This window comes from Arachis stenosperma, chromosome 10 (assembly GCF_014773155.1).
Source record: "Arachis stenosperma cultivar V10309 chromosome 10, arast.V10309.gnm1.PFL2, whole genome shotgun sequence".
Lineage (NCBI taxonomy): Eukaryota > Viridiplantae > Streptophyta > Magnoliopsida > Fabales > Fabaceae > Arachis > Arachis stenosperma.
Genome location: NC_080386.1, coordinates 102391264 through 102463352, shown reverse-complemented (window position 1 = coordinate 102463352; position 72089 = coordinate 102391264). Strand labels below are relative to the sequence as shown.

At 39.4% G+C, this 72089-nt stretch overlaps 2 non-coding genes across 2 annotated transcripts; both read left to right on the top strand.

The window, feature by feature from the left end:
- The first annotated feature begins 19726 nt into the window (after positions 1-19726).
- Positions 19727-19830, top strand: LOC130958221 (small nucleolar RNA R71). Its single transcript, XR_009077354.1, has one exon. It is a non-coding gene; the product is annotated as a small nucleolar RNA R71 (small nucleolar RNA).
- A 19960-nt stretch (positions 19831-39790) lies between these two features.
- LOC130958551 (small nucleolar RNA R71) lies at positions 39791-39898 on the top strand. Its single transcript, XR_009077665.1, has one exon. It is a non-coding gene; the product is annotated as a small nucleolar RNA R71 (small nucleolar RNA).
- Positions 39899-72089: the final 32191 nt, after the last annotated feature.

The following is a 72089-nucleotide window of genomic DNA, read 5'->3' as shown; positions in this document are numbered from 1 at the left end:
ACTCTTTTGCTTTGGATCACGACTTTAACCACTCAGTCTCAAGCTTTTCACTTGGACCTTCATGACACAAGCACATGGTTAGGGACAGCTTGATTTAGCCGCTTAGGCCTGGATTTTATTTCCTTGGGCCCTCCTATCCATAGATGCTCAAAGCCTTGGATCCTTTTTACTCTTGGCTAGTGCCCATGGCTTGTGAATATTGTGTTTTTTTTTTTTTTTGAACTGCTTTTTCTTGCTTCAAGAATCAATTTCATGATTTTTCAGATCATCAATGATATTTTTCGTGTTCCTCATCCTTTCAGGAGCCAATATTCATCAAATTCAAAGTACAATTTATGCACTGTTCAAGCATTCATTCAGAGAACAAAAAGTATTGCCACCACATATAATTAATTATAGTCTTTATTACTAAGAACTCATAAATATAGATTACTTCTTTATTCTAAAAAAAATTCTACTACTTTATTCATGCCTGATGATGATGAGAAAAATAAATTATAGCTTTAATTGGAAATAAAATCAAAATAGACAAACTAAATATCTCCTAAGGTAAAATCCTATAATAATACTATCACAGAGTTAAAGCTGGAATTAGAACTTAACAACCTGTATTTTGGAAAGTGGATGTTCCTCTAGTCTGTGGGGTGCCTTCAAGAATTAATTTCTGACGCTTCAGCTCCCTTAAGTTCACATCCTTGCTCTTCCTGTTCTCTTAGGTGCCATGATCTTAATGAGTTTTAGCTCAGTGATCATGGCAAATCACACCAAACTTAGAGGTTTGCTTGTCCTCAAGCAAAAGAAAGGAAAGGAGAGGAGTAGAAGGAAAGGCATTTTCACATAAAGATAAGATGAGTTGAAAAAGATATGAGAAGAAATTAAAAATATTTGAAAAAGAATTGGATTGGAAAAAGATTTGTGTTTATGAATTAAGATACATTTGATATTTTTGAAAAAGGGATTTTAGAAATTAGGATAAAAACTTTTGGATTTGAAAGTGATAATTTGAAATATGTTTATGCAAGAAATCATGAATTGAAACATAAAAATTTTGAAAAATTATGAAGAAAACGAATTGTACCTCCTCCCCACCATCCTGGCGTTAAACGCCCAACTGCTGCATGGTTTGGGCGTTTAACGCCCACATGTTGCTTCTCCTGGGCGTTCAACGCCCAGTTGATGCATCTTTCTGGCGTTTAACGCCCAGAAGATGCTCCTTTCTGGCGTTTAACGCCCAGAAAGCTACCCTTACTGGCGTTGAACGCCCAGTGGGTGCTTCTTTTGGGCGTTCAACGCCCAAAGTGTTTCTTTCTGGCTTTTTCATGCCAGTAAGCTTCCAATTTCTTTTATAACTCTGTGAATCCAACCAATTGCTATTTTACCTTGGAGATACTTGGACATAAACCTGTGAAAAAAGAAAATTTATTTAATTAATAAATAAACTTTGTGAATGGCTGGGTTGCCTCCCAGCAAGCGCTTCTTTATTGTCTTTAGCTGGACTACTACTGAGCTCTAATCAAGTCTCAGTTTTGAGCATTCTTGCTCAAAATTTCCTTCAAGATAGTGTTTGACTCTTTGTCCATTAACAATGAACTTTTTGTTAGAGTCACTATCCTGAAGTTCTATGTATCCATATGGTGATACGCTTGTGATTACATATGGACCTCTCCACCGGGATTTTAATTTCCCAGGGAATAATTTGAGCCTTGAATTAAATAACAGAACTTTCTGTCCTGGCTCAAAGACTCTGGATGACAATTTCTTATCATGCCATCTTTTTGCTTTCTCTTTGTAAATTTTTGCATTTTCGAAAGCATTGAGTCTAAATTCCTCTAGCTCATTTAACTGGAGTAATCGTCTTTCTCCAGCTAACTTGGCATCAAGGTTCAGGAATCTGGTTGCCCAGTAGGCCTTGTGTTCCAGTTCCACTGGCAAGTGACACGCCTTTCCATACACTAGCTGGTATGGAGAGGTCCCTATGGGGGTCTTAAATGCTGTTCTGTATGCCCACAGAGCATCATCCAAGCTTCTTGCCCAATCCTTTCTACGGTTAATTACAGTCCGTTCCAGGATTCTTTTGAGTTCTCTATTTGAGACTTCAGCTTGCCCATTAGTTTGTGGATGATATGGAGTAGCTACCCTGTGGTTGACTCCATAACGTACCAGAGCAGCATAAAGCTGTTTATTGCAGAAATGAGTGCCCCCATCACTGATTAGCACTCTAGGGATACCAAATCTGCTGAAGATATGTTTCTGGAGGAATTTCAACACTGTTTTAGTGTCATTAGTGGGTGTTGCAATAGCCTCCACCCATTTGGATACATAATCCACTGCCACCAGAATATAAGTGTTTGAGTATGATGGTGGGAAAGGTCCCATGAAGTCAATGCCCCATACGTCAAACAACTCAATCTCCAAGATTCCTTGTTGAGGCATGGCATAACTGTGAGGTAGGTTGCCTGATCTTTGGCAACTGTCACAATTAAGCACAAATGCTCGGGAATCTTTATAGAGAGTGGGCCAGTAGAAGCCACTTTGGAGGACCCTTGTGGCTGTTCGCTCACTTCCAAAATGTCCTCCATACTGTGATCCATGGCAATGCCAAAGGATCTTCTGTGCTTCCTCTTTAGGCACACATCTACGGATTACTCCGTCTGCACATCTCTTAAAGAGATATGGTTCATCCCAAAGATAGTACTTTGCATCTGTGATTAATTTCTTTGATTGCACCTTACTGTACTCTTTGGGTATAAATCTTACTGCCTTGTAGTTTGCAATGTCTGCAAACCATGGCACTTCCTGGACGGCCAGCAGTTGCTCATCCGGAAAGGTTTCAGAAATTTCAGTGAGAGGGAGGGACGCCCCTTCCACTGGTTCTATTCGGGACAGGTGATCTGCTACTTGATTTTCTGTCCCTTTTCTGTCTCTTATTTCTATATCAAACTCTTGCAGAAGCAGCACCCATCTGATGAGTCTGGGTTTTGAATCCTGCTTTGTGAGTAGATATTTAAGAGCAGCATGATCAGTGTACACAATCACTTTTGATCCTACTAAATAGGATCTGAATTTGTCAATGGCGTAAACCACTGCAAGTAGCTCTTTTTCTGTGGTTGTGTAATTCTTCTGTGCATCATTTAGAACACGGCTGGCATAGTAAATGACGTGCAGAAGCTTGTCATGCCTTTGTCCCAACACTGCACCAATGGCATGGTCACTGGCATCACACATCAGTTCAAATGGTAATGTCCAGTCTGGTGCAGAGATTATTGGTGCTGAGACCAATTTAGCTTTCAGGGTCTCAAATGCCTGCAAACACTCTTTATCAAAGATAAATGGCGTGTCAGCAGCTAGCAGGTTGCTCAGAGGTTTGGCGATTTTTGAAAAGTCCTTTATAAACCTCCTATAGAATCCTGCATGCCCCAGAAAGCTTCTGATTGCCTTAACATTAGCAGGTGGTGGTAATTTTTCAATTACCTCTACTTTAGCTTGGTCCACCTCTATCCCCTTGTTCGAAATTTTGTGCCCAAGGACAATTCCTTCAGTCACCATAAAGTGACATTTTTCCCAGTTTAAAACCAGGTTAGTCTCTTGGCATCTTTTCAGAACAAGTGCTAAATGGTTAAGGCAGGAGCTGAATGAGTCTCCAAATACTGAAAAGTCATCCATGAAGACTTCCAGGAATTTTTCCACCATGTCAGAGAAAATTGAGAGCATGCACCTCTGAAAAGTTGCAGGTGCATTGCACAGGCCAAATGGCATCCTTCTGTATGCAAATACTCCAGATGGGCATGTGAATGCCGTTTTCTCCTGATCCTGGGGATCTACTGCAATTTGATTATAACCTGAATATCCATCCAGGAAGCAGTAGTATTCATGACCTGCTAGTCTTTCTAGCATCTGGTCTATGAATGGTAAAGGAAAATGATCCTTTCTGGTGGCTGTATTGAGCCTTCTGTAATCAATGCACATACGCCACCCTGTAACTGTCCTTGTAGGAACCAGTTCATTTTTTTCATTATGAACCACTGTCATGCCACCTTTCTTAGGGACAACTTGGACAGGGCTCACCCAGGGGCTGTCAGAGATAGGATAAATAATCCCAGCCTCCAGTAATTTAGTGACCTCTTTCTGCACCACTTCTTTCATAGCTGGATTCAGCCGCCTTTGTGGATGAACCACTGGTTTGGCGTCATCCTCCAACAAGATCTTGTGCATGCATCTGGCTGGGCTAATGCCCTTAAGATCACTGATGGACCACCCAAGAGCTGTCTTGTGTGTCCTTAGCACTTGAATTAGTGCTTCCTCTTCCTGTGGCTCTAAAGTAGAGCTTATAATTACAGGAAAGGTATCACCTTCTCCTAGAAATGCATATTTCAAGGATGGTGGTAATGGTTTGAGTTCGGGTTTTGGAGGTTTCTCCTCTTCTTGAGGGATTTTCAGAGGTTCTATTATCTTCTCTGACTCCTCCAAATCAGGCTGAACATCTTTAAAGATGTCCTCTAGCTCTGATTCCAAACTCTCAGCCATATTGACCTCTCTTACCAGAGAATCAATCATGTCAACACTCATGCAGTCATTTGGGGTGTCTGGATGTTGCATGGCCTTGACCACATTCAACTTAAATTCCTCCTCATTGACTCTCAAGGTTACTTCTCCTTTTTGGACATCAATGAGGGTTCGGCCAGTTGCTAGGAAAGGTCTTCCTAGAATGAGAGTTGCACTCTTGTGCTCCTCCATTTCCAGCACCACAAAGTCAGTAGGAAAGGCAAATGGCCCAACCTTGACAATCATGTCTTCAATTACGCCTGATGGGTATTTAATGGAGCCATCAGCAAGTTGAAGACATATCCTGGTTGGTTTGATTTCTTCAGTTAAACCAAGCTTTCTGATAGTAGATGCAGGTATTAAGTTGATACTTGCCCCAAGATCACATAAAGCTTGCTTGGTGCAATTACCCTCTAATGTGCATGGTATCATAAAGCTCCCAGGATCTTTAAGCTTCTCAGGTAAGCTTTTCAGAATGACTGCACTGCATTCCTCGGTGAGGTAAACTTTTTCAGTTTCCCTCCAATCCTTCTTATGACTTAAGATTTCTTTCATGAACTTAGCATAAGAAGGTATTTGCTCAAGTGCTTCTGCAAACGGAATCTTTATTTCAAGAGTCCTGAGATAGTCTGCAAAGCGGGCAAATTGCTTATCCTGTTCCGCTTGGCGGAGTTTTTGAGGATAAGGCATTTTGGCTTTGTATTCCTCAACCTTAGTTGCTGCAGGTTTATTACCTACAGAAGTGGGTTGGGAAGCCATTTTAGAAAGATCAGCACTTGTATGTGACTGATTCCCCACTGGCATTTGAATGCTAGTGGTGGGAGCTGGAGTGGCGTCAAACGCCACTTCCTTGTTTGTTACTGGCGTTTGAACGCCAGAACCATGTCCCTTTTGGGCGTTCAACGCCAGATTCATGCTTGTTTCTGGCGTTGAACGCCAGGAATTAGCATGGTCTGGGCGTTCAGCGCCAGCTTTATTCCTTTCTGGGCTCTGATTGTCCTCAGAGGGATTTTGAGTATCCTCTTGTTCATTTCTTGGTTTCCTGCTGCTTTGAAGTGAGGTATTTAATGTTTTCCCACTTCTTAATTGAACTGCTCGGCATTCTTCTGCTATTTGTTTTGACAGTTGTTTTTCTGTCTGCTTTAATTGTACTTCCATGTTCCTGTTAGCCATTCTTGTTTCCTGTAATATTTCCTTGAATTCGGCTAGTTGCTGAGTTAGAAAATCTAATTGCTGATTGAATTCATTAGCCTGATCCACTGGACTGAGTTCTGCAGTTACTGTTTTAGCTTCTTCCTTCGTAGAGGATTCACTGCTTAGGTACAGATGCTGATTTCTGGCAACTGTATCAATGAGCTCTTGAGCTTCTTCAATTGTTTTTCTCATGTGTATAGATCCACCAGCTGAGTGGTCTAGAGAAATCTGAGCTTTTTCTGTAAGCCCATAGTAGAAGATGTCTAATTGCACCCATTCTGAAAACATTTCAGAGGGGCATTTTCTTAGCATCTCTCTGTATCTCTCCCAGGCATCATAAAGGGATTCATTATCTCCTTGTTTGAAGCCTTGGATGTTTAGCCTTAGCTGTGTCATCCGTTTGGGAGGGAAATAGTGATTCAGGAATTTTTCTGACAGCTGTTTCCATGTTTTTATGCTGTTCTTAGGCTGGTTATTTAACCACCTCTTAGCTTGATCTTTTACAGCAAATGGAAACAGTAATAATCTGTAGACATCCTGATCCACTTCCTTATCATGTACTGTATCAGCAATTTGCAGAAATTGTGCCAGAAACTCTGTAGGTTCTTCATGTGGAAGACCAGAATACTGGCAATTTTGCTGCACCATGATAATGAGCTGAGGATTCAGCTCAAAGCTACTAACTCCAATGGAGGGTATACAGATACTACTCCCATATGAAGCAGTAGTGGGGTTAGCATATGACCCCAGGGTCCTCTTGTCTTGTCCATTCATACTTACTTTAGAATTGGAATACAAGAGATAATTTATATGTTGATTTAGAAAAATGGAATAAGTAAAAACAAAATATATAGAAAGAAATTAAAAATAAATTTTTTTTTATAAAATAAAAACGAAATAGATAAAAGAAAGTGGAAATATTTTGAAATTGAAAATTGAATTTTTATAGAAGATTTTCGAAAAAAAGAAGTTCAAAATTAGTTAGAAAAGATATATTTTTTTTTTGAATTTGAATTTTATGATGAAAGAGAAAAACACACAAAAGACACAAGACTTAAAATTTTTAGATCTAATGCTCCTTAATTTTCGAAAATTTTTGGAGGGAAAACACCAAGGAACACCAAACTTAAAAATTTTAAGATCAAGACACAAGAAAGACTCAAGAACACCTTGAAGGTTCACAAGAACACCAAGAACAAAAGAAAGAACACCAAACTTAAAATTTTTAGAAAACCAAGACAAATTTTCGAAAATTATATCAAAATTAACAAGAAAACACCAAACTTAGAGTTTGGCACAAGATTAAATCAAGAAAAATTATTTTTGAAAAAGATTTTCAAAAGAAGGTGCCCAATTGCCAAGAACATAAGCCAACGCTATAACCAACTGAATTAAAAATGTAATGTATTTTAAGGATGTATTATTTTTATGGATAAAATAAATTTTTGAAAACTAAGGTTTTGAAAAAGCACAAGAAAAACAAGAAAAGACACAAAACAAGAAAAACTTGAGATCAATGAAGAACAAAGAAGACAAGTTCGAAAATTTAAAGAAAAATATCAAATATGCAATTAACACCAAACTTAGAATAAGACACTAAACTCACGAAAAATTAAGAAAAATAATATTTTTGAAAAGAAACTATCCTATCAAGATTTAATGACTCTATAACAATAAAAATAAAAATAAAAATAAAATATTCCTAATCTAAGAAATAAAATAAGCCTTCAATTGTCCAAACTCAATAATCCCCGGCAACGGCGCCAAAAACTTGGTGGACGAAATTGTGATCACATCAATATAGCATTAATGTATTTATTGTAGAATTGTGGAACTTAGGATTTTTTGGTACGAGTGGGCACAATTCCGTTCAACTAACCAGCAAGTGTACTGGGTCGTCCAAGTAATACCTTACGTGAGTAAGGGTCGAATCCACAGAGATTATTGGTTTGAAGCAATCAATATTTATTTTATTAATCTTAGTCAGGAGCCCAATAGGATTTAAAAAAGTGAAATTACAAGATTTGATTATAAAAATAAAAGGGAATAACAGTGTTACTTGTTGTGCAGTAATGAGAAACATGTTGGAGTTTTGGAGATGCTTTGTCCTTTGAATTTCTACTTTTCCTTGAGATCCTCTTCTCACACGCAAGGTCTATCCATGGCAAGCTCTATGTAGGGTGTCACCGTTGTCAATGGCTACTTCCCATCCTCGCAGTGAAAACTATGCTCACGCACTCTGTCACAGTACGGCTAATCACCGGTTGGTTCCCGCTCCTACTGGAATAGAATCCCTCTTTTGCGTCTGTCACTAACGCCCAGCAGGTTAAAGTTTGAAGCACGTCACAGTCATTCAATCCCGGAATCCTACTCGGAATACCACAGACAAGGTTTAGACTTTCCGGATTCTCATGAATGCCGCCATCAATCCGGCTTATACCACGAAGATTCTGTTGGGGAATCTAAGAGATATTCATTCAATCTGATGTAGAACGGAGGTGGTTGTCAGGCACACGTTCATGGGTTGAGGAAGGTGATGAGTGTCACGGATCATCACCTTCTCCACAGTTAAGCGCGAATAAACATCTTAGATAAGAACAAGCGTGTTTGAATGGAAAACAAAGGAATTGTATTAAATCATCGAGACGCTGCAGAGCTCCTCACCCCCAACAATGGGGTTTAGAGACTCATGCCGTCAAAAGTATATAATTCAGATCTGTAAATGTCATGAGGTACAGAATAATTCTCTAAAAGTTGTTTAAATAGTAAACTAGTAACCTAGGTTTACAGAATATGAGTAAACTAAGATAATTGGTGCAGAAATCCACTTCTGGGGCCCACTTGGTGTGTGCTGGGGCTGAGACTAATGCTTTCCACGTGTGGAGGCCTTTCTTGGCGTCAAACTCCAGGTTTTGACGTGTTTTGGGCGTTCAACTCCGGATCATGACGTTTTTCTGGCGTTTAACTCCAGACAGCAGCGTGTACTTGGCGTTCAACGCCAAGTTACGTCGTCTATCCTTGCGCAAAGTATGGACTATTATATATTGCTGGAAAGCCCTGGATGTCTACTTTCCAACGCCGTTGAGAGCGCGCCAATTGGACTCCTGTAGCTCCAGAAAATCCGTTTCGAGTGTAGGGAGGTCAGGATCCAACAACATCAGCAGTCCTTTTTCAGCCTAAGTCAGATTTTTGCTCAGCTCCCTCAATTTCAGCCAGAAAATACCTGAAATCACAGAAAAACACACAAACTCATAGTAAAGTCCAGAAATATGATTTTTGCCTAAAAACTAATATTATTTTACTAAAAACTAACTGAAACATGTTAAAATCTACATGAAATTACCCCCAAAAAGCGTACAAAATATCCGCTCATCAATGAGCTACACCTAGAAGAAGAACCACAAGAGGAGGAGGAACAGCCGCATTTTGTCCCACATGGCAATATGGATATGACTCAAATGCAAGAAGCAATTGGAAGACTGTCACACCAATACACAAGAATTCAAGAGAGGCAAGAAGAGTACCATTCACAATACTTGAAGCATCAACAAGAACAAAAAGAATGGCAGCTGAAAATGATGAACCAACAAAATGAGTTTGAGTCAAAATTCATTGCAATGCAAAAGGAGCATGCCTTTCAATCTCATGAGGCATTTGGGAAGTTAGCACAAATGCAGGCTGAAACCATGAGGGCTCTCAATGAGTTTACGACCCTCCAAGATGCAAGATATGAAGTCCAAGCCGATTACAACATTAATAGTCAAATCAAACTGAACTATATTGGTGAACATCTGCACAACATGGATCCAGCATTCCCAACATATGAGGAGTTCTTCAAAAATAAAAGTGAAATAGAAGCAAACATAGCCATGATGCTTGAAGATAGAGTAGAGGAGACGATGAACAAAGCTGGGTTTTGGAGGGGTCAACAGACAACAAACATGGACACAGGGAACACCAACAACCAAGTATATGAAAGAAGAAAGAAGAAGCATGACAAATAAAAGGTGGACTTGCTCCTTATTCATCACTACAAAGAAAAAGCATGCATTCTATCTGTTTGAAGTGTCCTTGCATCTTTAAGTTGTCATTTTAATAGTCTTTGCATTATCTTAAAATAAGTAAGCTAGTTTAAGTTGTGCTTGTGTGTTTACTTTCGCTTGACTAAGAGCATGTTCTGTCCCCTGCATCCTTAATTCAATAAAAGAAATGTTTGAATGTGAAGTGAGATAGTTCTCTGTTAGAAAAAAGTAGAATAATAGTAAGTGGTGGTATGTGTGTGATTGTATAAAAGCTCACTATTAGTGAATAAGTGAACTAGAATGTCTCATTCTAAGTATAGAGTGACTTACTGTCTATGAATCTCAATAAGAAAATCCTTGGTTCAAAAGAAAAACAAAAAGAAAGAAAGAAAAGGGATAGCCAAAAGATGGCAGAACCAGAGAAAACAAAAAGAAAACAAAGCTGGACACCAATAGCTTGAACCTTAAAAATATATGCCTGTGGTGTCTGTGTATTAGGATCTGCTTGGACTACTAAGCTCTTTGGAGTGCTTCAACACTCGGTGACTTGGATTAACTAATCCGGGATCATCAGCTGAAAATCCACTATCAAGAGCAACTTAATTACAAGGCATTTAGTAACCCAAAGAGGTGCTGGGCATCAATGTTTAAAAGGAAAGGTGAGCCAAGTGTCCATGGTGAATAATGTGTCAAGTATACAGAAAAGAAAATGAACTTGCTACACATGACACTCAAATAAAGCTTTGAACAAAGTAATAGCCAAGGATAAAGAAATAATGAGAGGTCATAGCAATAGGTTACTTGAAGCTTGAAGGAGACTTTCTAGGCCTAAGAGTCAATAAGAAGTGAGTATTGCATATCCACACAAAACCCCATGAACCACTAATAATACTCTTCTAGCATGAACATCTTTCTCCATTTCATTCTTTCTTCTCAATAATTCTTTTCTTGCTTGGGGACAAGCAAGCTTTAAGTTTGGTGTTGTGATGACAAGTCATCTTAGCCTAGTTTCACTAGTCTTTTTCTTTTGTTTTCACTTGAATTATGCACTTTCTTGAGCTACAAGCAAGCCAATTTAGGTAGATTTTCATGCTTCCTTTGATTGAATCAACCATATGTGAATTAATGCAAATTCATGAGGTTTTATGCTATAATTGTTGCATATTATGATAGATTGAGTATCTTATGATTTTGAGCATAGCTTTGATATGTTTGGTTGATTTATGATAGGTGAAGAAAGCTTGGAAAAAGGTTGAAGCAAGAAGGAATAGCTAGAAGCAAAGAGGGAGCAATGAAACAAGTGAAATTGAACCAAGAAACATAAAGTTGGAGTTGAAGTTAGCCCTCAAACGTTGGCACAAACTTTTGGGTGAAAAGTTAGCCTCAACGTTAGCCCCCTAACTTGGAGGCTAACGTTGGAAGTTGAAAATCCCTCCCAGGGCTAGCCAACGTTTGCGCCAACGTTAGCCCCCTAACTTGGAGGCTAACGTTGGCATGAAAATTCCCTCCCAGGGTGCTTCACGTTTGCGCCAACGTTAGCCCCCTAACTTGGAGGCTAACGTTGGCATGGAAATTCCTCCCAGGGGCTAGCCAACGTTAGCCCCCTAACTTGGAGGCTAACGTTGGCGCCACAAGCACACAAGGCAAGGCCAACGTTAGGGTCAAAGTTAGACCCCTAACGTTGGCACCAACGTGAGTAGCAGCAAAGTGATGCTTGCTGATATGAAAAGTTGGCCTCAAAGTTAGACCCCTAACTTTGAGGCTAACTTTGACTCCAACTTCACAAAAGTCCAATCCGGTTCAATTGGTTCACTTGGGTTCCTCTCCAAACTCCAAGAGCAATCAACCAAGGCCTCTTTCAACCCAATTCCACCAAGAGCAAAGGCCCAACTCAAGGCTTGAAGATCAATTGAAGAAAGTGTATAAATAGGCTAGAATTCAAGTTAGAGGGAGAGTTCCCTTTTTGGAGTTTTCCTTTGAAATTTCCAGAGAGTTTTAGTTACTGGGTGATATTTAGTTTCTTAGTTTGGGGGAAGGAGAATTCGATTCTCTTCCTCTTAGTTTTATTGCTTTCAATTTCAATTACAATTGTCTTGGATCTTGGGTTGGAGAATTGAAGGAATTCTGTTTCAATCTCATCCTTGGATCTCTCCTTTTCTTTACTGCTCAATTGAATTTAGCTTCCTGTCAATTGTTCTTCTTCTATTTTCTTTGCAATTTACAATTCTCTTGCTATTGTTCTTGTTGGATCTAGGAAGGCATTGAGATCTAGACTTGGTTTTCTAGTCTCTGGGTCCTGAGATCTCATTTTACCATTTCAATTTTCTGTTCTTGCTTTATTTGGTTATTTTGCTTGTCTGTTTTGAATCCGAATCAACCCCAATTCCCATTTACTCTTCTGTTTGATGCAATTTAACTTCTCTTTGTTTAATTCCTGCAAATCCAAGTCCCAATCCCCTTTACATTTCAAGCCATTTACATTTCTTGTCATTTAAGACTCTTGCAATTTACATTTCTTGGTCTTTAAGTTTCTGCCATTTAATTTCTTGTTCTTTAAGATTCAGCAATTTATTTCTTGTTCTCTTTACTCTCATTGCAATTTAAATTCTGTGCCAATCAATCAACCAAATCTTGATTCGCTTGACTAAATCAACCACTAAACTAAAATTGCTCAATCCTTCAATCCCTGTGGGATCGACCTCACACCCGTGAGTTTTATTACTTGATGCGACCCGGTGCACTTGCCGGTTAGATTGGTGTTGTTTTGGGGAGAGATTCTTGTCTCCACCAAAATAAAAATCCTCATCAGCCTTCAGATCCCTCAATGACTTTGTCTCTCAATTTATTTATCTTGTCCAAGAGAATGGTTGGACGATATTCATACCTGAAAACATCAACTTGTTCCTACAATTAAAAGAAATTTATTCATATGAACCGAAATAAACTAAGAAATGAACCTAAATGAACTAAGATATGAACCAAAATTATTTAACGAATAAAAATTTTGGTTAATACCTTACAGCAACATGAAGTGAACTTCAGTTAATCCACAAATGAATTGAAATTAGTTCAGATTTGAACAAGCAGTCAAAAAGACTTAATCATCAACAAAAACACATTGAACGTATCCAGTTGACAAAAATCAGAGCTATAACTAACTAAACAAGTACACATGAATAAGTTTAATAAAGTCAAGCTAAACAAAATCAAATTAACCTCAATTAAACTATGTTTATTGATACTTACCTGTTTCTAGTTTTTTCATTTGTATTTTTGCTTTTTAATCTTTTTGGGATTGATTGTTTCCAGCCATTTCATGACGTATATTTCACAATTAAAACTAATAAAGAAATAAGAAAATAAAATATGATTAATAGGACAGATACAAAAAAGCACAGTGAAACATATTAAATAACACTACTATAACAAAGAATAATAAGAAGATTAATATGATGTTTGTTGACTGCTGATCGAAATATATAGTGCTTCAACGACCTCTTTGTTGTCCACCAAAGGTTTTGCCCCAACATAGACCCTCATTTGGGATACTATCAAGCTCTGAAAAGGATAGGATAAAAGCAATGCTCAATCAGGCACACAAAGTGATTGATATGATTTAATTAGAGCAGAAGGACTAGAAATAAGAGATAACTTAGAACAATTTTATTCAAAGCTATTCTTTCAACAGGCACATCTTTTTTTAATGGGGTCAAGCACATGAAAGACCTTCTTCTGAACATCAGCAATCCACAACCACTAGTGGCCTCCATGGCAAATTGGTGCAAACAGTTGAAGTTTGGGAAAATGATAGAATATTTCAGTCTAAATGATACCAAATAACAGAATTATTTAAGAAGTTTTAGAAATCACAACTTACAAATGGTTGGGATGCTAGTTTTTTTTTGTCAAGGTAGGTACTCCTTAAATTCATTGATCTGTAAAGCCTTCTTAGTGTTTGGATCAATGTACTCCTAGTTATGCTTCACCAACATGAAATTCTGTAAAATGAACTGAAATAAAATTCTTGTATCATACCATACATAATCAAATGAACCAAAAATAATGATAAAATTTAATGATAGCTTACCACAATACCTGTTGGGACGTAGTATATTTCTTCATCAAATCTGCAACATTTTTTATTGTTGAGAAGCATACACAGTGCGGAGACCACCTATAGGACCAAAATTGGTTAGATATATGAGAATATAACTTTTTAGGAAAACCATTAATGTTAATATAATATCAGAAGAATTTACCATATTTTTTCTACGTCTTCTCTGGGTCTTAGAGACAAGAACTGACATCTACTCCCCTCTAAATGAGCTTCGTGGTCGAAGAGGAATTTGGTATCTAACTTATTGCTTGACCTTTCTTTATCAATCTTGATCTGCGTCAACCACTGATAATATTTTTTCCTCAGCTCCTCTGTTATTTCCTTTTCTTTTACTGGAATCTTGTACTTTTCAAGGATGCTCAAACTTGGCTCCGGACTTGTTTCCTTCGCATATTGTAATGCATGCTGCTGCCACCCCAGCATCCATTGTCACTGGTGCACGAAATTGTGATCATCAACAATGGCTCCAAAGACTTGGTGCTCTTAAACATGAATCACACTTTGTCACAACTCCGCACAACTAACCAGCAAGTGTACTGGGTCGTCCAAGTAATACCTTATGTGAGTAAGGGTCGATCCCACATAGATTGTTGGTATGAAGCAAGCTATGGTCATCTTGTAAATCCCAGTCAGGCGGATTCAACTATATTAAGAAATTATAGTAAACGAAAATAAATAAAATAGGATAGAGTTACTCATCTAATTCAATGGTGGGGATTTCAGATAAGTGTATGGAGGTGCTGTGTTCCTTCCGAATCTCTGCTTTTCTACTGCTTTTATCCAATTTTTGTCACTCCTTTCTATGGCAAGTTGTATGTAGGGCATCACTGTTGTCAATGGCTACATCCCATCCTCTCAGTGAAAAAGGTCCAAATGCTCTGTCACAGAACGGCTAATCATCTGTCGGTTCTCGATCATGTTGGAATAGAATCCCTTGATTCTTTTGCGTTTGTCATCACGTCCAACAATCGCGAGTTTGAAGCTTGTCACATTCATTCAATCCCTGAATCCTACTCGGAATACCACAGACAAGGTTTAGACTTTCCGGATTCTCATGAATGCCGCCATCAATCTAGCTTATACCACGAAGATTCTGATTAAGAGATCTAAGAGATATGCGCCCGGTCTAAGGTAGAACGGAAGTGGTTGTCAGTCACGCGTTCATAGGTGAGAATGATGATGAGTGTCACGGATCATCATATTTATCATGTTGAAGTGCAACGAATATCTTAGAACAGGAATAGCTGAATTGAATAGAAAATAGTAGTAATTGCATTAAAACTTGAGGTACAGCAGAGCTCCACACCCTTAATCTATGGTGTGTAGAAACTCCACCGTTGAAAATACATAAGTGATGAAGGTCCAGGCATGGCCGAATGGCCAGCCCCCAATGTCTAAGATTGCATAAACTGATCAAAGATATCTAATACAATAGTAAACTATCCTATTTATACTAGACTAGCTACAAGGGTTTACAGAAGTAAGTAATTGATGCATAAATCTACTTCCGGGGCCCACTTGGTGTGTGTTTAGGCTGAGCTTGATCTTTACACGTGCTGAGGCTTATCTTGGAGTTGAACACCAAGTTGTAACGTGTTTTTGGCGTTCAACTCTGGTTCGTGACGTGTTTCTGGCGTTTGACTCCAGAATGCAGAATGGAACTGGCGTTGAGGGCCAGTTTACGTCGTCAAATCTCAAATAAAGTATGAACTATTATAGAGAGGTCATATTCCAACAGCATCAGCAGTCCTTTGTCAGCCTTTTATCAGAGTTCTGCTCAGGTCCCTCAATTTCAGCCAGAAAATACCTGAAATCATAGAAAAACACACAAACTCATCGTAAAGTCCAGAAATGTAAATTTAGCATAAAAACTAATAAAAACATCCCTAAAAGTAACTAGATTATACTAAAAACTACCTAAAAACAATGCCAAAAAGCGTATAAATTATCCGCTCATCACAATACCAAACTTAAATTGTTGCTTGTCCCCAAGCAACTGAAAATCAATTAGGATAAAAAGAAGAGAATATACTGTAAATCTCAAAATATCAATGAATATTAATTCTAATTAGATGAGCGGGACTTGTAGCTTTTTACTTCTGAACAGTTTTGGCATCTCACTTTTTCATTTGAAGTTCAGAATGATTGGCTTCTCTAGGAACTTAGAATTTCGGATAGTGTTATTGATTCTCCTAGTTAAGTATGTTGATTCTTGAACACAGCTACTTTTATGAGTCTTGGCCGTGGCCCTAAGCACTTTGTTTTCCAGTATTACCACCGGATACATAAATGCCACAGACACATGACTGGGTGAACCTTTTCAGATTGTGACTCAGCTTTGCTAGAGTCCCCAGTTAGAGGTGTCCAGAGCTCTTAAGCACACTCTTTTTGCTTTGGATCACGACTTTAACCACTCAGTCTCAAGCTTTTCACTTGGACCTGCATGCCACAAGCACATGGTTAGGGACAGCTTAATTTAGCCGCTTAGGCCTGGATTTTATTTCCTTGGGCCCTCCTATCCATTGATGCTCAAAGCCTTGGATCCTTTTTACCCTTGCCTTTTGGTTTTAAGGGCTATTGGCTTTTTCTACTTGCTTTTTCTTTTTCTTTCTAAATTTTTTTCTCCAATATTTTTTTTCGCAAGCTTTTGTTTTTCACTGCTTTTTCTTGCTTCAAGAATCAATTTCATGATTTTTTAGATCATCAATAACATTTCTCTTTGTTCATCATTCTTTCAAGAGCCAACAACTTTAACATTCATAAACAACAAGATAAAAAATATGCACTGTTCAAGCATTCATTCAGAGAACAAAAAGTATTGTCACCACATCAATATAATTGAACTAAATTCAAGGGTAATTTCGAAACTCATGTACTTCTTGTTCTTTTGAATTAGAAACATTTTTCATTTAATAGAGGTGAAGGATTTATGGAATTATTCATAGCCTTAAGACATAGTTACTCAATACTAATGATCATGAGGTAGAGACACAAAACATAGATAAACATGTAACATAAAAAACCAAAAAATAGAGAGATAAGAACAAGGAAGTTAAGGAATGAGTCCACCTTAGTGAGGCTGGCGCCTTTTGAAGGACCAATGGTGCTTTTTGAGCTCCTTTATGTCTCTTCCTTGCTTCTGTTGCATGATCCCTAGTGATTTTGGTGTTCCTATCCTTAGTTGCTCCCAATAATTATGTGGAGGAACTTGTATCCTCCCTGAGATTTCTTGATGAGGAAATTCCTCATGCTCTCTTGATGTGCAGTCAAATGCTCTATTACTGAGCTATGGACCCTTGAGATGAATATCTCCATTTCCCATGACTTAGAGGTGGAAGCAATTGTCTTCCCTTTTTTATTCTTTTTTTTTGAGGTTTTTCTGGCCTTAGGTGCCATCAATGGTTATGAAAAAGCAAAAAAACTATTCTTTTACCACACCAAAATTAGAATGCTGCTCGCCCTCGAGCAAAAGAAGAAAGAATAGAAGAAGGAGAAGAAGATATGGGGGAGAGGGAGAGATGTTTGTGCTTCGGCCATGTGGGTGGGTTTTGGTGTTAAGGATGGATGTGAGTGGTGAAGAAGAGAGAAGGTGAGTTGAGGTAGGTGGGGATCTTGTGGGGTTCACAAATCCTGAGATGATCCTGTGGGGTCCACAGATCCTAAGGTATTAAGGATTTACATCCCTACACAAATCCCTCTGCATGCAATCCTGGCATTTAACGCTAGATTGGTGCTTGTTTCTGGCGTTAAATGCCAGCTCTAAGCTTGTTCTAGGCGTTCAACGCCCATCTGCAGCATGTTTTTGGCGTTGAACGCCAGCTTTCCTCAGTGTGCAATCCTGGCGTTTAAACGCCAGGATGTTGCTTGTTTCTGGCGTTCAACGCCAGATCCATGCTCTGTTCTGGCGTTGAACGCCAGCCAGATGCTCCTTACTGGCGTTGAACGTTAGTAGGTCCTTCCTCTAGGGTGTGATTTTTCTTCTGTTGTTTTTGATTCTGTTTTTAATTTTAATATTTTTTTCGTGACTCCACATGATCATTAACCTAATAAAACATAAAAGAACAATGAAAATAAAATAAAATTAGATAAATAAAAATTAGGTTGCCTCCCAATAAGCGCTTCTTTAATGTCAATAGCTTGACAGTGGCTCTCATGGAGCCACACAGGTGATCAGGTCAATGTTGTATAGTCCCAACACCAAACTTAGAGTTTGGTTGTGGGGATTCAACACCAAATTTAGAGTTTGGCTGTGGCCTCTCAACACCAAACTTAGAGTTTGATTGTGGGGGCTTTGTTTGACTCTGTACTGAGAGAAGCTTTTCATGCTTCCTCTCCATTGTTAAAGAAGATTCTTGAGCCTTAAACACAAGGTAGTCCCCATTCAATTGAAGGACTAACTCTCCTCTGTTAACATCTATCACAGCTCCTGCTGTGGCTAGGAAAGGTCTTCCCAGGATGATGCATTCATCCTCCTCCTTCCTAGTGTCAGATTATGAAATCAGCAGGAATGTAAAGGCCTTCAACCTTTACCAACACATCCTCTACCAATCCATAAGCTTGTCTTACTGACTTGTCTGCCATTTGTAATGATAATAAGGCAGGCTGTACCTCGATGATCCCTAGCTTTTTCATTACAGAGAGTGGCATAAGATTTATGCTTGACCCCAGGTCACACAGAGCCTTTTCAAAGGTCATGGTGCCTATGGTATAGGGTATTAAGAATTTGCCAGGATCTTGTTTCTTTTGAGGTAACGTTTGCTGAACCCATGTATCTAGTTCACCAATGAGTAAGGGGGGTTCAACTTCCCAAGTCTCATTACCAAAAAATTTGGCATTCAGCTTCATGATAGCTCCTAGATATTGAGCAATTTGCTCTCCAGTTACATCTTCATCCTCTTCAGAGGAAGAATAGTCTTTAGAGCTCATGAATGGCAGAAGGAGGTTTAATGGAATCTCTATGGTCTCTATATGAGCCTCAGATTCCTTTGGGTCCTCAATAGGGAACTCTTTCTTGGTTGGGAGACGTCCCATGAGGTCTTCCTCATTGGGACTCACGTCCTTCCTTTCCTCCTTGCATTCGGCCATATTGACTATATCAATGGCCTTGCACTCTCTCTTTGGATTCTCTTCTGTATTGCTTGGGAGAGTACTAGGAGGAGTTTCAGTGATTTTCTTACTCAGCTGGCCCACTTGTGCCTCCAAATTTCTAATGGAGGATCTTGTTTCACTCATGAAACTTAAAGTGGCCTTAGACAGATCAGAGACTAAGTTTGCTAAGTTAGAGGTGCTCTGTTCAGAATTATCTGTCTGTTGCTGAGAAGATGATGGATAAGGCTTGATATTGCTAAGCCTATTTCTGCCACCATTATTAAAGCCTTGTTGGGGCCTTTGTTGATCATTCCATGAAAAATTTGGATGATTTCTCCATGATGAATTATAGGTGTTTCCATAAGGTTCACCCATATAATTTACCTTTGCTATTGCAGGGTTCTCAGGATCATAGGCTTTTTCTTCAGAAGATGCCTCTTTAGTACTGTTGGATGCATTTTGCCATCCATTCAGATTTTGAGAAATCATGTTGACTTGCTAACTCAACATTTTGTTCTGAGTTAATATGGCATTCAGAGCATCAATTTCAAGAACTCTCTTCCTCTGAGGCGTCCCATTATTCACAAAATTCCTCTCAGAAGTGTACATGAACTGGTTATTTGCAACCATGTCAATAAGTTCTTGAGCCTCTGCAGGCGTTTAGTTTAGGTGAATGGATCCACCTGCAGAATGGTTCAGTGACATCTTAGAGAACTCAGATAGACCATAATAGAATATATCTATCATGGTCCATTTTGAAAACATGTCAGAAGGACATCTTTTGGTCATCTGCTTGTATCTTTCCCAAGCTTCATAGAGGGATTCACCATCTTTTTGTTTGAAGGTCTGAACATCCACTCTAAGCTTACTCAGCTTTTGAGGAGGAAAGAACTTAGCCAAGAAGGCCGTGACCAGCTTATCCCAGGAGTCCAGGCTATCTTTAGGTTGAAAGTCCAACCATACTCTAGCTCTGTCTCTTACAGCAAAAGGAAAAAGCATGAGCCTGTAGACTTCAGGATCTACTCCATTCGTCTTTACAGTCTCACAGATCTGTAAGAACTCAGTTAAAAACTGATAGGGATCTTCTGATGGAAGTCCATGAAACTTGCAGTTTTGTTGCATTAGAGCAACTAGTTGAGGTTTCAGCTCAAAATTGTTTGCCCCAATAGTAGAGATTGAGATGCTTCTTCCATCAAACTTGGAAGTAGGTGTAGTGTAATCATCAAGCATCCTCCTTGCATTATTGTTGTTAGGTTCGGCTGCCATCTCCTTCTCTTGTTCAAAAATTTCAGTAAGGTTGTCTCTGGATTGTTGTAATTTAGCTTCTCTTAGTTTTCTCTTCAAAGTCCTTTCAGGTTCTGGATCAGCTTCAACAAGAATGCCTTTTTCCTTGTTCCTGCTCATATGAAAGAGAAGAGAACAGAAAAAGAAGAAGAATCCTCTATGTCACAGTAAAGAGGTTCCTTATTATTAGTAGAAGAAGAAAGGGAATAAGAAGAATGGAGAATCCAAACACAAGGGTAAGGATAGAGGTAGTGATTTGAGATGAAGAGAAGTGTTAGTGAATAAATAAATAAATAGAGGAAGATGAGAGAGAGAGAATTCAAAAATTAATTTTGAAAAGCAGTTAATGATTTTCGAAAATTAAATGTGATGTAGAATTAAAATTAAAATTTAAAACAATTAGTTAATTTTAAAAAGAATTTTGAAAAAGGGATGAGATATTTTCGAAAATTAGAGAGGGAAAATAGTTAGGTGGTTTTGAAAAAGATAAGAAACAAACAAAAAGTCAAATAGTTAGTTGAAAAAGATTTGAAAATCAAATTTGAAAAGATAAGAAGATAAGAAGATAAGAAGTTAGAAAAGATATTTTAAAATCAAATTTTTGAAAAAGATATAATTTTAAAAAGATATGATAAAAAGATATGATTAAAAAGATATGGTTGGAGAAGATTTAATTTTTAAAATTAAAATTAATTACTTGACTAACAAGAAACTAAAAGATATGATTCTAGAATTTAAAGATTGAACCTTTCTTAACAAGAAAGTAACAAACTTCAAATTTTTGAACCAATCACATTACTTGTTAGAATAATTTTCAAAAATTTTGAAATAAAATTAAGAAAATATTTTGAAAATAATTTTTGAAATTTTTGAAAATCATGAAAGAAAAATGAAAAAAGATTTGAATTTTGAAAAAGTTTTAAAAAGATAAGATTTTTAAAATTTGAAAATTTGACTTGACTCATAAGAAACAACTTATTTTAAAAATTTTTTTGACTAAGTCATCCCAAATTTTCGAAATTTATGAGAAAAAAGGAAAAGATATTTTTTTATTTTTGAATTTTTAATGATGAGAGAGAAAAACACAAATATGACCCAAAACATGAAAATTTTGGATCAAAACCAATGATGCATGCAAGAACACTATGAATGTCAAGATGAACACCAAGAACACCTTGAAGATCATGATGAACATCAAGAATATATTTTTGAAAAATTTTTGATGCAAAGAAAATATGCAAGGCACCAAACTTAGAAATCTTTAATGCTTGGACTCTAACAAACGAAAAATGCATATGATAAACAACAAAAAATACAAAACAAGAAAACATCAAGATCAAACAAGAAGACTTACCAAGAACAACTTGAAGATCATGAAGAATACCATGAATGCATGAATTTTTCGAAAAAAATGCAAGAACAATATGAGTATGCAATTGACACCAAACTTAAAAATTGACTCAAGACTCAAACAAGAAACACAATATATTTTTTTTATGATTTTATGATTTTTTTTTGTATTTTCTTTTATATTTTTTCGAAAAACATATAGAAAAAAAAGAAAATAAAAAATTCAAAATTTTTAGTAAGAATTCCAAGAATCTTTCAATATTAGCCTAAAGCTCCAATCCAAGGGTTGGGTATGGCTTAATAGCCAGCCAGCTTTAGAAGATATAAATCAGGCATGTAACAATTGATATTCCAATTAACTTGCCTCTATGCTGATGGTTTTGAAGTCTCAATCCAATTGAGTTAGACATGGCTTTACAGCCAGCCAAGCTTCAACATATTTTATGAAATACTAGAATTCATTCTTAAAAATTTTGAATAATTTTTTGAAAACAAAGAAAAAAATTTTGAAAAATATTTTTGAAAATTTTTTTGAAAAGAAAATAAAAAGAAAATTACCTAATCTGAGCAACAAGATGGACCGTCAGTTGTCCAAACTCGAACAATCCCCGGCAACGGCAACAAAAACATGGTGCACGAAATTGTGATCATCAACAATGGCTCCAAAGACTTGGTGCTCTTAAACATGAATCACACTTTGTCACAACTCCACACAACTAACCAGCAAGTGTACTGGGTCGTCCAAGTAATACCTTACGTGAGTAAGGGTCGATCCCACAGAGATTGTTGGTATGAAGCAAGCTATGGTCATCTTGTAAATCCCAGTCAGGCGGATTCAACTGTATTAAGAAATTATAGTAAACGAAAATAAATAAAATAGGATAGAGTTACTCATGTAATTCAATGGAGGGGATTTCAGATAAGTGTATGGAGGTGCTGTGTTCCTTCCGAATCTCTGCTTTCCTACTGCTTTTATCCAATCTTTGTTACTCCTTTCTATGGCAAGCTGTATGTAGGGCATCACCGTTGCCAATGGCTACATCCCATCCTTTCAGTGAAAAAGGTCCAAATGCTCTATCACCGCACGGCTAATCATCTGTCGGTTCTCGATCATGTTGGAATAGAATCCCTTGATTCTTTTGCGTTTGTCATCACGCCCAACAATCGCGAGTTTGAAGCTCGTCACAGTCATTCAATCCCTGAATCCTACTCGGTATACCACAGACAAGGTTTAGACTTTTCGGATTCTCATGAATGCCGCCATCAATCTAGCTTATACCACGAAGATTCTGATTAAGAGATGTAAGAGATATGCGCCCGGTCTAAGGTAGAACGGAAGTGGTTGTCAGTCACGCATTCATAGGTGAGAATGATGATGAGTGTCACGGATCATCACATTCATCATGTTGAAGTGCAACGAATATCTTAGAACAGGAATAGCTGAATTGAATAGAAAATAGTAGTAATTGCATTAAAACTTGAGGTACAGCAGAGCTCCACACCCTTAATCTATGGTGTGTAGAAACTCCACCGTTGAAAATACGTAAGTGATGAAGGTCCAGGCATGGCCGAATGGCCAGCCCCCAATGTCTAAGATCGCATAAACTAATCAAAGATATCTAATACAATAGTAAACTATCCTATTTATACTAGACTAGCTACTAGGATTTACAGAAGTAAGTAATTGATGCATAAATCCACTTCCGGGGCCCACTTGGTGTGTGTTTGGGCTAAGCTTGATCTTTACACGAGCTGAGTCTTATCTTGGAGTTGAACGCCAAGTTGTAACGTGTTTTTGGCGTTCAACTCTGGTTCGTGACGTGTTTCTGGCGTTTGACTCCAGAATGCAGCATGGAACTGGCGTTGAGCGCCAGTTTACGTCATCAAATCTCGAATAAAGTATGAACTATTATATATTGCTAGAAAGCTCTGGATGTCTAATTTCCAACGCCGTTTAGAGCGCGCCATTTGGAGTTCTGTAGCTCTAGAAAATTCATTTCGAGTGCAGAGAGGTCAGATTCCAACAGCATCAGCAGTCTTTTGTCAGCCTTTTATCAGAGTTTTGCTCAGGTCCCTCGATTTTAGCCAGAAAATATCTAAAATCACAGAAAAATATACAAACTCATAGTAAAGTCCAGAAATGTGAATTTAGCATAAAAACTAATGAAAATATCCCTAAAAGTAACTAGATCATACTAAAAACTACCTAAAAATAATGCCAAAAAGCGTATAAATTATCCGCTCATCAATCACCTCTACCAAAGTTTCAATTTGTGTTATTGTTGGTGCAGAGTTCAGTGGACTTATGCTAAGGCTGGATGATGGTGCACCAAAGTATCTTCCCAATGTTGAGGATGGGGAGGAGTTTCTTTCTCTGATTCCCTTGCCAAAATTTCTATGGGAAATTGCTGTTCAGGTTCTGGAGGGCAGCAGGATTACACAGTAAAGTATGTCAAAATGAATCGAAATTATTATAATATAGAATCTAAACTAATAAAAAGAATTTTAAGTAGAACTTACTCGTTAACAGGAGCTTCATGCTCTGATTCCCTTACCGAAATTTCTGCGGGGACTTGCTATTGAGGTTCTGGAGGGAAGCTGAATTACATAGGAAAGTGTTTCAAAATAAACCGAAATTATTGTAATATAGCATCAAAACTAATAACAAAGATTTTAAGTAGAACTTACTCATTAACAAAAGCTTCTTGCTCTCTTGTCGAAGTTTCTGTGAGAGCTTGCTATTCAGGTTCTAGAGGGCAGCTAGATTACACAGAAAAGTGTTTCAAAATGAACCAAAATTATTATGATATAGCATCAAAACTAATAAAAAGTATTTTAAGTAGAACTTACTTATTAACAGAAGCTTCTTCTGTTTAAGTTAGTGAAGGGACAAAGGTAAATGTTTTTGCTTATTTTAGCTCTTCCTCAAGAGAACTTAGAAGAGCAATTGCAATAGAAACTCTAATGAAGGTAAACAAGAAAAGAGCTAACATGCAGTAAAGTAAATTGGAAATCTGCACCAAATGAAATCTACACATTGATTAGAATAGAAAAGTAAATTGGAAAACTCAGATATCCAGAGGTTGAGACTAACTTTCTTGTTGAACTACAAGGATTTGTTCTTCACAATCAGCTGTTGGGATACTCATAGTAAATAAAATCCTGTGTCAATAATTAGAAAAAAATGTATTATTACCTAAATTTAACAGAGCAATGTAAGTATTTCAACTTACATAGCTGTAGGTTGTAAACTTTGTTTTTTCTTTTTTTTCATGCCATTTTTTTCTTGTAAAAAATCTAACTAGAAATTTAGGGGTATTTTTTCTAATAAAAAAGACATGAAATTAAAATCATCAACCAAGATATTCTAATTAAAAGTATAAGTAAATAAATGTTAAGAGAAATTACGTGATATTGCTCGGTGCATTTATAGACCCCTGCAAGCTTGTCTGTGTTTGAAACACAGGTTTATTTTTACTACCCAAATTTACAGTTGGTAGTCAAAGTAAAAAAATAAATATTATTAAGTAAAACCAAAGAAATTGGATCATGCTTTAGGAAAAATTATTAGAGAAAGAAAAGAACTTTGTATAAAACATTGTATCTTACGTCTGTGATGAATCATATTGCGTGTCCGTCAAGTCACGGACATTTCTCTGTATTTCAGCCTGAGCAACTTTTGTTTTTGCAGGATTCTCATTTTTTCTCTTCATTGTTTTTTCTATTTATTTTCTTTTTTTACTTATCTCCTGTATTTCTTTGCTTCTGACAATTCATACAAAAAGTTTTGATTTAAAATTAAGATGAACCTTAATTCAAAATGAAATGAACTGAAATGAAACCAAATGAACCTAAATTAAAATAGAAAATGAACTGAAATTTTTTAAAGAATAAAAAATTTGGTCAATATCTAACAGTAGCATCAAGTGAACCTCAGTTAATTCAAAAATGAATCGAAATTAGTTCAGATTTGAACAAAAACTAACTAAACAACCACACATGAACAAGTTTAGCAAATTCAAGCAAGACGAAACTAAATGAACCTAAATTAAACTAAGAAATTAACCAAAATTTCTTAAGAAATATATATTTATAATGATATAATAATTTCTTTGTGGTTGTTTTCGTTTCTTTGGTGGTGTTTTCTACATTTCTTCTTCTTCTCTGCAATACATACAAAAAATTTGTTAAAATAACAATATATAAATTTAAATAAATAGATAGTTTCTGATAAGTTATGGTGAGAAGTATACTCATATTCAGAATCAATTTCTTCTTTCGAAGACGAATGCAGGATAACAGATTTCTTTTTTTTCTTTCTTTTTTTTCTCCTTCATTTTTCCCTTCTTTTTTTCTTTCTCTTCCCCATCAGCCCTCTATTTTTATGAGGCCTTAAAATAAAAACTTATTTAGTTTAGCACAATAATTAAGTAGCAAATGAATCGAAATTTCAAGAAAAATGATTTTTTTTAGTTACCATTTCATTCTTTGCCTTAAAGACAATCCTATCGACCAGCTTCCTCTAAGTCCAGTACACCACCCATGGTGGTCCAGGAGCATCATCTGTTGCTGCATCAGTGAACATTGATTTATGAAAATAGATTATCATTAATACAAAGACACAGCCATCAACTAAAAGTTTCTCTCCTACTTTTTGGGGTTTGATCCCTTTGAGTAGGAAGTTGAATACATGAGACGCCCAATTCCATTCTTGGACTGTCTCCACACGAAGGGCAGGTGTCTTATGGATTGGGGAGACTATGCTTATTGTTGTTGCAATAAAAAGCATTTCTGGATGAAGTCAACGAACGTCCTCTTGAATTTCAAAAGTTTTTCCTCCCCTTCAACACTCATCTCGATCACAGATTTTGTCAAAGATGCCAAAGTAGCACCTTTGAAGCTGTCAATAATTTTCTTATGTTGCTCATTCAGTTTGTTGTAATCAATTTTTCAGGAAAATTAGCCCCTACAATAGCACCAACACCGAAATAGTTTAATATAAACAACTTAATATATAAATAACAAAAAGATAAAAAAATGTAAAAACTAAAAAGTATAATACCGCTTGAATTTAGGCCCAGTGCATGTCTTTTTTTGGTAGGAGTTATGTAGATTTTCTCATGGTGCATCTCCAAGAATCCTTTATAGAGATCAAAGGAAAGTATCAATTCCCTCAAGAGCTTGTGCAAAACATTCAATCATGGGATATGTCTCAAAGCACCAAATCCCATTTCTTTGATGATAGCTTTCTTTCGTTCACTCATGTTGGCAAATACGTTAGCTATCGACCTCATTGAACATCTCAAATCATGAGTTTTCTGTAAATATTTGAAGCATTATGTTATATGGTATATTTATAATATAAAAATAGAGTTGATTTAATGTGTATATGTTTACATCATAATGTTGGCTGTAAAGAGTAAAAAACTTGGTCAATAATTAACAGCAGTATCAGGTGAGCCTCGGTTAATTCACAAATGAACCAAAATTAGTTTAGATTTGAACAAAAACTAACTAATCAACCACACATGAATAAGTTCAGCAAATTCAAGCGAAACGAACCTAAATGAACCTAAATTAAACTAATAAATGAACCAACATTTCTTAAGGGATAAAAAAATTGGTCAATACTTAACAGTAGTATTAAGTGAACTTCAATTAATTCACAAATGAACCAAAATTTGTTCAGATTTGAACAAAAACTAACTAAACAACCACACATGAATAGTTCAATAAATTCAAGCAAAACGAAACCAACTGAATCTAAATTAAATTAAGAAATAAACCAAAATTTCTTAAAGAATAAAAAATTTGGTCAATACTTAATAGCAGCATCAAGTGAACCTCAGTTAATTTACAAATAAACCGAAATTATTTCAGATTTGAACAAGAAGTCATAGACTCAATCATCAACAAAAATACATTTAATTCATTTTTTGGATCCAAATGAACCTTAATTAAATTAAAAAATGAACTGAATTTATCTGAAACAATAAACTAACAACACAGTTTCATTCAATGCCCTTGTTATAGAGAAAAACAAGAAAAAGTGAATTAGAAAAACTTGATCTACTAAATGAACGAACTCGATCCACTAAACCCTAAACCGAACTAGTAGAAATGCAAGAATTGTGAAAAATGTGAAGGAAAAAACTAAACATAATAACAAGTAGTTTTTTTAGTACCTTGAGGAATCTTTGTTGCTCTTTTTCTGTATTTTTTGTTAATGATCTCAAACATAGCACCGGCAGTTCAAAATTTTGAGAGATTTTGACAGAGATTTCAAATTCCTTTGTTGCAGTTTTGATATGAACGGTTTTTCATATTAGAGTGCGAAGAGACAGATAACATTTTTGAGGTTTCCGGCGCGTGTACACGCTCTCTTTTTTTTTTTTGGTCGACGGATTGGACAACCCCCAATCCTAGGTTACATACTCACACACACCACACCCACACACACATGAAATCCTCTTTTTGATCAAATTTACACTACATGATGCTTGAACCCAAGACCTCTTGATAAAAAAGAGGAGCATATGCCACTTAAGTTAAGGCTCATTGGCATACACGCTCTCTTTAATGAGAATAGTTTTTGTTGATATTAAGCCTACTGGGTTGGACTTGGATGCAATAAGACTTGGATGTGTAGTTGATTTGTAAAATTTAACCCAATCTTTCCATTGAACAAGTTTATCAATTTAAATCTTTCCATCTTTGTTTGTTGGACTCTGATCTCTCTTACCACTTTATCCCACAGGATAGAATCTATGTCAATTCGGTAGGCACCTACGTAACTTTTTGGATGATATGATGAAGTGCCGTCAAAACCTATTACAAAGAAAATTCCTTAGTTAGTGGAGTAAACCAAGATACCGACGTTCAAGTCAGTGAGTCACTACTTTCAAATTTTAATCAATAAATTATATATATGCCCTGTTTTATTGATCAATCATTCTAGTAAGTTCCTTTCACAAGAAAACACAACAATGTCTGAAAGTCTCTAAGTCTCAGATATCCTATCCTATAACATCCTATAACATACATTGAAAAGAAGGTTATTCTCATAGTGGAATTCTTACGTGTCATTTACCAGGTTTATTCTCAATTTCTATTATATGTATATTCATCCACCAAAATTTCAATGCCTTCAATCATCATGACTCTTATGTTACAGTCCTACATCAAACCAATTTCGTTACACCACACTTTTGATGACTGTATCTGATTTTTTTATCCCTTTTTCTCGGCTTGCTTTACAATTTACATGTACACACCCCCTAAAATTTCAAATTTTAATTTGGAATACAAAATTAAAATTAAAAAAGGATTCTCTCCATTCTCTGTTTCCATTCTTATCTTTTCCTCCTCTTTTTCGGTTCTTCAACTTCTTCATCTTTAGTTCCTCTTCTTTTTTTTCTCCTCCATTTACTGATTCTGTTTTTGTATAATCTTCTTCTTCTTCAGTAGTTCTTAGTTGTCTTCGTCTTCTAATTCTTATGTTCCTAATTTAAGTTGAAGGTGGAGATTATAGAGTTAGTGTACGCACCAAGGTAGAGAATGTCACTGTACCTGATGGCTCTAACCTTTAAAGGAGTCATCACAGTGGAGGCAACGCTGTCGCTAGTGGTAGGGTTGCAGCGGTGGATGAGATGGCGACTGCTACGGTGGTGGACCATGCTATGGCGGTGGGGTCGCAGTGGGTGCGGTGGAGTTCGTGGTGATCTTCAATGCTTTAGTGATGGATACGGAGGAGGAAGCGGAGGAAAAGAGCAGATCACTGGAAAGTACTTAGTTGCCGCCATAGAGAGCACATGCAATGAGATTATGAAAGCAGAGAGCACAACAACGATATAATAATTTTATATTTGTCTTTATCTTTCTGTCCGTATGGACTAGATTTGCATCCAGACAAGGATTCATCTTTATTTTCAAGATATTCCTGATGTCCGTCCTTTTAATTTCGAATAAATCTATATGTAATTTGAAATTGAAATTTGAATTTTAAATATGAACAACCTTATCAAGCATTCAAACCATCTCTCAAATAATCAAATTTCAATTTCCTTCTTACCATAACCCTCTTTCTTTCTCTATCTTCTCTCATGTCTTTCTTCTCCTAGATCTATATATCTCTCTGCATCACTTTTTTTTCTTTTATTGTTGTTATCTCTATCTTCTCTTTGTCAAGCAGAGATTTCTTGGTGACATGTATTATGGTACGGTGTTTGTTGCGGGAAAGCAGAGGGAAGAAGTAGAGACACGACAGGGAGGAGCGAGAGATGCAGACTGGCATCGACAACAATGGGCATGCAGTTTGGTAAGGCTACAAAGATTCAGATGGCAATAGACAAAATGGAAGAGAAGTCACAATTGCAGTACCAGAAGCGGCTAGCAACGGTCTTGGGGCAATGATTTTGTATTCTCTGCTTATGTAAATAGTCATCTCCTTCAAATGAACGTATACGATTTCTAATTTTGATATCCCTACTCATACTCCTTTTTGTTCAGTCACAGATTTATAATAGTCTGCGATGATGAGCTATGTGTGTTCCTTATTATTTGATCTGATGTATATGTTCTAATTTTGATAAGAATTGAAATGATGATGCTGTGGTTGTGAGAAGCGTCTTTGCCTGGTGTGGAGCTTTTGATGCAGAAAATCCATAACCTCATTATTGTTGTCGGGATTCTATTTGCAATTCGCCAAAAGGTCTTAATCTCTTTCCCTCTAATCTTCAATTTGTATCCAATGCACAAACCAAAATTATATTTTTAAGTAATGCAGCATGAACTATTCATTTTTCCTTTGGTTTTTGATGTCCTGGCTTTTGTATTTTCAGAGTATATATTCATTTTCATCATCCTCGCAGATCATGTTTTTCAATTTTTTTCTTCTCATCACTCTAATAACAGAGCAGCAGTACGCAACGGAAAAATCAAATCGGCTACTGGAAATTTGTGGGCACCCTAGCAAGAAATTCAGCTCTCGGAGTCCAAGATCCGGCAGCTCTACCTGATTTTCAGAGACATTTTCTTGCAATAACCAAATTTATGGGATCTTTAATCTCCCATTTAGATTTGTGGTACTCTAAGTTCTTGCAATCCTTGATTCTACTGCTTTCTTAATAACAAGGGAATGTGTACACTTTTATGCATCCCTTACTCTACTGCTTTCTTTCTTACAATCTCTTTTGTTTCAGTCTTCTTCCTTTCTTTTTGAAGTCAGCATTTGATTGATTTATTATTGCGCTTATTTTTTATTTTAGTTTTTTCTAATAGTGATTTTATATTCTTTTAATTTGAGAGTGACATTACTATTATTTTTTTAATATGTTTTTCAACCATATTTTAAAATCTTGATTTTCATTTCATATCACTTTTCTAGAATTGTATTTTTCGAATACATTATTGACTAAGATTTGGTAACTTTTACTGTTTATGATACACGGTTCGTTATCTCCTTTCTGAGTTTTGATAATGAAATTTGGTAATGTCTTGATTTTAACTGTTTATGTGATCTCTTCAAATTTTTATCATTATCATAACCTCAAAAAAAAAAATAATATCACCACAGAAGCAAGGAGGTGAAGAAACCATGATGGCAATTCTGAGTGTAATAATTGAAAGAGAAGGGAGGAATTGGAGAAAAAAGGTGGTGGTTCAGGTTCACATTCCTCCTTGCAAAGCCTTCTCTGGCATGGTGGTTCAGCTTATGGTGCTTGGTTCAGTTGTGTCTCAAATAAGGTATATGTGATGGATAAAAATGAATCTACAAATTGAGACAATTTTATTTCATAAATAACAAAGTAACTAACTTAGATTAATCTTTGTTTTTGTAGGTAACACAGGTCCCATTAACACTACCATATCCATTCTCACATTAGTTTATTTTTTATTTTGTAGTTATTAGTTTAGTGCCTTCATTGCCATACTCTATTGTTGCATATCTTTTGGGGTGCATTAAAACATGCGAATGGAATTGAAGGCATATCAACAATTGTTGTTAGAGTAATAGCATGCTTTCAACCCTTGCACAATTGTCAGGTAAGTAGCATATGACTTATATAGACATGATTTTCAAACTTGATGTGAGATAAAAAAAACTTATGTCTATTATGTGTTATCCTCTGTTATTAATTATTGGATTGTTTTATGAGCTCATGGGAGATGAATGCTATCTTCAAGTTTTTTGTCATTTGCTGAAACCTGTCATGAAGATACATAAACTTTTTCTCATCTAGCTGAAGCTTGAAGTTTGTAGTTTCTTTTATTATTATTTGTCTATAAAAGAAATCAAGTTATTGAAAATTCCATATCAAAGCATTGTAACACCGTAGCACCTACTGATAAATATTTTTATGTTATGCATTTTCACTGAAAAGGGTCTATTTGTCATCTTTGTCATTGATTGACTGACTATTGTTCTTTATGTTATTTTTTTCGTTGGATAGTTAAGGTTCATAAGAGCTATATGTTATAAGGATTTGTATTTTATTTTTATCCTTTTTGAAATTATATGGTTTGCTTTGTGTATTATGGTATGTTTGAAAGACATCGCAGCAGAGGAGGGTATTAGATCAAAGTTTTTATGATAAAAAATGTGAAAAATAACAAATATTGATAATCATGTTGAATATTACCTTTACTCTCTGTTCATACCCTGGCCCAACGATAAGGCCCAGGTCCCAACAAAAGGCCCAACCCAAAAAGGTGGAGCTTTGCCTTGTACCGACCTCCTCCCTACGAAGTCGGTTCCTATCACGACTAACCCTAAAGAAGTCGGGGACGAAGATTAGCTGGCAGATAATCTCTCATTCAAATGAGTAACTTCCCCTAAAATCTCTTTACCCACTTTCAGGAGCCATATCTCAACCTCCTTAAGATAAAGGAACGGTTATCCACCTTAAAAGGCGGAACTACTTCAGCGGTGGTTATTGGTTCATGGTGGACGAAATTGTGATAAACAATTTTAGCTCTTTGGTATGTGCACAAAAACATTAACTCAGCACTTTCTTTTCACAACTCCGTTCAACTAACCAGCAAATGTACTGGGTCGTCCAAGTAATAAACCTTACGCGAGTAAGGGTCGATCCCACAGAGATTGTTGGTATGAAGCAAGCTATGGTCACCTTGTAACTCTCAGTTAGGCAGATTAAATTGGTTTATGGATTTTCGAATAATTAATAATAAATAGAAAATAAAAAAGGGATAGAAATACTTATGTAAATCAATAGTGGGAATTTCAGATAGGCGTATGGAGATGCTGTGCTCCTCTCGAATCTCTACTTTCTTATTGCTTTCATCCAATCCTTCTTACTCCTTTCCATGGCAAGCTGTATGTAGGGCATCACCGTTGTCAATGGCTACATCCCATCCTCTCAGTGAAAATGGTCCTATGCTCTGTCACAGCACGGCTAATCATCTGTCGGTTCTCAATCAGGTTGGAATAGAATCCCTTGATTCTTTTGTGTTTGTCATCACGCCCAGCCTTCAGGAGTTTGAAGCTCGTCACAGTCATTCAATCCCAGAATCCTACTCGGAATACCATAGACAAGGTTTAGACTTTCCGGATCCTCATGAATGCCGCCATCTATCTAACTTATACCACGAAGATTCTGTTGGGGAATCAAAGAGATATGCGCCCGGCCTAAGGTAGAACGGAAGTGGTTGTCAATCACGCACGTTCATAGGTGAGAATGATGATGAGTGTCACGGATCATCACATTCATCAAAGTGTTGTGCAACGTATATCTCGGAATAAGAATAAAAGAGAATTGAATAGAAAGTAATAATAATTGTATTGAAACTTGAGGTACAGCAGAGCTCCACACCCTTAATCTATGGTGTGCAGAAACTCCACCGTTGAAAATACATAAGTGAAAGGTTCAGGCATGGCCGAATGGCCAGCCCCCAAAACGTGATCACAGGTGGTGGGCGAAATTGTGATCACTACAACTTCGCACAACTAACCAGCAAGTGCACTGGGTCGTCCAAGTAATAAACCTTACGCGAGTAAGGGTCGATCCCACGGAGATTGTTGGTATGAAGCAAGCTATGGTCACCTTGTAAATCTTAGTCAGGTAGACTCAAATGGGTATGGGTGATGAATAAAACATAAAGATAAAGATAGAGATACTTATGTAATTCATTGGTGAGAACTTCAGATAAGCGAATGGAGATGCTTTGTCCCTTCCGTCTCTCTGCTTTCCTACTGTCTTCATCCAATCCTTCTTACTCCTTTCCATGGCAAGCTTATGCAAGGGTTTCACCGGTGTCAGTGGCTACCTCCCATCCTCTCAGTGGAAATGTTCAACGCACCATGTCACGGCACGGCTATCCATCTGTCGGTTCTCAATCAGGCCAGAATAGAATCCAGTGATTCTTTTGCGTCTGTCACTAACGCCCCGCCCTCAGGAGTTTGAAGCACGTCACAGTCATTCAGTCATTGAACCCTACTCAGAATACCACAGACAAGGTTAGACCTTCCGGATTCTCTTGAATGCCGCCATCAGTTCTTGCCTATACCACGAAGACTCTGATCTCACGGAATGGCTGGCTCGTTTGTCAGGCGAGCGCTCGGTTGTCAGGCGATCAACCATGCATCGTGTATCAGGAATCCAAGAGATATTTACCCAATCTAAGGTAGAACGGAGGTGGTTGTCAGTCACACGTTCATAGGTGAGAATGATGATGAGTGTCACGGATCATCACATTCATCAAGTTGAAGAACAAGTGATATCTTGGAACAAGAACAAGCGGAATTGAATAGAAGAACAATAGTAATTGCATTGATACTCGAGGTACAGCAGAGCTCCACACCTTAATCTATGGTGTGTATAAACTCCACCGTTGAAAATACATAAGAACAAGGTCTAGGCATGGCCGTGAGGCCAGCCTCCCAAAGTGATCTAAGAACTAGATGTCCAAAGATGATCTAGAGATCTAAAGTGATCAAAAGATTTAAAATACAATAGTAAAAGGTCCTATTTATAGGGAACTAGTAGCTTAAGAATTACAAAGATGAGTAAAAGACATAAAAATCCACTTCCGGGCCCACTTGGTGTGTGCTTGGGCTGAGCATTGAAGCATTTTCGAGTAGAGACTTCTCTTGGAGTTAAACGCCAGCTTTTGTGCCAGTTTGGGCGTTTAACTCCCACTTTGGTGCCAGTTCCGGCGTTTAACGCTGGGAATTCTGAAGGTGACTTTGAACGCCGGTTTGGGCCATCAAATCTTGGGCAAAGTATGGACTATCATATATTGCTGGAAAGCCCAGGATGTCTACTTTCCAACGCCGTTGAGAGCGCGCGAATTGGGCTTCTGTAGCTCCAGAAAATCCACTTCGAGTGCAGGGAAGTCAGAATCTAACAGCATCTGCAGTCCTTTTCAGTCTCTGAATCAGATTTTTGCTCAGGTCCCTCAATTTCAGCCAGAAAATACCTGAAATCACAGAAAAATACACAAACTCATAGTAAAGTCCAGAAAAGTGAATTTTAACTAAAAAATAATAAAAATATACTAAAAACTAACTAAATCCTACTAGAAACATACTAAAAACAATGCCAAAAAGAGTATAAATTATCCGCTCATCACAACACCAAACTTAAATTGTTGCTTGTCCCCAAGCAACTGAAAATCAAATAAGATAAAAAGAAGAGAATATACTATAGACTCCAAATTATCAATGAAACTTAGCTCCAAATTAGATGAGCGGGACTAGTAGCTTTTTGCCTCCGAACAGTTTTGGCATCTCACTTTATCCTTTGAAATTCCGAATGATTGGCTTCTTTAGGAACTCAGAATCCAGATAGTGTTATTGATTCTCCTAGTTAAGTATGATGATTCTTGAACACAGCTACTTATTGAGTCTTGGCCGTGGCCCAAAGCACTCTGTTTTTCAGTATTACCACCGGATACATACATGCCACAGACACATAATTGGGTGAACCTTTTCAGATTGTGACTCAGCTTTGCTAGAGTCCCCAATTAGAGGTGTCCAGGGTTCTTAAGCACACTCTTTTTGCCTTGGATCACAACTTTATTTCTTTCTTTTTCTTTCTTTTTCTCTTTCTTTTCTTTTTTTGTCTCTTTTTTTTTCGCTTCTTCTCCCCCTTTTTTTTTGTATTCACTGCTTTTTCTTCCTTCAAGAATCATTTTTATGATTTTTCAGATCCTCAGTAACATGTCTTCTTTTTCATCATTCTTTCAAGAGCCAACAATTTTAACATTCATGAACAACAAATTCAAAAGACATATGCACTGTTTAAGCATACATTCAGAAAACAAAAAGTATTATCACCACATCAAACTAATTAAGCTAGTTTTAAAGATGAATTCAAAATCTTGTACTTCTTGTTCTTTTGTGATAAAAACAGTTTTCATTTAAGAAAGGTGATGGATTCATAGGACATTCATAACTTTAAGGCATAGACACTAAGACACTAATGATCATAAGACACAAACATAGATAAACATCAGCATAAAAATTCAAAAAACAAGAAAATAAAGAACAAGGAGATTAAAGAACGGGTCCACCTCAGTGATGGCGGCTTGTTCTTCCTCTTAAAGGTCTTATGGAGTGCTTGAGCTCCTCAATGTCTCTTCCTTGTCTTTGTTGCTCCTCTCTCATGATTCTTTGATCTTCTCTAATTTCATGGAGGAGGGTGGAATGTTCTTGGTGTTCCACCCTTAGTTGTCCCATGTTGGAACTCAATTCTCCTAGGGAGGTGTTAATTTGCTCCCAATAGTCTTGTGGAGGAAAATGCATCCCTTGAGGCATCTCAGGGATCTCATGATGAGAGGGGTCTCTTATTTGCTCCATCCTTTTCTGAGTGATGAGCTTGTCCTCATCAATGAGGATGTCTCCCTCTATGTCACCTCCAACTGAATAACAGAGGTGACAAATGAGATGAGGAAAGGCTAACCTTGCTAAGATAGAGGACTTGTCCGCCACCTTATAGAGTTCTTGGGCTATAATCTCATGAACTTCTACTTCTTCTCCAATCATGATGCTATGGATCATGATGGCCCGGTCTAGAGTAACTTCAGACCGGTTGCTAGTGGGAATGATTGAGCGTTGGATAAACTCCAACCATCCTCTAACCACGGGCTTGAGGTCATGCCTTCTTAATTGAACCGGCTTCCCTCTTGAATCTCTCTTCCATTGGGCGCCCTCTTCACAAATGTCAGTGAGGACTTGGTCCAACCTTTGATCAAAGTTGACCCTTCTAGTGTAAGGATGTTCATCTCCTTGCATCATAGGCAAGTTGAATGCCAACCTTACATTTTCCGGACTAAAATCCAAGTATTTCCCCCGAACCATAGTGAGCCAATTCTTTGGATCCGGGTTCACACTTTGATCATGGTTCTTGGTGATCCATGCATTGGCATAGAACTCTTGAACCATTAAGATTCCGACTTGTTGAATGGGGTTGGTAAGAACTTCCCAACCTCTTCTTCGGATCTCATGTCGGTTCTCCGGATATTCACTCTTTTTGAGTGAAAAAGGGACCTCGGGGATCACCTTCTTCAAGGCCACAACTTCATAGAAGTGGTCTTGATGCACCCTTGAGATGAATCTCTCCATCTCCCATGACTCGGAGGTGGAAGCTTTTGCCTTCCCTTTCCTCTTTCTAGAGGTTTCTCCGGCCTTGGATGCCATAAATGGTTATGGAAAAACAAAAAGCAATGCTTTTACCACACTAAACTTAAAAGGTTTGCTCGTCCTCGAGCAAAAGAAGAAAGAAGAGAGTAGAAGAAGAAGAAATGAGGAAGAAGGGAATGGCTTTGTGTTCGGCCAAAGAGGGGGAGAAGTGGTGTTTAGGTTGTGTGAAAATGAAGGAGTGAAGAAGGGTTTATATAGGAGAGGGGGGCTCATGGTTCGGTCATGTATGGGTGGGTTTGGGAGGAAAAGTGGTTTGAATTTGAAGGGTGAGGTCGGTGGGGTTTTATGAAGGATGGATGTGAGTGGTGAAGAGAAAGATGAGATTTGATAGGTGAAGGATTTTTGGGGAAGAGGTGTTGAGGTGATTGGTGAATGGGTGAAGCAGAAAGAGGGTGGTGGGGTTGGTGGAGATCCTGTGGAGTCCACAGATCCTGAGGTGTCAAGGAAAAGTCATCCCTGCACCAAATGGCATGCAAAATTGCGTTTTTAGCCAAGTCTGGCGTTAAACGCCGGGCTGGTGCCCATTTCTGGCGTTTAACGCCAAGTGATTGCCCTTTTCTGGCGTTTAACGCCAGTCTGGTGCCCCTTTCTGGCGTTAAACGCCCAGAATGGTGCCAGACTGGGCGTTAAACGCCCAACTGCTAGCCTTACTGGCGTTTAAACGCCAGCAACATCTTCCTCCAGGGTGTGCTATTTTTCTTTCTGTTTTTCATTCTGTTTTTGCTTTTTCAATTGTTTTTGTGACTTCTCATGATCATCAACCTACAAAAAAAATAAAATAACAAAGGGAAATAGATAAAATATAGTAAGATTGGGTTGCCTCCCAACAAGTGCTTCTTTAATGTCAGTAGCTTGACAGTGGGCTCTCATGGAGCCTCACAGATGCTCAAAGCAATGTTGGAACCTCCCAACACCAAACTTAGAGTTTGGTTATGGCCTCCCAACACCAAACTTAGAGTTTGACTGTGGGGGCTCTGTTTGACTCTGTCTTGAGAGAAGCTCTTCATGCTTCCTCTCCATGGTGATAGAGGGATATCCTTGAGCCTTAAACACAAAGGATTCCTCATTCACTTGAATGATCAGTTCTCCTCTGTCAACATCAATCACAGCCTTTGCTGTGGCTAGGAAGGGTCTGCCAAGGATGATGGATTCATCCATGCATTTCCCAGTCTCTAGGACTATGAAATCAGCAGGGATGTAATGGTCTTCAATTTTCACCAGAACATCCTCTACAAGTCCATGAGCTTGTTTTCTTGAGTTGTCTGCCATCTCTAGTGAGATTCTTGCAGCTTGCACCTCAAAGATCCCTAACTTCTCCATTACAGAGAGAGGCATGAGGTTTACACTTGACCCTAAGTCACACAGAGCCTTCTTGAAGGTCATGGTGCCTATGGTACAAGGTATTGAAAACTTCCCAGGATCTTGTCTCTTTTGAGGTAATTTCTGCCTAGACAAGTCATCCAGTTCTTTGGTGAGCAAAGGAGGTTCATTCTCCCAAGTCTCATTACCAAATAACTTGTCATTTAGCTTCATGATTGCTCCAAGGTATTTAGCAACTTGCTCTTCAGTGACATACTCATCCTCTTCAGAGGAAGAATACTCATCAGAGCTCATGAATGGCAGCAGTAAGTCCAATGGAATCTCTATGGTCTCATTTTGAGCCTCAGATTCCCATGGTTCCTCATTGGGGAACTCAGTGGAGGCCAGTGGACGTCCATTGAGGTCTTCCTCAGTGGCGTTCACTTCCTCTCCTTCCTCTCCAAATTCGGCCATGTTGATGGCCTTGCACTCTCCTTTTGGATTTTCTTCTGTATTGCTTGGAAGAGTACTAGGAGGGAGTTCAGTAATTTTCTTGCTCAGCTGTCCCACTTGTGCCTCCAAGTTTCTAATGGAGGACCTTGTTTCAGTCATGAAACTTTGAGTGGTTTTGATTAGATCAGAGACCATGGTTGCTAAGTCAGAGTGGTTCTACTTAGAATTCTCTGTCTGTTACTGAGAAGATGATGGAAAAGGCTTGCCATTGCTAAACCTGTTTCTTCCACCATTATTGTTGTTGAAACCATGTTGAGGTCTCTGTTGATCCTTCCATGAGAAATTTGGATGATTTCTCCATGAAGAATTATAGGTGTTTCCATAGGGTTCTCCCAGGTAATTCACCTCTTCCATTGAAGGGTTCTCAGGATCATAAGCTTCTTCTTCAGATGAAGCATCCTTAGTACTGCCAGGTGCATTTTGCATTTCAGACAGACTTTGAGAAATCAAATTGACTTGCTGAGTCAATATCTTGTTTTGAGCCAATATGGCATTTAGAGTATCAATCTCAAGAACTCCTTTCTTCTGATTTGTCCCATTGTTCACAGGATTCCTTTCAGAAGTGTACATGAATTGGTTATTTGCAACCATTTCAATTAGTTCTTGAGCTTCTGTAGGCGTCTTCTTCAGATGAAGAGATCCTCCAGCAGAGCTATCCAAAGACATCTTGGATAGTTCAGAGAGACCATCATAGAAAATACCTATGATGCTCCATTCAGAAAGCATGTCAGAAGGACATTTTCTGATTAATTGTTTGTATCTTTCCCAAGCTTCATAGAGGGATTCTCCTTCCTTCTGTCTGAAGGTTTGGACTTCCACTCTAAGCTTACTCAATTTTTGAGGTGGAAAGAACTTTGCCAAGAAGGCATTGACTAGCTTTTCCCAAGAGTTCAGGCTTTCTTTAGGTTGTGAGTTCAACCATGTCCTAGCTCTGTCTCTTACAGCAAAAGGGAATAGCATTAGTTTGTAGACCTCAGGGTCAACCCCATTAGTCTTGACAGTGTCACAGATTTGCAAGAATTCAGCTAAGAACTGATGAGGATCTTCCAATGGAAGTCCATGGAACTTGCAATTCTGTTGCATTAGAGAAACTAATTGAGGCTTAAGCTCAAAGTTGTTTGCTCCAATGGCAGGGATAGAGATGCTTCTCCCATAGAAGTTGGGAGTAGGTGCAGTAAAGTCACCAAGCACCTTCCTTGCATTGTTGGTGTTCCGAGGGTTACCTGAAACGTGCAGCTCGGTCTTCCGGCAAGGCCCGAGGTCGTGGGTCTGAGACCCGAGCTGGTTGTGCTGGACGGCGGGGGGTTGTACCTGCAATGACACTCCGATGCTTAAGTTAGCATGGGTCCAAGCAGATATCAAGTAGAATTAGAGTATGAGTTATACCTGGGTGCTCCAGTGTATTTATAGTAGTTGGCTGTGATCATCCCTGGATAAGATATTCTTATCTTATCTTATCTTTTGGGAGATTCATCTCTATCTTTGCGGAACCGCCTTTCCCAGGCCCTTTCGGCCTTTAGGTTTTGGGCTTAGTTCCTTCTGATGGGCCTTTCTTTGGCCTGTTTGTCCGAGGTCCGACCTCGAACGTGGGCCTTGGGTCGAGGTCGGGCCTTCTATCGGCTTTACCGAGTTTGGAGAGCTCGGTCAGGGTATGAACAGTGCCCCTGCCCGAGTTCGTCTTTTTTCGGAAGGTCGAGCTCGGGCATAGTAGTTTTTCAAAATTTGAAAAAGGTCGAGCTCTGTGGAGGCTTTATTTATTTGCCCCTTTCTTCATTTTTCTTTGTTTATTCATCACTTCTTTTCGAGCATCTTCTCTTCTTTCTCTCTGTTCTTCGTCTTCCATTTTTTGTGCGTTTTTTCAGAGTTCTTTTCTGCGCCGCCGTTTTTCCTTTCGTCGGAGCTCGTCGCTTTCTTCTTTTCCAGGTTTGCTTTTTTCGCTTTTATTCTTCGTACGCTTCTTTTTTCTGATATCTTCTATGCCCGGGTTGCCCCGAAAAGAGGCGCCGCTATTGCTTTGTATGTGTGTGTGGGGGGACTCTTTTCTCCGATCCATTTTTGTTATTCGAGTTGCTGCCTTCTTGTTTGTAAAAGAACTTTGCTTTCTTTTGTTTTGTTGAATTTGGTTTTCTGCCTTTGTGTGATTTTTGTCTTGCTGTTGTATTCTTTCTTTGTAGGCAAGATTTTTTTATGTCTCGAAAGGTGTTTCAAGCAATGTCGACCAAGATTCCGAGTGGTCTAGGTTGGGTAGATCCTGCTCCTTTAAGGGTCCCGTCTGTTGTAGATTCTGAGTATCTGATTAGGTTCCGTAGGGAGTGTAGTATTTGTGAGAACAGGGAGTCTGAGCGGGATTACGAGTTAGCAGCCCCGGAGTCCGAGGAGAGGGTGTGTTTTCCGCCGTTAGAGAGTTCCGAGAAACTTTTCTTCTATGCTTATGATTGTTTCTTCTCCAAGCTAGGTGTCCGTCTTCCTTTCACCGACCTGGAATCCGAGGTCCTTTGGTCTTGTAACCTTGCCCCTACACAACTCCATCCGAACTCTTGGGCGTTTTTAAAGCTTTTCCAACTTTTGTGTCAGATTTTAGGCGTCTCCCCTTCTGTTTCTCTTTTTTCTTATCTGTTTGTACTGACGAAGCCGGGGTCGGGTGCTGGGAAGGTGTCCTGGGTTTCGTTTAGGGCTAACCAGGGTAGGAATTTTGCACTTTGTATGATGAGTCGTTTCACGATTTCAAAAACTATTACTTCAAAGTCCGGGCTGTTGGAGATGTCCGACCTTTTTTCTTAGATGAGAGTGGGGAGCCTTCGTTTCCTCTTTGTTGGCAAGAGAGTGTGGTGTCGGTTAAGTACACTTTCGAGAGTCTAGATGAGGTGGAACAGGCTTTCGTTGGTGTGTTGAGCAGTCTATGGGGTCGGGCACCTCACTTGGATACGAAGAAAATGTTGGGAGATCCAAGCCTTCTCCGTTCCGAGTTAGGTAGTTCCCGACCTCTTTTTGAGATTTCATTTTCATATTTTGACTTTGTTTTGATCTTTCTGTTTGATAACCTCTTTGTTTCGTTTCTGCAGAGATGTCTTCTCAGGCTGATTCTATGAAGTTTCTCCGTCGAGCGAAGAAATCTGCGGCATCTCGGAATATCGAGGCTGAAGCTTCTCCCCGACCTTCTCCGCAGAAGACCACAATTGGTGTTCAGACTCGGTCGAAGACCATTCCGGTCCCTCAGTTCCGAGCTATAACTCAGGATCCTCCGACCTCCGGACCCGGTCAGCTTTCCCCGACCTTGACCTCTGGTCCTCCCCCCAAGAAACAGAAGACTTCCCGAGAGCCTGCTGGTTTCAATGACAAGGATTTCGATGCTCTCGGTTGGGTTGAGCACATTCTTCCCAGACTTTTATTTCTACTGATGATGCGTCCATGGAGCATCACTTTCAGTATATGGCGCGGAGTTGTGTTCGGATGGCTAGCCTTCATGCCGCCATTGCTCGGGAGTTTAAGAAAGCTCCCCTTGGGGCGACCAGCTCCCGACTTGAGAAGGCCCGGTCCGAGCTTGATAAGGTTAGTCAGCTGAAGGATGCTAGGATTGCCGAGCTGGAGGAGTCTTTGGAGGAAGAGAAGACTAGGGCTACCGCGGCTGTGGCGGTGGCGAAGACGTCTGAGGAGATGGCGAGGGTGGCGACGGAGAACTATACCAAGCTGTATGCTGAGCTTGTGGAGACGAAGGAGAAGCTGCAATCTGCTCGGGATGACTTTTATGAGCTGGAAGATAATGTGGCCAAGGGTATGGATGCTATGTTTGTGAATTTGAGGGATCAGGTCCGGGTTCTTGCTCCCGAATTGGATCTCAGTTTGTTCAGTACGGATAACATGGTTGTGGGAAGATTGTTCCTGCCCCTGTTGAGGATGAGGTTCCGATGTCCGACCCCAAGGCTCCGGTGTCCGACCCCGAGGCTCCGGTCGTGAACCCGACTTCACCTTTGGCCGAGGATAGAGTTGGTATGGAGGTTCCAAGCGATGGTGCTGTTCCTGCAGTCCCGATATCCATGTTTCAGCCAGGTGTTGATGCGGAGTCTGGAAAGGGCCTTGATCCTCTGTAATTTTTTGTACTTTTTGTGCTTTTGCCCGACCTGTGGGCTTTTTGTTTTTTGGATGTTTTCTGCAAACATTTTGGACACCTGTTCTGCTATTTTAGCTACTCTTGTAGCTTTATTATGCCATGCTTTGTGTTTCGATTGTCTCGTTCCGCTTTTATGCTTTTTAGTTGTTCTCGGGTAACAACTTTTTAGCTAGCGTTTTGACTTCCCCGCTTTTTGCTTTTTAGTTGTTTTTGGGTAACAACCTTTTTTTGCTTTTTAGTTGTTTTTGGGTAACAACCTTTTAGCTAGCGCCTTGACTTTCTCGCTTTTTGCTTTTTAGTTGTTTTTGGGTAACAACTTTTTAGCTAGCGCCTTGACTTTCTCGCTTTTTGCTTTTTAGTTGTTTTTTGGGTAACAACTTTTTAGCTAGCGCCTTGACTTTCTCGCTTTTTGCTTTTTAGTTGTTTTTGGGTAACAACTTTTTAGCTAGCGCCTTGACTTTCTCGCTTTTTGCTTTTTAGTTGTTTTTTTGGGTAACAACTTTTTAGCTAGCGCCTGACTTTCTCGCTTTTTGCTTTTTAGTTGTTTTTGGGTAACAACTTTTTAGCTAGCGCCTTGACTTTCTCGCTTTTGCTTTTTAGTTGTTTTTGGGTAACAACTTTTAGCTAGCGCCTTGACTTTCTCGCTTTTTGCTTTTTGTTTTTTGGGTAACAACTTTTAGCTAGCGCCTTGACTTTCTCGCTTTTTGCTTTTTAGTTTTTTGGGTAACAACTTTTTAGCTAGCGCCTTGACTTTCTCGCTTTTTGCTTTTTAGTTGTTTTTGGGTAACAACTTTTTAGCTAGCGTTTCTCGAAGTCCTGGTTCTTTGCCAGCTTCTTTCTTGGGTCCGAGTTTACTCTCGGACATCGGGATCCTTGAGTACCCCTTTGGTCAGGTCCGACTTCGTTGTTTGGTCGGCCTTTTTAAGTTATTTTTGTAACTTCTTTCTATTTGGCTTTTTGAGCCATTTCAGAGTTACTTATAACTTCTCACATTAATTTGAACCTCGTCGCTTCATCTTTGCCGACCTCGTATGGCCTTTGGCAAATGATTTTTTGCGTTTGCGAGCATAAATTAATGCGCCTTGGTGGGGTACTTTTTAGGATATGCTTTATAACGAGAAAGAGAAAATAAAGAAATTTGATTAGTATTAAAAAGAAGAATATGCACAAAGTGTTTACCCTTTTGACTAGGTCGGGTGTCCTACTTAACCGGGTGTCTCATTAAAAACCCTCGTCTGGCAGCTCATTGCCTTCTAGGTCGGATATCTTGTAGTAGCCTGTCCCTAAGACTTCTGTTACTTGTAGGGCCCCTTCCATTTGCGGCTAGCTTTCCTTCTCCCGATTTTTGTGTTCCGATGTCGTTTCGGATTAAAATCAGGTCGTGAGTGGAGAAGCTTCGTTTTATCACCTTTCGGTTATATCTGAGGGCCGTTCGTCGTTTTAAGACTTCTTCTCTGATTCGGGCTCTTTCTCGGACCTCGGGTAGGAGGTCGAGTTCTTCCCTTTGTGCCTGAGGGTTGCCTCCTTCGTTGTAGAAGATGGTTCTGGGTGATCCTTCGTCTATTTCGACGGGAATCATTGCCTCCATTCCGTAGGCTAGTCGAAATGGGGATTCTCCTGTTGTAGAGTGCGGGGTTGTCCGATATGCCCATAATACCTGGGGGAGTTCATCGGCCCATGCCCCTTTGGCCTCTTGGAGTCTTCGTTTTAACCCGGCAAGATGACTTTATTTGCGGCCTCTGCTTGTCCATTGGCTTGCGGGTGTTCGACCGATGTGAACTGCTGTTTGATTTTTAGCTCGGCACCAAGTTCTGAAAACTTGTGTCTGTGAACTGTGTTCCATTGTCTGTTGTGATGGAGTAGGGGACTCCGAACCTCGTGACAATGTTTTTGTCTCGTGACAATGTTTTTGTATAGGAATTTACGGCTTTTCTGAGCCGTATAGTGGCTAGGGTTCAGCCTCGATCCACTTTGTGAAGTAGTCGACCCCTACTATGAGATACTTGACTTGCCCCGGTCCTTGTGGGAAGGGCCGAGTAGGTCGAGTCCCCACTTTGCGAAGGGCCATGGTGCGGTGATGCTTATGAGGTCTTCGGGCGGTGCTTTGTGAAAATTGGCGTGTTTTTGGCAGGGGGGGCATATTTTCACAAACTCTGCCGCGTCTCTTTGCAAGGTCGGCCAGTAGAACCCGGCTCTGACTATTTTCTTGGACAGGGCCCGGGCTCCGAGATGGTTCCCACACATGCCTTTGTGGACTTCTTCGAGGACGCTCTTTGTTTCTGTGGTCGGGACGCACCTCAGGAGGGGGTTTGAGAATCCTCTTGTATATACGTCGTGGATTAACGTGTATTCTGGGCGTCTTTTGTAAGCCTTTTAGCTTCTTTCTTTCGGCGGGGAGAGTTCCCGATTTCAGATAGTTGAGTATGGGGGTTTATCCTTGTTGTTGCCCGGATATATTTAGTATTTCTCCCTTAACACGGAGGGGGATTGTAGAGTTTTGGAGGAGACTCTGTTGTTCTCTCCGGGCTTGGTGCTAGCAAGTTTGAGAGGGCGTCTGCCCGGGCATTTGCTCCCGGGGTATGTGGATTTGGTATTTCCGGGAAGTGTCGTAATTGCGCCTGTGTTTGGTCCAGGATTTTTTCATAGTAGGGTCTTTGGCTGGTAGCTTCCATTTACTTGTGATGTGACGACCTGGGAGTCGCTGAAGATCGTGATCCTCTTTGCTCTGACCTCTTCGGCTAGTTTTAGTCCCGCTAGTAGGCTTCGTATTCGGCTTGGTTATTTGAGGCCTGGAACTCGAATTTTAGGGATAGCTCAATCCGTGTTCCTTGATCGCTTTCGAGTATAACGCCGGCCCCGCTTCCTGTTTTGTTTGAGGATCCGTCGATACAGATTCCATGAGAGTGGGGTTCCCGGGGTCTCAGTGTATTCTGCGACGAAGTCGGCTAGGTATTGAGATTTTATGGCAGTCCGGGGCTTATAGTGGAGGGCGAACTCGGACAATTCCACCGCCCATTGTAGATTCGTCCTGCCATGTCTGTCTTTGTAGGATGTGTCTCATGGGTTGGTTTGTCCGGACTTTGATGGTGTGGGCTTGAAAGTAGGGGCGGAGTCTCCGAGCTGTGAACACTAGTGCATAGGCGAATTTCTCTATTTTCTGATAGTTTAATTCGGCCCTTGTAGTGCTTTGCTTACGAAGTATGGGGTGTTGCCCTCCTCATTCTCGTATTAGTGCCGAGGCGACTGCCCGATGTCCGACCGACAGGTATCCTGCCAAGAATCTTGATAGGGCGCTAGCCTCCCATTCAGTTGTTGCACTTCTTTGACACACGTCGGGCTCTTCATTTTGAGTATTGCTTGGCATTTGTCCGGGTTTGCTTCGATGCCTCTCTGAGTCGCATGAAGCCTAAGACTTCCCGGCTTCTGCGGCGAAGGTGCACTTTGTCGGGTTAGTCTCATGTTGTGTTTCCGGAGGGTGTCGAAGATACTGCTGAGGTCGGTGACCAAGTTTCTGTCTTCTTGTGTCTTTACTAGCATGTCGTCGACGTACACCTCTAGCTGTAGCCCGATGTGTTCTGAGAACACTTTGTTCATTAGCCTCTGGTAGGTTGCCCCTGCGTTCTTCAGCCCGAAGGGCATTACTACGTAGCAGTAGTTTTGCCCTTGGGGTATGAACGAGGTCTTTTCTTGGTCGGGTCCATACATCGGATTTGATTGTATCCCGAGTATGCATCCATGAAGGAGAGGTATCTGTAGCCCGAAGCGGCATCGACTAAGGCGTCGATGTTCGGTAGTGGATATGGATCTTTGGGGCAGGCTTTGTTGAGATCCGTGTAGTCGACGCACATCCTCCATTTTCCATTGGGCTTCTTCACTAGGACCACGTTTTGAGAATCATAGGACGGTACTTTACTTCCCTAATGAACCCTGCATCTAGTAGTGCTTGCACTTGTTCTTCTTGCTTGCATGCGTTGGGCCCGAGCTTCCTGCGTCTTTGTTGGACAGTCGGGATCCCGGGTATACTGATAGCTTATGGCACATCAGGTCGGGGCTTATGCCTGGTATATCGAGGCTTTCCAGGCGAAGAGTCGGAATTCTCCCTTAAGAGGGTGTGAGTTCCTCCTTTAGGCCTGCCTCGAGGTTTGCCCCTATGTTTGTTACTTTCTCGGGTGTGTCCCGATCTGGATCTTTTCGGTTTCTCCTTCTGGTTGTGGCCGAAGATCTTCTCGGGCTTGGACTCGCCCGAGTTCTATTGTGTTGACCTCTTTCCCTTTAGGCTCAGACTTTCGTTGTAGCATCGTCGTGCTAGTTTTGGTCGCCTTTTAGGGTAGCGATTCCCTTTGCGGTAGGGAACTTCATACAGAGGTGTGGGGTCGAGACTATAGCCGCTAGTCTGTTTAGGGTTGGTCGTCCGATGAGGGCATTGTGTGCTGAAGTGACGTCGACTACAATGTAGTCGATGCTTAGTGTTTTGGTTTGCTCGCCTTTTCCAAAGGTAGTGTGTAATGAGATGTATCCCAAGGGGCGGATCGGGGTATCTCCTAGTCCAAACAGGTCGGTGGATAGGCTTTAGCTCTTTTCTTCGAGTCCGAGCTTGTCGAAGGCTGCTTTGAACAGGATATCTGCTGAGCTTCCTTGGTCGATCAGGGTTCGATGTAAGTTGGCGTTGGCTAGGATGATGGTGATCACCATAGGGTCGTCGTGTCCGGGTATATTCCAAGAGCATCTTCTCGGGTAAATGAGATAGTAGGTAACTCGGGTAAGGGGCTGTCTTCTCGGACATGGTAGACTTCTTTGAGGTGTCTCTTCCGTGAGGATTTGGATGTCCCTCCCCCTGCGAAACCTCCGTTTATCATGTGTATGTGCCTTTCAGGAGTTCGCGGGGTTCGTGTTTGCTCGGTCCGATCTTCGTTATCTCCCCGTCTTCTCTTTCTGGTTTCTTCTCCTTTCTCAGCTATGTATCTGTCGAGTTTTCCCTCTCTGGCTAGCTTTTCTATAACATTTTTTAAATCGTGGCAGTCGTTAGTAGAGTGGCCGTAGAGTCTGTGATATTCGCAGTACTCGGACCGATCTCTTCCTGCTCTCTTGTGCTTCAGAGGTTTGGGTGGTGGGATCTTCTCGGTGTGGCATACTTCTCTGTAGACGTCTACCAGGGAGACTCGGAGGGGAGTGTAGCTGTGGTATTTTCGTGGCTTGTCCGAGTTGGATTCTTCTTTCTTTTTCTGTTCCCGAGCTTGATCTCGGGGCGGGTAGGTTGGCTCCTTCCTGGAAGAGTCTCTCAGCTGGGAGGTTTCTTCCATGTTGATATACTTTCCTGCCGTTCTTGTACTTCATATAAGGAGGTCGGGTATCTTTTGGATAGGGATTGGCTAAACGGTCCTTCTTTTAGGCCGTTTGCTAGTCCCATGATGGCTGCTTCCGTGGGCAAGTGTTGTATGTCCAGGCAGGCCTTGTTGAATCGCTCCATGTACTCTCTGAGAGTTTCTTGGTTGCCTTGTTTGATCCCGAGTAGGCTGGGGGCATGTTTTGCCTTGTCCTTTTGAATAGAGAACCTTGTTAAGAATTTTTTGGTCAGGTCTTCAAAGCTGGAGATTGATCCTGGTGGCAGGTTGTCGAACCACTTCATGGCTGACTTAGTGAGAGTGGTGGGGAAGGCTTTGCATCGAATCGCGTCGGAGGCGTCGACTAAGTACATTCTGCTTCTGAAATTGCTGAGGTGATGACTTGGATCGGTGGTGCCGTCGTAGAGGTCCATATCTGGTGGTTTGAAGTTTCGCGGTACCTTCTCTTTCATGATCTCTGTGTGAAGGGATCATGGTTGCTTTCGGGAGTGGTGCCGTGTTCCGTCCGATCTTTCAGGTTGGCCTCTATCTTCCGCAGTTTTTCTTCCAATTCTCTGCGTTTGCAAGCTTCCCTTCTCAGATCCTGTTCAGTTTCCTTCTGCTTCTTTACGTCCTCTTCGAGTTGTCTCAGCCGGCTTTGTTGTGCCCGAACTGTTTCCAGAATCTCCGAACTTTTTTCTCTTTCGGGATTTTGTGGATCTTTGTCTGGGGGTGATGTCTTGGGCGATTCTGTTTGTTTCCTCTGGAGTGCGTGGTGATAGAGGGCTGTCCGGCCGTTCTCCGGTGTCAACTTCCTCTTCTTGTTCTGATGTAGCGTGGTTATTGTTGGGAGGGTCGTCCGCCATGGTAAAGGGATGACTTCCAGGTCCCCGGCAGCGGCGCCAATGTTCCGAGGGTTACCTGAAACGTGCAGCTCGGTCTTCCGGCAAGGCCCGAGGTCGTGGGTCTGAGACCCGAGCTGGTTGTGCTGGACGGCGGGGGGTTGTACCTGCAATGACACTCCGATGCTTAAGTTAGCATGGGTCCAAGCAGATATCAAGTAGAATTAGAGTATGAGTTATACCTGGGTGCTCCAGTGTATTTATAGTAGTTGGCTGTGATCATCCCTGGATAAGATATTCTTATCTTATCTTATCTTTTGGGAGATTCATCTCTATCTTTGCGGAACCGCCTTTTCCAGGCCCTTTCGGCCTTTAGGTTTTGGGCTTAGTTCCTTCTGATGGGCCTTTCTTTGGCCTGTTTGTCCGAGGTCCGACCTCGAACGTGGGCCTTGGGTCGAGGTCGGGCCTTCTATCGGCTTTACCGAGTTTGGAGAGCTCGGTCAGGGTATGAACAGTTGGCATTGTTGTTATTTTCGGCTGCCATGGGTTCTTCTTCTTTGAAGATTTCTGTTAGGTCCTCTACAGAGAGTTGTGCCTTAGCTTCTCTTAGCTTTCGCTTCAAGGTCCTTTCAGGTTCAGGGTCAGCTTCAACAAGAATGCCTTTGTCTTTGTTCCTGCTCATATGAAAGAGAAGAGAACAAGAAAATATGGAATCCTCTATGTCACAGTATAGAGATTCCTTGAGGTGTCAGAGAAAAAGAAAATTAGAAGGAAGAGGTAGAAGAATTCGAACTTAGTGAGATAGAGTTCGAATTGTGCATGTAGGGGGATTGGTACTTCATAAATAGAAGGATGTGAGAAGAGGGGAAGAAATTTTCGAAAATTAGGTAAAAGATTTTAAAAACATTTTGAAAAACTTGAATTGATTTTCGAAAACTAAGAATGGAGAAGAAATCAAGTATTTTTAGAAAAAGATTTGAAATTAGAATTTAAAAGATATGATTGAAAACTATTTTGAAAAAGATGTGATTAAAAAGATATGATTGAAAAGTTATGCTTTTAAAAAGATATGATTGAAAAAATATGATTTGAAAACAATTTTAAAAAGATTTGATTTTAAAAATTAATGACTTGGCTAACAAGAAAAGATATGATTCAAACATTAAACCTTTCTTAACAGAAAAGGCAACATACTTAAAATGTTCAATCAAATCATTAATTGTTAGCAAGTATCCTTGAAAAAGGAAAGAAATTGATTTTGAAAAAGGTTTGATTGAAAAGATATGATTTGAAAAAGATTTGATTTTGAAAAACTTTGAAAACTTGAAGAAAAATTGATTTGAAAACAAAATCTTCCCTCTTGTGCCATCCTGGCGTTAAACGCCCAGAATAGTGCACATTCTGGCGTTTAACGCCCAATGCACTACCTTTTTGGGCGTTAAACGCCCAACCAGGCACCCTGGCTGGCGTTTAAACGCCAGTTTGCCTTCCTCACTGGGCGTTTTGAACGCCCAGCTTTTTCTGTATAATTCCTCTGCAGTATGTTCTGAATCTTCAATTCTCTGTATTATTGACTTGAAAAGACACAAATTAAAAATATTTTTGGATTTTTAATAATCAAAAATGCAACTAAAATCAAATAACAATGCATGCAAGACACCAAACTTAGTAGTTTGTATACTATTGACACTAACAAAATGAGAATGCATATGAGAAACAACAAAACACTCAAGTCAAGAGAATTCAAAGATCAGAGCAAGGAAGTCATCAAGAACATCTTGAAGATTAATGAAGACACATGCATAAATTCGAAAAATGCAAGAAGGACAGAAACATGCAATTGACACCAAACTTAAAATGAGACACTAGACTTAAACAAGAAATATTTTTGGTTTTTATGATTTTGTAGATTTTTTGGATTTTTCGAAAATTAAGTGGAAAAGAAAATAAAGGTATCAAAATTCTTAATGAAAATTCCAGGAATCATGCAATGTTAGTCTAAAGCTTCAGTCTAAAGAAATTAGACATGGCTAGCCAAGCTTCAGCAGGACATTGCATTCAAGAGCTAAATTGATGAGAATCAATCAGCTTTGGTGATGATAAGAACATCACCTTGAAACACTAGAATTCATTCTTAAGAACTCTGAAGAAAGATACCTAATCTAAGCAACAAGATGAACCGTCAGTTGTCCATACTCGAAACAATCCCCGGCAACGGCGCCAAAAACTTGGTGGGCGAAATTGTGATCACTACAACTTCGCACAACTAACCAGCAAGTGCACTGGGTCGTCCAAGTAATAAACCTTACGCGAGTAAAGGTCGATCCCACGGAGATTGTTGGTATGAAGCAAGCTATGGTCACCTTGTAAATCTTAGTCAGGTAGACTCAAATGGGTATGGGTGATGAATAAAACATAAAGATAAAGATAGAGATACTTATGTAATTCATTGGTGAGAACTTCAGATAAGCGAATGGAGATGCTTTGTCCCTTCCGTCTCTCTGCTTTCCTACTGTCTTCATCCAATCCTTCTTACTCCTTTCCATGGCAAGCTTATGCAAGGGTTTCACCGTTGTCAGTGGCTACCTCCCATCCTCTCAGTGGAAATGTTCAACCACCCTGTCACGGCACGGCTATCCATCTGTCGGTTCTCAATCAGGCCGGAATAGAATCCAGTGATTCTTTTGCGTCTGTCACTAACGCCCCGCCCTCAGGAGTTTGAAGCACGTCACAGTCATTCAGTCATTGAACCCTACTCAGAATACCACAGACAAGGTTAGACCTTCCGGATTCTCTTGAATGCCGCCATCAGTCTTGCCTATACCACGAAGACTCTGATCTCACGGAATGGCTGGCTCGTTTGTCAGCGAGCGCTCGGTTGTCAGGCGATCAACCATGCATCGTGTATCAGGAATCCAAGAGATATTCACCCAATCTAAGGTAGAACGGAGGTGGTTGTCAGTCACACGTTCATAGGTGAGAATGATGATGAGTGTCACGGATCATCACATTCATCAAGTTGAAGAACAAGTGATATCTTGGAACAAGAACAAGCGGAATTGAATAGAAGAACAATAGTAATTGCATTGATACTCGAGGTACAGCAGAGCTCCACACCTTAATCTATGGTGTGTAGAAACTCCACCGTTGAAAATACATAAGAACAAGGTCTAGGCATGGCCGTGAGGCCAGCCTCCCAAAATGATCTAAGAACTAGATGTCCAAAGATGATCTAGAGATCTAAAGTGATCAAAAGATTTAAAATACAATAGTAAAAGGTCCTATTTATAGGGAACTAGTAGCTTAAGAATTACAAAGATGAGTAAAAGACATAAAAATCCACTTCCGGGCCCACTTGGTGTGTGCTTGGGCTGAGCATTGAAGCATTTTCGAGTAGAGACTTCTCTTGGAGTTAAACGCCAGCTTTTGTGCCAGTTTGGGCGTTTAACTCCCACTTTGGTGCCAGTTTCGGCGTTTAACGCTGGGAATTCTGAAGGTGACTTTGAACGCCGGTTTGGGCCATCAAATCTTGGGCAAAGTATGGACTATCATATATTGCTGGAAAGCTCAGGATGTCTACTTTCCAACGCCGTTGAGAGCGCGCCAATTGGGCTTCTGTAGCTCCAGAAAATTTACTTCGAGTGCAGGGAGGTCAGAATCCAACAGCATCTGCAGTCCTTTTCAGTCTCTGAATCAGATTTTTGCTCAGGTCCCTCAATTTCAGCCAGAAAATACCTGAAATCACAGAAAAATACACAAACTCATAGTAAAGTCCAGAAAAGTGAATTTTAACTAAAAACTAATAAAAATATACTAAAAACTAACTAAATCCAACTAGAAACATACTAAAAACAATGCCAAAAAGCGTATAAATTATCCGCTCATCAACAGGATTCCAAATACAATCCAGGATCCAGAATGATAATATGATAGTAAAAAGTTTTATTTATAATACTAGCTCCTAGGGTTTACATGAGTAAGTGATTGATGCATAAATTCACTTCCGGGGCCCACTTGGTGTATGCTTGGGCTGAGCTTGATCTATCCACGAGCTGAGGCTTCTCTTGGAGTTAAACTCTAAGTTATAACGTGTTTTGGGTGTTCAACTCCGGATCATGACGTGTTTCTGGCGTTTAACTCCAGACAGCAGCATGTACTTGGCGTTCAACGCCAATTTACGTCGTCAATTTCCGAATAAAGTATGGACTATTATATATTGCTGGAAAGCTCTGAATGTTTACTTTCCAACGCCGTTGAGAGCACGCCATTTGGAGTTCTGTAGCTCCAGAAAATCCATTTCGAGTGCAGGGAGGTCAGATTCCAACAGCATCAGCAGTCCTTTTGTCAGCCTTTTTCAGAGTTTTGCTCAAGTCCCTCAATTTCAGCCAGAAATTACCTGAAATCACAGAAAAACACACAAACTCATAGTAAAGTCCAGAAATGTGAATTTAACATAAAAACTAATGAAAACATCCCTAAAAGTAGCTTGAACTTACTAAAAACTACCTAAAAACAATGCCAAAAAGCGTATAAATTATTCGCTCATCACAACACCAAACTTAAATTGTTGCTTGTCCCCAAGCAACTGAAAATCAATTAGGATAAAAAGAACAGAATATAGTATAAATTCCAGAATATCAATGAATATTAATTCTAATTAGATGAGCGGGACTTGTAGCTTTTTGCTTCTGAACAGTTTTGGCATCTCACTTTTTCCTTTGAAGTTCAGAATGATTGGCTTCTCTAGGAACTTAGAATTTTGGATAGTTTTATTGACTTTCCTAGTTAAGCATGTTGATTCTTGAACACAGCTACTAATGAGTCTTGGCCGTGGCCCTAAGCATTTTGTTTTCCAGTATTACCACCGGATACATAAATGCCACAGACACATAACTAGGTGAACCTTTTCAGATTGTGACTCAGCTTTGCTAGAGTCCCCAGTTAGTGGTGTCCAGAGCTCTTAAGCACACTCTTTTTGCTTTGGATCACGACTTTAACCACTCAGTCTCAAGCTTTTCACTTGGACCTGCATGCCACAAGCACATGGTTAGGGACAGCTTGATGTAGCCGCTTAGGCCTGGATTTTATTTCCTTGGGCCCTCCTATCCATTGATGCTCAAAGCCTTGGATCCTTTTTTACCCTTGCCTTTTGGTTTTAAGGGCTATTGGCTTTTTCTGCTTGCTTTTTCTTTTTCTTTCTATTTTTTTTCGCCATTTTTTTTTCGCAAGCTTTCTTTTTCACTGCTTTTTCTTGCTTCAAGAATCAATGTCATGATTTTTTTCAGATCATCAATAACATTTCTCTTTGTTCATCATTCTTTCAAGAGCCAACAATTTTAACATTCATAAACAACAATATCAAAAGACATATGCACTGTTCAAGCATTCATTCAGAAAACAAAAGTATTGTCACCACATCAATATAATTAAATTAAATTCAAGGATAAATTCGAAATTCATGTACTTCTTGTTCTTTTGAATTAAAACATATTTCATTTAAGAGAGGTAAAGGATTAATGGATTTTATTCATAGCTTTAAGACATAGTTACTACATACTAATGATCATGAAGTAGAGACACAAAACATAGATAAACACATAACATAAAAAACCGAAAAACAGAGAAATAAGAACAAGGAATGAATCCACCTTAGTGGCGTCTTCTTCTTGAAGGACCAACAATGTCCTTAAGCTCTTCTATGTTCCTTCCTTGCCTTTGTTGCTCCTCCCTCATTGCTCTTTGGTCTTCTCTTATTTCTTGGAGAATGATGGAGTGCTCATGATGTTCCACCCTTAATTGTTCAACATTGTGGCTCAAATCTTCTAAGGAAGTGTTGAGTTGTTCCCAATAGTTGTTGGAGGAAAGTGCATCCCTTGAGGCATCTCAGGGATTTCTTGATGATGAGCTTCCTCATGCATCTGTTGAGAACCGTGAAGGGTCTCTCTTGCTTGCTCCATCCTCTTCTTGGTGATGGGTTTATCCTCTTCAATGGAGATGTCTCCTTCTATGATAACTCTAGCCGAGTAACATAGATGGCAAATAAGGTGAGGAAAAGCTAGCCGTGCTATGGTGGAGGGCTTGTCGGCTATTTTGTAGATTTCATTGGAGATGACCTCATGAACTTCTACTTCCTCTCCAATCATGATGCTATGAATCATGATGGCCCGATCCACAGTAACTTCAGATCGGTTGCTAGTGGGAATGATGGAGCGTTGAATGAACTCCAACCATCCTCTAGCTACAGGCTTGAGGTCCAGTCTTCTTAGTTGGACTGGCTTGCCTTTGGAGTCTCTCTTCCATTGAGCTCCTTTCACACATATGTCCATAAGGACTTGGTCCAACCTTTGATTAAAGTTGACCCTTCTAGTGTAGGGGCGTTCATCTCCTTGCATCATGGGCAAGTGGAATGCCAACCTCACATTTTTCGGACTAAAATCTAAGTATTTCCCCCGAACCATTGTGAGATAATTCTTTGGACTCGGGTTCATACTTTGATCATGGTTCCTAGTGATCCATGCATTGGCATAGAACTCTTGAACCATTAAGATTCTGACTTGTTGCATGGGGTTGGTTAGGACTTCCCAACCTCTTCTTCGGATTTCATGTCGGATTTCCGGATACTCATTTTTCTTGAGTTTGAAAGGGACCTCAGGGATCACCTTCTTCTTTGCCACAACATCATAGAAGTGGTCTTGATGGCTCTTGGAGATGAATCTTTCCATCTCCCATGACTCGGAGGTGGAAGCTTTTGTCTTCCCTTTTCCTTTTCTAGAGGATTCTCCGACCTTAGGTGCCATTGATGGTAATGGAAAAACAAAAAGCTTATGCTTTTACCACACCAAACTTAAAATATTGCTCGCCCTCGAGCAAGAGAAGAAAGAAGAGAAGAAGAAGAAGAAAATATGGAGGAGAAGGAGAGATGTAGGTTCGGCCAAGGTGAGGAAGAGGGGGTAGTGTTGTGTGAAAATGAAGTAAAATGGAAGGGTATATATAGGAAGAGGGGAGAGTGAAGTTTCGGCCATATAGGGTGGGATTGGGTGGGAAAATATTTTTGAATTTTTGAAGGTGGGTGGGGTTTATGGGGAAGAGTGGATGGATGTGAGTGGTGAAGGGGGTAATTGGGAAGAGAGATTGAGGTGATTGGTGAAGGGTTTTTGGGAAGTGTGACATGGGGAAGAGTAATCACAAAAATAGGATTAGGAGGTAAGGTGGGAATATAGTAGGTGGGGATCCTGTGGGGTCCACAGATCCTGAGGTGATCCTGTGGAGTCCACAGATCCTGAGGTGTCAAGGAATTCCATCCCTGCACCAAATAGGCATGTAAAATGCCTTTGTGTACAATTCTGGCGTTTAAACACCCATTGGTGCACATTCTGGGCGTTCAACGCCCACATGTAACATGTTTCTGGCGTTGAACGCCAGTTTTATGCTTGTTACTGGCGTTCAGCGCCAGCTTTTCCTCTCTAGGCACATTCCTGGCGTTCAGCGCCAGAATGTTGCTTGTTTCTGGCGTTCAGCGCCAGAATGATGCTCTGTTCTGGCGTTGAACGCCGGCCAGATGCATCTTACTGGCGTTGAACGCCAGCCTGTGCTTCCTCCAGGGTGTGATTTTTTTCTTCTGCTGTTTTTGATTCTGTTTTTAATTTTTATGATTTTTTCGTGACTCCTCATGATCATGTACCTAATAAAATACAAAATAACAATAAAATAAAAATTAGATAAATAAAATTGGGTTGCCTCCCAACAAGCGCTTCTTTAATGTCAATAGCTTGACAGTGGCTCTCATGGAGCCACAAAGGTGATCAGGTCAATGTTGTGTAGTCCCAACACCAAACTTAGAGTTTGGATATGGGATCTTAACACCAAACTTAGAGTTTGGTTGTGGCCTTCCAACACCAAACTTAGAGTTTGACTATGGGGGCTCTTCCTGACTTTGAACTGAGAGAAGCTCTTCATGCTTACTCTCTTTTGTCACACAGGGATGGCCATGTGCCTTAAACACAAGGTAATCTCCATTCAATTGAAGGACTAATTCACCTCTGTTGACATCTATCACAGCTCCTGCTGTGGCTAGGAAAGGTCTTCCAAGGATGATGCAATCATCCTCTTCCTTCCTGGTGTCTAAGATTATGAAATTAGCAGGGATGTAAAGGCCTTCAACCTTTACTAACACGTCCTCTACTATTCCATAAGCTTGTCTCAATGACTTGTCTACCAATTGTAATGAGAACAAGGCAGGTTGTACCTCAATGATCCCCAGCTTCTCCATTACAGAGAGTGGCATAAGATTTATCCCTGACCCCAGATCACACAGAGCTTTTTCAAAGGTCATGGTGCCTATGGTACAAGGTATTAAGAACTTGCCAGGATCTTGTTTCTTTTGAGGTAGAATTTGCTGAATCCAGGTATCCGGTTCACTAATGAGCAAGGGAGGTTCACTTTCCCAAGTCTCATTACCAAACAACTTGGCATTCAGCTTCATGATAGCTCCTAAATATTGAGCAACTTGCTCTCCAGTCACATCTTCATCCTCTTCAGAGGAAGAATAGTCTTCAGAGCTCATGAATGGCAGAAGAAGATTTAATAGAATCTCTATGGTCTCTATATGAGCCTCAGATTCCTTTGGATCCTTAATAGGAAACTCCTTCTTGCTTGAGGGACATCCAAGGAGATCTTTCTCACTAGGATTTTCGTCCTCCTCCTCCCTTGTGCATTCGGCCATGTTGATTATATCAATGGCCTTGCACTCTCCTTTTGGATTCTCTTCTGTATTGCTTGGGAGAATACTGGGAGGAGTTTCAATGACTTTCTTACTCAGCTGGCCCACTTGTGCCACCAGATTTCTGATGGAGGATCTTGTTTCACTCATGAAACTGAAAGTGGCCTTTGACAGATCAGAGATTAGATTGGCTAAATTAGAGGTGTTTTGTTCAGAATTCTCTGTCTGTTGCTGAGAAGATAATGGATATGGCTTGCTATTGCTCAGCCTATTGCGTCCACCATTGTTAAAGCCTTGTTGAGGCTTTTGTTGATCCTTCCATGAGAAATTTGGATGATTTCTCCATGATGAGTTATAGGTGTTTCCATAAGGTTCACCCATGTAATTAACCTCTGCCATGGCAGGGTTCTCAGGATCATAAGCTTCTTCAGAAGCTGCCTCTCTAGTACTGTTGGATGCATGTTGCCATCCATTCAGATTTTGAGAGATCATGTTGACCTGTTGAGTCAACACTTTGTTCTGAGCCAATATGGCATTTAGAGCATCAATTTCAAGAAATCCTTTCTTCTGAGGTATCCCATTATTCACGGAATTTCTCTCAGAAGTATACATGAATTGGTTGTTTGCAACCATATCAATGAGTTCTTGAGCCTCTTCAGGTGTTTTCTTTAGGTGAATAGATCCACCTGCAGAATGGTCCAATGACATTTTCGAAAATTCAGATAGACCATAATAGAATATATCTAATATGGTCCATTCTAAAAACATGTCAGATGGACATCTTTTGGTCAGCTGCTTGTATCTTTCCCAAGCTTCATAGAGGGATTCACCATCTTTTTGTTTGAAGGTTTGAACATCCACTCTCAGCTTGCTCAGCTTTTGAGGAGGAAAGAATTTATCCAAGAAGGCAGTGACCAGCTTATCCCAGGAGTCCAGGCTATCCTTGGGTTGTGAATCCAACCATATTCTAGCTCTGTCTCTTACAGCAAAAGGGAAAAGCATGAGTCTGTAGACTTCAGGATCAACTCCATTCGTCTTTACAGTCTCACAGATCTGCAAGAACTCAGTTAAAAACTGATAAGGATCTTCAGATGGAAGTCCATAAAACTTGCAGTTTTGTTGCATTAATGCAACTAGATGAGGTTTCAGCTCAAAGTCGTTGGCTCCAATGACAGGAATGGAGATGCTTCTTCCATCAAATTTGGACGTTGGCTTTGTAAAGTCACCAAGCCTTCTCCTTGCATTATTATTATTTTCGGCTGCCATCTCCTTCTCTTGTTCGAAAATTTCTGAAAGGTTGTTTCTGGAATGTTGTAATTTAGTTTCTCTTAGTTTCCTTTTTAGAGTCCTTTCAGGTTCAGGATCAATTTCAACAAGAGTGCCTTTTTCCTTGTTCCTGCTCATATGAAAGAGAAGAAAACAAGAAAAGAAGAGGAATCCTCTATGTCACAGTATAGAGATTCCTTTATGTTAGTAGAAAAAGAAAGAAAAGAAGAATGTAGAAGAGGGGATTCGGATTTTCAGATGAAGAGAGGTGAAGAGAAGTGTTAGTAATTAAATAATTAAATAGAATAAGTGAGAAGGGATAGAAAATTCGAAAATAATTTTAAAAAGGGGTTAGTAATTTTCGAAAATTAAAAGATAAGATAGAATTAAAATTAAAACAATTAATTAATTAAAAAGAATTTTTTAAAAAAAAAGAGAGGTATTTTCGAAAATTAGAGAGGGAAAAGTAGTTAGGTGGTTTTGAAAAAGATAAGAAACAAACAAAAAGTTAGTTAGTTGATTGAAAAAGATTTGAAATCAAATTTGAAAAGATAAGAAGATAAGAAGTTAGATAAGATATTTTGAAATCAAATTTTGAAAAAGATAAAATTTTTGAAAAAGATATGATAAAAGATAAAAAGATTTAATTCAAAAATTTGGAATTACTTACTTCACTAACAAGAAACTACAAGATAAGATTCTAGAACTTAAAGATTAAACCTTTCTTAACAAGAAAGTAACAAACTTCAAATTTTTGAATCAATCACATTAATTATTATTGTAATTTCGAAAATAATTTTGAAAAAGATTTTTTTGAAATTTTCGAAAAATAAAAAATGAAAAGGATATAATTTTTGAAAAAGATTTTGAAAGGATAAGATTTTTAAAATTGAAAATTTGACTTGACTTGTAAGAAACAACTAATTTTTAAAAATTTTTGACCAAGTCAACCCAAAATTTCGAAAATTTGAGAAAAATAAGGAAAAGATATTTTTTTTATTTTTGAATTTTTAATTATGAGAGAGAAAAACACAAACATGATGCATGCAAGAACACTATGAATGTCAAGATGAACACCAAGAACACTTTGAAGATCATGATGAACATCAAGAACATATTTTTGAAAAATTTTTGATGCAAAGAAAACATGCAAGACACCAAACTTAGAAATCTTTAATGCATGGACTCTAACAAACGAAAAATGCACATGGAAAACAACAAACAACACAAAACAAAAAAAATATCAAGATCAAACAAGAGGACTTATCAAGAACGACTTGAAGATCATGAAGAACACTATGAATGCATGGAATTTTCGAAAAATGCGAAAAAAATTTTTAAAGTATGCAATTGACACCAAACTTAAAAATTGACTCAAGAATCAAACAAGAAACATAAAATATTTAGGATTTTTATGATTTTCTAAATTTTTTTTTGTATTTTTATTAATTTTTTCGAAAATATAGTTTGGAAAAACGAGAAATAAAAGAAAAATTTTGAAAAAGTTTTTGAAAAGAAGATTACCTGATCTGAGCAACAAGATGAACCGTCAGTTGTCTATACTCGAACAATCCCCGGCAACGGCGCCAAAAACTTGGTGGACGAAATTGTGATCAACAATTTTAGCTCTTTGGTATGTGCACAAAAACATTAACTCAGCACTTTCTTTTCACAACTCCGTTCAACTAACCAGCAAGTGTACTGGGTCGTCCAAGTAATAAACCTTACGCGAGTAAGGGTCGATCCCACAGAGATTGTTGGTATGAAGCAAGCTATGGTCACCTTGTAACTCTTAGTTAGGCAGATTAAATTGGTTTATGGATTTTCGAATAATTAATAATAAATAGAAAATAAAAAGGGATAGAAATACTTATGTAAATCAATAGTGGGAATTTCAGATAGGCGTATGGAGATGCTGTGCTCCTCTCGAATCTCTACTTTCTTATTGCTTTCATCCAATCCTTCTTACTCCTTTCCATGGCAAGCTGTATGTAGGGCATCACCGTTGTCAATGGCTATATCCCATCCTCTCAGTGAAAATGGTCCTATGCTCTGTCACAGCACGGCTAATCATCTGTCGGTTCTCAATCAGGTTGGAATAGAATCCCTTGATTCTTTTGCGTTTGTCATCACGCCCAGCCTTCAAGAGTTTGAAGCTCGTCACAGTCATTCAATCCCAGAATCCTACTCGGAATACCATAGACAAGGTTTAGACTTTCCGGATCCTCATGAATGCCGCCATCTATCTAACTTATACCACGAAGATTCTGTTGGGGAATCTAAGAGATATGCGCCTGGCCTAAGGTAGAACGGAAGTGGTTGTCAATCACGCGCGTTCATAGGTGAGAATGATGATGAGTGTCACGGATCATCACATTCATCAAAGTGTTGTGCAAAGTATATCTTGGAATAAAAATAAAAGAGAATTGAATAGAAAGTAATAATAATTGTATTGAAACTTGAGGTACAGCAGAGCTCCACACCCTTAATCTATGGTGTGCAGAAACTCCACCGTTGAAAATACATAAGTGAAAGGTTCAGGCATGGCTGAATGGCCAGCCCCCAAAATGTGATCACAGGATTCCAAATACAATCCAGGATCCAGGATGATAATATGATAGTAAAAAGTTCTATTTATAATAAACTAGCTCCTAGGGTTTACATGAGTAAGTGATTGATGCATAAATCCACTTTCGGGGCCCACTTGGTGTATGCTTGGGCTGAGCTTGATCTATCCACGAGCTGAGGCTTCTCTTGGAGTTGAACTCCAAGTTATAACGTGTTTTGGGCGTTCAACTCCGGATCATGACGTGTTTCTGGCGTTTAACTCCAGACAGCAGCATGTACTTGGCGTTCAACGCCAATTTACGTCGTCAATTTCCGAATAAAGTATGGACTATTATATATTGCTGGAAAGCTTTGGATGTCTACTTTCCAACGCCGTTGAGATCACGCCATTTGAAGTTCTGTAGCTCCAGAAAATCCATTTCGAGTGCAGGGAGATCAGATTCCAACAGCATCAGCAGTCCTTTTGTCAGCCTTTTTCAGAGTTTTGCTCAAGTCCCTCAATTTCAGCCAGAAATTACCTGAAATCACAGAAAAACACACAAACTCGTAGTAAAGTCCAGAAATGTGAATTTAACATAAAAACTAATGAAAACATCCCTAAAAGTAGCTTGAACTTACTAAAAACTACCTAAAAACAATGCCAAAAAGCGTATAAATTATCCGCTCATCAGTTCACCACTATAAATACCCTGACACCCCTCAGGTACCATCCCCCATTCTTCCTTACACAATTCGGATGAGGGCTTTGGATCACGAACTCACTTGGACATTTCATCGTTCAGACGATTGGGCCAGTCAAACTTGTCCAACCCATTAATCTCCGGTTACTCAACGTAACATTGGCACCATTGCCGGGGAACCGAGAGATCAACCAGTAATGGCGGACATGTCACAGGAAGATGGTCATGTGGCATCAGATTCTGAACAAGAGAATCTAGATACCGGAAACAATGACGCAGACCTAACCCTTCACCAGGGAACCAACGACCAACATAGGGAAGGCACCTCCAGATTTAAAAATCCGAAGATGAACTCCTCCGAGGGGCGTGAATCGGAAAAGGATGGGCCACCCCATATAACCGAACTAATGGGGCTATTCCATGGCCACCAAGGTCGCTTGGAACAACTGGAACAGGAGCGGGAGCGACAAAGGGAAATAGAAAAGCACTTAAGAGAGGATATGGAACGACGAAAAGAGTTAGAAGAAAAACTCTTAAAGTTAGAATCCTCCCTCAAAAGTCGGAACTCCCACGGCGACCGAGAAGAGTCACCCCCAGGAGGGGAGGACCCTTTTAGTGAGGACATAATGAGGGCAAAAGTTCCAAGAAACTTTAAAATCCCCGACATGGACCTCTATGATGGGTGGTGGACGAAATTGTGATTCCTTTGTTATTGTATTTTGTAAAATTCATTGCTTTTTCAACTATGTGTGAACACAACTCCGTTCAACTTAACCAGCAAGTGTAATGGGTCATCCAAGTAATACCTTACGTGAGTAAGGGTCGATCCCATAGAGATTGTTGGTATGAAGCAAGCTATGGTCACCTTGTAAATCTCAGTTAGGCAGATTAAATGGTTATGGGTTTTGAAAATTAATAATAAATAGAAAATAAAAAGGGATAGAAATACTTATGTAAATCAATAGTGGGAATTTCAGATAGGCGTGTGGAGATGCTAGAATCCTTTCGAATCTCTACTTTCTTATTGCTTTCATCCAATCCTTCTTACTCCTTTCCATGGCAAGCTGTATGTAGGGCATCACCATCATCAATGGCTACTTTTAATCCTCTTGGGAAAATGGTCCTATGCGCTGTCACTACACGGCTAATCATCTGGAGGCATCACCCTTGTTGATGGCTACATCCCATCCTCTCAGTGAAAATGGTCCAAATGCTCTGTCACAGCACGGCTAATCATCTGTCGGTTCTCAATCAGGTTGGAGTAGAATCCCTTGATTCTTTTGCGTTTGTCATCACGCCCAGCCTTCAGGAGTTTGAAGCTCGTCACAGTCATTCAATACCGGAATCCTACTCGGAATACCACAAACAATGTTAGACTTTCCGGATTCCAAGGATCCTACTCGGAATACCACAGACAAGGTTAGACTTTCCGGATCCCCATGAATGCCGCCATCTATCTAGCTTATACCACGAAGATTCTGTTGGGGAATCTAAGAGATATACGCCCGGCCTAGAGTAGAACGGAAGTGGTTGTCAGTCACGTGCGTTCATAGGTGAGAATGATGATGAGTGTCACTGATCATCACATTCATCAAAGTGTTGTGCAACGTATATCTTGGAATAAGAATAAAAGAGAATTGAATAGAAAGTAATAGTAATTGTATTGAAACATGAGGTACAGCAGAGCTCCACACCCTTAATCTATGGTGTGCAGTAACTCCACCGTTGAAAATACATAAGTGAAAGGTTCAGGCATGGCCGAATGGCCAGCCCCCTGAATGATCAAAAGACCGAATGATCAAAGACTAAACATTTTAAACTGTCAAAATATGTCTAATACAATAGTTAAATGTTCTATATATACTAGACTAGCTACTAGGGTTTACATGAGTAAGTATTTGATGCATAAATCCACTTCCGGGGCCCACTTGGTGTATGCTTGGGCTGAGCTTGATCTATCCACGAGCTGAGGCTTCTCTTGGAGTTGAACTCCAAGTTATAACGTGTTTTGGGCGTTCAACTACGGATCATGACGTGTTTCTGGCGTTTAACTCCAGATAGCAGCATGTACTTGGCGTTCAACGCCAATTTACGTCGTCAATTTCCGAGTAAAGTATGAACTATTATATACTGCTGGAAAGCTCTGGATTTCTACTTTCCAACGCCGTTGAGAGCGCGCCATTTGGAGTTCTGTAGCTCCAGAAAATCCATTTCGAGTGCAGGGAGGTCAGATTCCAACAGCATCAGCAGTCCTTTTGTCAGCCTTTTTCAGAGTTTTGCTCAAGTCCCTCAATTTCAGCCAGAAATTACCTGAAATTACAGAAAAACACACAAACTCATAGTAAAGTCCAGAAATGTGAATTTAACATAAAAACTAATGAAAACATCCCTAAAAGTAGCTTGAACTTACTAAAAACTACCTAAAAACAATGCCAAAAAACGTATAAATTATCCGCTCATCACAACACCAAACTTAAATTGTTGCTTGTCCCCAAGCAACTGAAAATCAAATAGGATAAAAATAAGAGAATATACTATAAATTCCATAATATCAATGAATATTAATTATAATTAGATGAGCGGGACTTGTAGCTTTTTGCTTCTGAACAGTTTTGGCATCTCACTTTTTCCTTTGAAGTTTAGAATGATTGGCTTCTCTAGGAACTTAGATTTTCCGATAGTGTTATTGACTTTCCTAGTTAAGCATGTTGATTCTTGAACACAGCTACTTGTGAGTCTTGGCTGTGGCCCTAAGCACTTTGTTTTCCAGTATTACCACCGGATACGTAAATGCCACAGACACATAACTGGGTGAACCTTTTCAAATTGTGACTCAGCTTTGCTAGAGTCCCCAGTTAGTGGTGTCCAGAGCTCTTAAGCACACTCTTTTGCTTTGGATCACGACTTTAACCACTCAGTCTCAAGCTTTTCACTTGGACCTTCATGACACAAGCACATGGTTAGGGACAGCTTGATTTAGCCGCTTAGGCCTGGATTTTATTTCCTTGAGCCCTCCTATCCATTGATGCTCAAAGCCTTGGATCCTTTTTACCCTTGCCTTTTGTTTTTAAGGGCTATTGGCTTTTTCTGCTTGCTCTTTCTTTTTCTTTCTATTTTTTTTTCCAAAATTTTTTTTTCGTAAGCTTTTGCTTTTTCACTGCTTTTTCTTGCTTCAAGAATCAATTTCATGACTTTTCAGATTGTTACTAACATTTCTCTTTGTTCATCATTCTTTCAAGAGCCAACAGTTTTAACATTCATAAACAGCAAGATCAAAAGACATATGCACTGTTCAAGCATTCATTCAGAAAACAAAAGCATTGTCACCACACCAATATAATTAAATTAAATTCAAGGACAATTTTCGAAATTCATGTACTTCTTGTTCTTTTAAATTAAAGCATATTTCATTTAAGAGAGGTGAAGGATTAATGGATTTTATTCATAGCTTTAAGACATGGTTACTACATACTAATGATCATGGAGTAGAGACACAAAGCATAGATAAACATAACATGGGAACCGAAAAACAGAAAGAAATAAGAACAAGGAATGAACCCACCTTAGTGGCGTCTTCTTCTTGAAGGACCAACAATGTCCTTAAGCTCTTCTATGTCCCTTCCTTGCCTTTGTTGCTCCTCCCTCATTGCTCTTTGGTCTTCTCTTATTTCTTGGAGAATGATGGAGTGCTCATGATGTTCCACCCTTAATTGTTCCACATTGTGGCTCAAATCTTCTAAGGAAGTGTTGAGTTGTTCCCAATAGTTGTTGGGAGGAAAGTGCATCCCTTGAGGCATCTCAGGGATTTCTTGATGATGAGTTTCCTCATGCATCTCTTGAGAACAGTGGAGGGTCTCTCTTGCTTGCTCCATCCTCTTCTTGGTGATGGGCTTATCCTCTTCAATGGAGATGTCTCCTTCTATGATAACTCCAGCTGAGTAACATAGATGGCAAATAAGGTGAGGAAAAGCTAGCCTTGCCATGGTGGAGGGCTTTTCGGCTATTTTGTAGATTTTATTGGAGATGACCTCATGAACTTCTACTTCTTCTCCAATCATGATGCTATGAATCATGATGGCCCGATCCACAGTAACTTCAGATCGGTTGCTAGTGGGAATGATGGAGCGTTGAATGAACTCCAACCATCCTCTAGCCACAGGCTTGAGGTCCAGTCTTCTTAGTTGGACTGGCTTGCCTTTGGAGTCTCTCTTCCATTGAGCTCCTTCCACACATATGTCCGTAAGGACTTGGTCCAACCTTTGATTAAAGTTGACCCTTCTAGTGTAGGGGCGTTCATCTCCTTGCATCATGGGCAAGTGGAATGCCAATCTCACATTCTCCGGACTAAAATCTAAGTATTTTCCCCGAACCATTGTGAGATAATTCTTTAGACTCGGGTTCATACTTTGATCATGGTTCCTAGTAATCCATGCATTGGCATAGAACTCTTGCATCATTAAGATTCCGACTTGTTGCATGGGGTTGGTTAGGACTTCCCAACCTCTTTTTCGGATTTCATGTCGGATCTCCGGATATTTAGATGAAGAGAGGTGAAGAGAAGTGTTAGTAAATAAATAATTAAATAGAATAAGAAAAGAGAGGGAGAATTTCGAAAATAATTTTGAAAAAGGGGTTAGTAATTTTTGAAAATTAAATATAAGATATAATTAAAATTAAAATTTAGAACAAAAAGAATTTTTGAAAAAGAGGTGAGATATTTTCGAAAATTAGAGAGGGAAAAGTAGTTAGGTGGTTTTGAAAAAGATAAGAAACAAAGAGTCAAATAGTTAGTTGAAAAAGATATTAAAATCAAAATTTGAAAAGATAGGAAGATAAGAAGTTAGATAAGATATTTGAAATCAAATTTTTTTTGAAAAAGATAAAATTTTAAAAAGATATGATAAAAAGTTAAGATAAATAAGATATGGTTGAAAAAGATTTAATTTTAAAATTAAAATTAATTACTTGACTAACAAGAAACTAAAAGATAAAATTCTAGAATTTAAGGATTGAACCTTTCTTAACAAGAAAGTAACAAACTTCAAATTTTTGAATCAATCACATTATTTGTTAGCTAATTTTCGAAAATATGATATAAAGATAAGAAAAAGGTTTTGAAAATATTTTGAAAAAGATTTTTGAAATTTTCGAAAAAGAGGAAAAATTGGAAAATATATGATTTTTGAAAAAGATTTTGAAAAGATAAGTTTTTTAAATTTTTGAAAATTTGACTTGACTTGTAAGAAACAACTAATTTTAAAAATTTTTGACCAAGTCAACCCAAAATTTTGAAAATTTGGAGAGAAAAAAGGAAAAGATATATTTTTTTATTTTTTTGAATTTTTAATGATGAAAGAGAAAGACACAAATATGACCCAAAACATAAAAATTTTGGATCAAAACACAAGATGCATGCAAGAACACTATGAATGTCAATATGAACACCAAGAACACTTTGAAGATCATGATGAACATCAAGAACATAATTTTGAAAAATTTTTTATGCAAAAAAAACATGCAAGATACCAAACTTGGAAATCTTTAATGCATGAACTCTAACAAACGAAAAATGCACATAAAAAACAACAAACAACACAAAACAAGAAAACATCAAGATTAAACAAGAAGACTTACCAAGAACAACTTGAAGATCATGAAGAACACTATGAATGCATGAAATTTTCAAAAAAAATTGCAAGAAATTTTTTTAAAGCATGCAATTGACACCAAACTTAAAAATTGACTCAAGACTCAAACAAGAAACACAAAATATTTTTGATTTTTATGATTTTCTAATTTTTTTTGGATTTTTATTATTTTTTTCGAAAATAAAGTTAGGAAAAATGAAAAAGAAAAGAAAAAATTTTGAAAAAGATTTTTGAAAAGAAAATTACCTAATCTGAGCAACAAGATGAATCGTCAGTTGTCCATACTCGAACAATCCCCGGCAACGGCGCCAAAAACTTGGTGGATGAAATTGTGATTCCTTTGTTACTGTATTTTGTAAAATTCATTGCTTTTTCAACTATGTGTGGACACAACTCCGTTCAACTTAACCAGCAAGTGTACTGGGTCATCCAAGTAATACCTTACGTGAGTAAGGGTCGATCCCACAGAGATTGTTGGTATGAAGCAAGCTATGGTCACCTTGTAAATCTCAGTTAGGCAGATTAAATGGTTATGGGTTTCGAAAATTAATAATAAATAGAAAATAAAAAGGGATAGAACTACTTATGTAAATCAATAGTGGGAATTTCAGATAGGCGTGTGGAGATGCTAGAATCCTTTCGAATCTCTACTTTCTTATTGCTTTCATCCAATCCTTCTTACTCCTTTCCATGGCAAGTTGTATGTAGGGCATCACCATCATCAATGGCTACTTTTAATCCTCTCGGGAAAATGGTCCTATGCGCTGTCACTGCACGGCTAATCGTCTGGAGGCATCACCCTTGTTGATGGCTACATCCCATCCTCTCAGTAAAAATGGTCCAAATGCTCTGTCACAGCACGGCTAATCATCTGTCGGTTCTCAATCAGGTTGGAGTAGAATCCCTTGATTCTTTTGCGTTTGTCATCACGCCCAGCCTTCAGGAGTTTGAAGCTCATCACAGTCATTCAATACCGGAATCCTACTCGGAATACCACAAACAAGGTTAGACTTTCCGGATTCCCAGGATCCTACTCGGAATACCACAGACAAGGTTAGACTTTCCGGATCCCCATGAATGCCGCCATCTATCTAGCTTATACCACGAAGATTCTGTTGGGGAATCTAAGAGATATGCGCCCGGCCTAGAGTAGAACGGAAGTGGTTGTCAGTCACGTGCGTTCATAGGTGAGAATGATGATGAGTGTCACTGATCATCACATTCATCAAAGTGTTGTGCAATGTATATCTTGGAATAAGAATAAAAGAGAATTGAATAGAAAGTAATAGTAATTGTATTGAAACTTGAGGTACAGCAGAGCTCCACACCCTTAATCTATGGTGTGCAGAAACTCCACCGTTGAAAATACATAAGTGAAAGGTTCAGGCATGGCCGAATGGCCAGCCCCCTGAATGATCAAAAGACCAAATGATCAAAGACTAAACAGTCAAGAGATTAAACTGTCAAAAGATGTCTAATACAATAGTTAAATGTTCTATATATACTAGACTAGCTACTAGGGTTTACATGAGTAAGTATTTGATGCATAAATCCACTTCCGGGGCCCACTTGGTGTATGCTTGGGCTGAACTCCAAGTTATAACGTGTTTTGGGCGTTCAACTCTGGATCATGACGTGTTTCTGGCGTTTAACTCCAGACAGCAGCATGTACTTGGCGTTCAACGCCAATTTACGTCGTCAATTTCCAAATAAAGTATAGACTATTATATATTGCTGGAAAGCTCTGGATGTCTACTTTCCAAGGCCATTGAGAGCGCGCCATTTGGAGTTCTGTAGCTCTAGAAAATCCATTTCGAGTGCAGGGAGGTCAGATTCCAATAGCATCAGCAGTCCTTTTGTCAGCCTTTTTCAGAGTTTTGCTCAAGTCCCTCAATTTCAGCCAGAAATTACCTGAAATTACAGAAAAACACACAAACTCATAGTAAAGTCCAGAAATGTGAATTTAACATAAAAACTAATGAAAACATCCCTAAAAGTAGCTTGAACTTACAAAAAACTACCTAAAAACAATGCCAAAAAGCGTATAAATTATCCGCTCATCAATGGGACCACAGATCCAAAGCATCATTTAAGCAACTTTAAAAGTCGGATGTATCTGGATGATGCTTCTGATGCAACACACTGCAAAGCTTTTTCGACCACCTTATCGAAAGCAGCAATGAAGTGGTTCGATAGCCTCCCTCCAAGGTTGGTCACCAGCTTTGAAGACTTCTCGAGAAAATTCCTAACGCGGTTTTCCATTCAGAAAGACAAAGTAAAGCATGCACCGAGCCTCCTGGGGATAAAACAGGAGGTCGGAGAACCTCTACGAGATTATATGGAAAGATTCAACAAAGCATGCTTAGAGATTCAAGACCTGCCCACCGAGGCAGTCATTATGGGGCTGGTAAATGGGCTCAGAGAAGGACCCTTCTCACAGTCCATATCAAAAAGGCACCCCACCTCCTTGAGTGATGTACAAGAAAGAGCTGAGAAGTACATCAATATGGAGGAAAACGCCAGACTGAGAGAGTCAAGCTGGCGACCTGGACAACTCCCCTCGATAAAAGACAGGGAGAGGGAGCCAAAGAAGAAAGAAGACCTCAGTCTCGATAGACCCAGGAAATATCACTCTTATACTCCTCTAAAGGTTTCCATAGTGGACGTATACAGAGAAATTTGTAATACTGAAAGACTGCCGCCTCCCAGACCTATCAAGAATAATAAAGGGGGGAGCTGCGGTGACTACTGCGAGTACCATAAGATATATGGTCACTCAACAAACGACTGTTACGACCTCAAGAATGTGATAGAAAAGCTGGCCAGAGAAGGCCGACTTGATAGATATCTCATGGAGAGGTCGGACAATCATGGAAAGAGAAAGCGAGATGATGCGGACAGAAGAGACCCACCACCACAGACTCCAGAGAGACATATACATATGATCTCAGGCGGATTCGCGGGAGGGCGGCTCACCAAGTCCTCTCGCAAAAGACACCTCAAGCGAATCTACCAGGTCGGAAGTGAATCGCCCGACCTTCCTACCATCTCATTCACAAAGGAAGATGGGCAAGGAATAATCCCCGGACACGATGATCCGGTGGTAATAACCATGATCCTAGCCAACGCCCATCTCCACAGAACTCTAGTAGATCAAGGGAGTTCAGCAAACATCCTTTTCAAGCCTGCGTTTGATAAACTAAGGCTTGACGAAAGGGAGCTGAGAGCCTACCCCGACACTTTGTATGGGCTAGGCGATACGCCGATAAGACCACTGGGTTTCCTGCCCCTCCACACTACTTTTGAAAAAGGAGAAAAATCCAAAACTCTGAACATAGACTTTATAGTCATCGACGTGGGGTCAGCATATAATGCCCTAATCAAAAGAGCTACCCTAAACCGATTAGGAGCAGTGGTATCTACCCCGCATCTCTGCATGAAGTTCCCGACATCAGCGGGGATAGCAACGGTGCATGGGGACCAGAAATTGGCAAGAAAGTGCTACAATGAAAGCCTGAACCTAAGGGGAAAAGGCAAGGAAGTCAACACCATAGAACTCGGTGGAGCAAGGGCCAAGGAAGAGTTGCGACCACAGCCAGGGGGAAAAACCGAGGAAATACAGGTCGGCAAAGAGGAAGAAAAAAATACCAACATAGGAGCCAACCTAGGGGTAACCCTGAAGCAAGGGTTGACTAAACTTCTAAGAGACAATTCCGACCTCTTCGCCTGGAAAGCCTCCGATATGCCCGGGATAGACCCCGAGCTAATGTCCCACAAGCTCTCGGTATATCCAGGATCCCGACCTGTACAATAGAAAAGGCGCAAGCTTGGCCCTGAATGAGCTCTAGCGGTGGAAGAGCAAGTACA